This window comes from Dipteris shenzhenensis, chromosome 1 (assembly GCF_047967505.1).
Source record: "Dipteris shenzhenensis isolate YYH24624 ecotype China chromosome 1, Dip_SZ_1.0, whole genome shotgun sequence".
Taxonomy (NCBI): domain Eukaryota; kingdom Viridiplantae; phylum Streptophyta; class Polypodiopsida; order Gleicheniales; family Dipteridaceae; genus Dipteris; species Dipteris shenzhenensis.
Window position 1 is genome coordinate 1,968,290 of NC_141596.1, and position 72,089 is coordinate 2,040,378.

The window sequence follows — 72,089 nt, forward strand, 5'->3', positions numbered from 1 at the left end:
TCTTGAACCCCCCCCTCCAAAAAACCTATTTGGGGGAACCACTATTAGGAAACCTTGATTTGGAAAAAGATTAGGCAATATTGAAACCCCATCTCCAAAAAACCTATTTGGGGGAACCACTATTAGGCAACCTTGATTTGAGGAAACCAGTATTTGGGACATGGAGAGACAGTCCCCCCACCCCAAAAAGTTTGAAAAAAATGACCAGATGGCCCCAAGTGTGAGCAGGCGCAACTTGGGGCCAGACGGAGAAAAAATTTTGAAAAAAAATGGCCAAATGGCCCCAAATGTGAGCAGGCATGACTTTGGGCCAGACGGGGTCCCCGTGACTTTGGGCCAGACGGGGTCCCTGTCTCGCCCAAAGTCGCGCCTACTCACACCTAGGGCCATCTGGCCATTTTTTTTCAAAATTTTTTTGGGGGAATGTCTCTCCATGCACCAGTATTTTCATGAACCACTATTAGGCAACCTTGATTTGGGAGAACCATTATTTGGGGCATGGAGAGACATTCTCCCAAAAAATTTTGAAAAAAAAAGGCTAGATGGCCCTAAGTGTGAGCAGGCACGACTTTGGGCCAGACGAGGACGTTGTCTGGCCCAAAGTCATGCCTGCTCACACCTAGGGCCATCTGGCCTTCTTTTTTGCAATTTTTTTGGGGGAATGTCTCTCCATGCCCCAAATAGCGGTTCCCAACAAATAAAATAACAAAAAGGTGAATTGGGGAAAAATTAAGCAATCTTGACCCCCTAGTTCCAGCCAAGTCCGCAACCAAATATTATGCCTACATGCAGGTGCAGTTGATTTGATCTAGTAAGTTCTCTTTTCTTCTTCTTTTTTTAACACCGGGAAAAAATAGCCCTGTTTGGAGGCCCATATCTTCTAAATGGTGCAAGATATGAAACTCTCCATCTAAATCGGGCATGCAAATCCAAGCCAAGAAAACACTTTAGAGTGCCTTTTTTACATCTTCGGGCCAACAACTCTCTCTTACAGACTTTTCCCAAAATCAATCATCTTCTCAAACATATTTGCCTTTCCAAAGTGCTCACTCTCAATATGTTGATGAAATTGTGAAAACAGATCATGGAAGCAAAAATATAGTGCAATGACCTATGGCCTCACAATGGGTATATATATGTCCCATGCACATCCCTTTCACTTTTGCATGCATATGCATATTATACTCCAAGATTGATTTATTACATAAATTCAATCATATTTATTTCTTATGTATTATGTCTTCTCTAGTTATTGTTAAACACTAAAACCTATAAGAACAAATGTCACTCTTAAACTTTTAGAGACAATTTTTCATTATAGATAATTGTTATCTTATACAAGAATCATTGATATTATACATATGTATGCCCCTAATAATCTCATTGTACCTCAATTCAATAGCATGGATATGCATGGACATGTTCTATGCTTATGGTACAATTGATCTACCGGTGTTGCTTCTTTTAGATGCTCATATACTTTGGACATGTTCTATGCTTATGGTACAATTGATCTACGAGTGTTGCTCCTTTTAGATGCTCAAATACTTTTACTTTTGGATGCCAAACATTAGGATATGATATGGATATCATTCATCGGGTCTTGATGGATATGTTAACTTTGAACCTTCAAAAGCTTTCCACTTCTTTTAATAAAGAAAATTGAACATTTTTTTCCCACCCTTGTCATGTCCTATCTTCTTACTGAATCTTTGCATGCTTGATTTCCACATAATTTAAATTTAAAAATGATGCATTGTGTTTATTACATCCAAATTTTTGGTACATTTGAAGAAGATCTTTAAAAAATGTTATATAATTGACAAAATTTACAAAAGCAAAGTTTTTAAATACATATTTAATTATAATGTCCCCTATAACTTATATTATTCATGAGTCAAAGTTATTAATTGAATTAAAAAATCAATCTAGCTTTAAATATAAGCAATACCTAAGAGTAGAATCTTCCCAAAATGTTACTTGGAGTATTCCATCAAAGCATGTATTACTTGGGGGTTCAAGTTGCCAACTCCCATTCTATGTAAATAATAAATACAAGTGATCACATGCAATTATGTCTGATTGTTTTCAAATGTGATATAATGTCCAAGAAGTAAATATAACTTCCAAATAGCTACATACATATTTCATATACACAACATAGTACATATTAATTTGTCTCATCCATGCATGAGGTGGTGTAATCTGGCACCATTGGGATTTATTAAGTAAATAAAGACTCATATTTAATTGAACCTACATAATCTTTAAAGTAGTACATTTTCAAAGACCATATACCCGTTGATTTAAAATCCCAAACACAACACGTATATCTATACCTCATCCACAAGATCCCAAAGACAACCTACTACCTAATATGCCCCATCAGTTGTTTTCAAGACTTACATCTACACCTCATCGACAAGATCCCACAAACAACCTAGCTACTCTCATCCATGCACAACCTATTGTTCTTCATCCCTGATTCATGTAGTAATTCAAAGTTGTCCTGGCTAACTAAATACAACAATTAACCTAAAGTAATACATTCTGAAAGAATTAATATGATAATTTACAGAACAAAATATAGATATCCAATGTGGTATAAAAAATTTATTGGTATATTCAATCAAATCATTTTTAGCCAATGTACATGAATGCTTCCATTCAATGAAAGATAGTATTACATCCATGTGCTGATCTTTAACTTTTTTATCTATAAAAGAAAATAATAATCATTGTAAGGCATGCCGCCCCATTGTGATCGTGAATTCACTTCTCATAGATATTGTAGTAGCAGTGCTTGGCATGTCCCTAAATGATCAATTTTGATGCATCATGACAATTGCAATAATTAAATCATTAGTATTTCTTTAAAATCATTAACTTAGTAATAGAAATCAGAATATCTACAAAATAACTTCAAATCAAACAAAGCGTAGGAATGAAATCAAATATTTATTGTGTCCACTACATCATGATCCATAGGAATCCATTTGCTTCTCTCTCTCTCTCTCTCTCTCTCTCTCTCTCTCTCTCTCTCCCCACAACATAGTCCTCTTACCCTCGCTCCCATATAAGCCCCTTTTGAGCAATCCCAAAATGAAGTACTCCTTCAAAATGTGTCTTACATCTCGTCTAGGGAAAGAGGAGCGCTTCATAAATATGGAAAGAATGGGAGAAAGAAAAGAGGAAGAGATTGAGAGGACGAGGCTAAGAGCAAGAAGAGGTTGTGAGGATGTTGAGAGGAGGCTAAGAATATTGAGAGGGGGAGGATGAGTGGCGGTTGAGAGGAGGAAGCTGAGAGGAGGCTAAGAGGAGGAAGAGGTTGAGAGGAGGAGGTTGAGGGGAGGTTTAGAGGAGGAGGAGGAGGCTGAGAGGAGGTTGAGAGGAGGAGGAGGCTGAGAGGAGAAAGAAGCTAGGAGGAAGGTCAGAAGTCAATGGGGATAGTTTACGTGGCCTCTTAGGAGGTGTTTGGGGGTTAGGGACACTTTTGGAAATTTTTGAACTTTTGAAGGGGAAAAAACTTGCGATTTTGTGGGCCCAGGGAGTGAGGGAGAAGGGTAGGGGGACCATGAAAAAGTCAAGGGGGGAGTAAATGCCCCAGGAGGTGGTGGGGGAAAGAGGAGGTAAGTGGGAGCCTAGTGGGGACCAAGGGACGTCTCTCCACCAATGAGAGGCCGATATGGAATCCTCCATTCTTTTAATGCCCGTACTTTCACATGATGTTCATAGAGAAGGCTATTGAATGGTTCGACCAATATCCAGATCATTATTTCAACACATGAAATGTGTTGAGGGAAGCTTATAAAGATATTTTAGCATGATTTCAACAAAGAAAAAATGATTTTGAAGCTCAACCAAATCAAGCAAAAGTCAAGAGAGATGGTGTATGACTCTGCTACACAAATGAGTTCTCAATAATCAATTGACCACTACGTCCTCAAACAAAATAATGCTTTATTCATAGTTGTTGAGTAGCCTTTCCCAAGGATGCATATTTGAGGAATATAAAATTCACAAATCTAATAGGAAAGTCTAACAAATTGTTGCACAAGGCAATTGTAATCCGATAAGGGGTTCATTAGTGAACCCAAAAGAAAGAAAAAGGTAGCCTTTATGGAAATTTGCAATAAGCCTCATCCCCAAATCAGATCATGCAAGAGCATCACCTTTATTATCGAATGTGGCTTTGAAAAAAAAAGCATGATTAGAAAGAACCAAAGTATTGGACATTGATAGACACCCAAGACTTGCATTCTCATCCTAGACCACTGGAGACTAGGACAAGAGGTGATTTGAACGCTTGCCTCTCTTTTAGAGATTTAGATTCAAGCCTGAATGTCACCTAACATGTCTTTTAAATAGACTTCCATGCCACCATGTCCATATGGAAGCATTCATCAAAAATTGAAAAGAACTAATCAATAAATGACTTAACAGATTATGCAAGGTCTCATGGCAAACATGGAAGCTTCAATGTGTTGGTTGGATTCCTTGTACATATTGTAAAAAGATAAGGTAAGATAATGGTTCACAAGGATGAGTCTATAATGGATAGATTAATCCACATCCTACTACAACTCCACTATGTAGCTATCAAGGCAAAAGATTCATCAAATCCAATCTCTTGCTACTACATCTTCTAAACTTGGAACAAGCATGCCATGCTTCTTGCAATACGTAATCGGCGCTTATCACTTTCTCATAACATAGAGGAGGCCTTCATTGAGAAACCTAGATACTTTTATTGAAAAAGTCCTTGGCTAACTCATGGTTTCATCATAAACTAGGGGTTAAGGCATGACTAAGGCAACATACAAAAGGCATGACTAATGGAGATAGGATATTTGGATGCCCTTCCTACCACCAAATTAAAGAGGGTTCCATCACCTCCTTCAAGATGGATTTAGCACCTTCTTGATTTATCAAAATACCAAATGACACCCTCCATTTAGAGATGACAAACACACCCATCTGCATAACACAACCTAATGTCTCACAAAGCCCTAGGACAATGATGAGGACAGCACAATGCAATGCCATCAACCAAATTATGTATGGACCAAAAGCCCAAATATAGTCCAAGAGCCTAGATGGACCAATACACATGCCACTTCTACCTACAAAACAAGACATGGAGATCTCTATTTACAAGTTCACATTCTACCAAAGAGATGCGCATCAAAGCATCCACAAGACTAGCAATATCGAGATGCACACCAACTCATCATAAGCAAGGGACTACTTTACTTCTTCAAGTATGGCTCATCATAGGAAGGGATTTGTTAAATTACCAATTACCAACCAAAACCAAAAAATACAATTAAAAGACAATTGCCACACCTTCCCCAATCAAAAGTATAACTCTACATTTGGTAAATAAAGAGGTGCATTCACATAGAAATGAAGCACCTATCTGCTATATCAACTTATGTGGTCCACCCCAACCAGCATAATTACATTGTCCTTCAAAAGTATAGCTCTACATTTGGTAAATAAAGAGGTGCATTCAAAGAGAAATGAAGCAACTATATATACCTTTGTAAGACTAGAATATGTCCAACCATACAAATTTAGAATTTTTGTTGTTCTAAAGTCCAAAAAGCTACACAAAAATTAAAAGAAAAAATGAAAGAGAAGAAAAAAAAGGTAATAAAACTTTTTTGAATACAAAAGGATGACATACACAACAAGCAAAGCAACACTTATGTCATCGTCAACGCCGCCCAAGCATAAGCAGCTATACTCGTTTTCTAAAGACCCGCGGAGTCTCTTGGGCAGACCCAATGCTTACTAAAATACGTCAAATAAGAAAAAGAGAAAGAAAACAAGAAAGGAAGAAGAAAGAAAGAAGGTGACTATCAAAAAATAAACAAGCAAATCAAGAAACAAAATCTTCCAAAAAACAAGACAAATCTCTCTCTCTCTCTCTCTCTCTCTCTCTCTCTCTCTCTCTCGTACTTTGAGATTGAATCCTTTTGAGAAATTAAGGCAAAGGGCATAAGTTTTGGCAAAAGAGTTTACTTCTCATAAGACATTCTTAGTAAATTTTTTTGCAAATAAAAACAAACTCATTGGAACATTTGTCCACTTAAGAAATGACAAATTTCCTATGAAATTTTTAAAAAAGAGTTTCATCTTCTTTAGAAAGATGATTACTTTAATTTGAGCAATTAACGAAAGGGACGACTTCTAGTTTCAAAGCAACTTTCTTCAAAATCTTCCCTTTCCATTCTAATAAGACATTTTGAACCCCTAAACTTTCTTCTATTTGCAAAGAAAACTTTGAGATTCCCTTATCAATAACTTTTAAAAGGAAAGACTCTTTAAAAGAGCACAATCAAAATTTCATGCCTTTCATGAAAAGGTCTCTTGTATAAACTCCACCTCAAAAGTTGCCACACCTTCCCAACTCAAAAGTATAGCTCGACATTTGGTAAATAAAGAGGCGCATTCAAAGAGAAATGACGCACATATCTCCATGTATCAACTTATATGATCCACCTCAACCAGCATAATTACATCGTCCTTCACCTCAACAAAGTTCTACTTGGTCCTCTATCGTTGTGCTTTAATAATAGCAAGAGGGATTTAGGCTTTCCCTTTATCTCATGGATCTTTTTTATATTTTGAAAGCCTCAATAGACTTTTCTTACTTTTTCTCACCTAAAGTAGTTTTTTGAGTAATATGCTCAACGCAAATTTTGGTATCACTGTCATTATTTTTCTTGTAATATTATCCTGCTTATTCCAATTTAAGATTGTGACCTTTATATACATGTCAATACGTTGAAAATATGATTTTTTTAGAATTACCTTTCAATTTGTCACATAGAAAGAGTCAAATCATGGATATGCTCACTTTGGAACTCTTTGCACCTCTCTACACCATGATCTAAACTTCCAAACCAAATTGTTTTGCCTTTGATTTGTCCCTTTCTTTGGGAAAGTATAGCAAGGTAGAAGAGTATGAGGAGGCTCCCAATACACCCCAATTGAAAAAACCATTGCACTCAGATAATGATTTCATAAACTATGCTAAATTGAAATGAAAATTAATTCATTGAAAAAGTATGGGTATATTGGTTTTATGATAAACTAGAGTGACTAATTGAAACATGAAATTGAATTAAAATTGTCAATACTTTTCCTGCAATAATCTCAGACCGGGGTTGCAAACTTGTTTAATAAAACTTAAAGGGTTTTGAGCCTGCATAAGCTTGGATACTGTCAAAAGCCACTTTTGCTCTCATAAGATGAACTGGTAAAAGGTCCCAGATTGCTAGCAATCTAATGTGATAACCACTAGTGCACACTTCATGTTTATACCCAAATCTGTTATCAAATGGACTGGTTATTTCATGGCAGACTTTAGTCCCAGCTGATGCTTGTCTGCAGGAGATAGACCTACATCAACTAAGCAATACAGATCTCCCCGTCTCTGTTTTCCAAGTGGAATATTGAGTCTGCTCCATGCCCCCCACCCATTATAAGAACAAAGTTAGTAGCTGAAGAAGGAAAACTAAGATTACAGGACATGCATTTAGAGGCAGCTGTGAAATCATTGGCCTTACCTTCTTTCGTCTACTTGTGAATAGTCAATGTCTGCAAATATAGTCGCTTCTTTATGATCCGTCGTGGACAATATTTCCCCAAACTAGTCCATGACATTAATCGCCCATGTGAGAAGTTTTGGCACTACTCCTTAATGCAATACATCAAGTCGCAAACATCTTTCTAATGACATTGCTAGAATGATATATCTATTCAATTGATCAATCAACAAATAGGAAATGAGGAAGGAAATAAAGACAAAATGCATACCGGCCCTACAACTGTAGAGTGACCCCATGCAACATACCCAGCAGTTGGATCTCTTGCTGGTGAGCAAGTAATCACATACAACTGCACAATTCTTAAAGTGTTAGTATGTAGAGTGCTTTCAAAATGGAGTATCCTATACCTAAGCTTTGAAGTTGCAAAAATGACTGCAGAACACGAACTACTGGCAGTCTCACCTGGTTATCAACCGCCCTGGAAATGTAAGAACCATCAGAACCAAAGGCAACCAAAGAAGCTAAAACTAGTGAGTTTTCCAAAACCAAATCAAGAATGATGTAGATTTCATCAGATATTCTAATAACATGCATTTTTACCTTGCCCTGGCTAACAGCTCCCAGTGAAGAGGCCCAGTAGTCATGTTGAAAGCTCCAGGATAACAGATCATGTGAGCACCTGCCCAAAAATCCAAAGAATGCCTCAATATACCTATAGAGAAACATCCCAAGATCCAAAATTCCACTTCACCCACAGCCCTTCATATTCCTGTCCTCTGGTACAAAGTTCGACTGGCCCCTAATCAGATTGGATCACTCGGTGAAGAGATACAAAAGAGCTTTCCTACAATTACTGGTTCCGTTAAGTGTATCCTTCCATACAACATTGAGTTCGATGGAATGTCTAGGAGAAGCCACGAACATGACTTAGAACAGATACTATGCAAAACACACAAAGACATCACCAGTTAACACACTTAGATGTACGGCAGGAATACAACATTGCTGCTGATGTCTTCTTACTTTGTAAAAACATTTGGACAATGTAACTGCATGAAAGACAGATTAGATCCAGCAAAAGAATGAGGTGTGATACACAAGGAGTCTAAAATCATTACTACAGACAGCACAGATAAAGTTGCAGTTCATGTTTGATCTCAACACAAAAAATACATGCCATGATATTGTCAGATGGCAGGTCGTGAAAGTCGACAGTTTCTAACAGACCAGCATTGTATGTCTTCAAATACAGTTCGAGTAAAAGGGAGCAAGAAAAGAACATGGATCTTGATATGTATACATGTGTATATGTATATGTAGAGATGTACACACACACACACACACACATATACATGTGTGTGTGTGTGTGTGTGTGTGTGTGTGTGTGTGTGTGTGTGTGTGTGCGCGTGTGTGTGTGCAACATACATATCCTTGCTCATAAGATAAAAATGATGTTGCAATTCATGAAAGGTGATCATATATTACATGAGCTCTTAGGCTCTCTTTCTTGGCAACAAGCCACTTGTCAATTTCTACATTACTTTCCTAATTACATGCCACTAAGGGCAACTCTGGAGTCTTCGAAGCACTTGGTCACGCGAACCGCCTCCTAGACTCTTGTTAGGCTTTATTGCGCTTAGGAAAATAACTCTTCCTAGTACCTGCAACAATTAATTAAAGCGCACCACCATGGTACCCATTAATTGTTAGCGCTTTGCATGCAAATAACACACTGTGGACTAATTCTAGTCACGGTGGGCATCCCCACTGAACACATGTGCACACATAACAGATATAAAAATGTATATTTATTCTCTGGTTGACCGAAGTCAACGCTCTTGATCCTAATTAAGGAGCTTTGACCAACGGTCGAGGCACCTTAATTATAGTCAAGTCTCTCCAACCGAAGTTGGCACAACTCTCCAACTGAAGTTGGCACATCTTGGTTAACCACAGTTAACCTTCTTAGGTTTACTGCCCTTTTTACCCTCCCTTTGAGTCGAGTTTTCCTGCTGTTTGCTGCTCTCTCGTTGTTGCTTGTCTCATACTTCCGTTCATAGTTGTTGCTCTGTACCTGTGAATTACTCTGAAACATACAACGGGTCAGGATGACCCTGTTCATGCCTCGCACGTGGCACAGTTGGTCTTTGAGTGATGCATGAGGGATTTGAAGATACAAGGATTGGAAGGATCCTGTCCCTACAGTAGGCATCATGGTAAAGGTTGATGAGATTGTGGATCCATTAGGATATATGCCAAAAATGCAATTATCACAGGATGCCAGTTGCAACCAACGTCAGGAATTGGCTGACGCGAAAAATGGGAGGATGCTTTGTTCAAAAGATACACTATGCAGCTAGGGGGTTTTGGAAGTAATTATGACACATGAACAGCATAAGCAAATGCTTTTGGAGCACTCTCTTCTCTTTTATGGGCAGAAGATGGTACATGTTTTAGACGATCTTTTTACGAGCACAAGCATTGCTTTTCTTCAATCAACTAATCATAAATTGTTGCCAAGGCAACCCAATTGTCGCTTCACACTTGTCATCACAACAAGTACCTTCTTCCAAAGGTTATAAAGCACCCCCCCATGAGAGGATTTTCCCAACACTCCTCTAGGGAGGATTACCACGATTCCAATGACTGCGTTAGAGCGAGGCGGTGGTTCGAGCGAGGACTTTTGTAAATTTTGACATTCTACTATGATTGTTTATGTTCAAAAGTAGCATGCACTGCTTACTTTTACGGTTGTTGTCCTACCCATGGTATTGAGTGATTGGTTATCTTACATAAAAACAACAATTTTAAAAAGTAATGTTTGGCGATGCTTTTTCAAGAGTCAAGGAAGGACGGGTGGAAGAAAGTACAAGACAATTTTTTCATCTGCCATTGCCATTTTCAAGGCAAAAAATTTTAGGAGGAGAAGCCTTTCAAGAGACCGCGATATCGCGGCCTTCTGGAAGGCTACTCTTGCCAATCTTATTGTGGCCATAACTTGGGCGACAGGACTTCGAATATGGTCATGTTTGATATCGTGGCCTCCAGGAAGGCTCCTCCTGCCAATTTTATTTTGGCCATAACTTAGGCAACAAGACTTCGAATATGGTCATGTTTGTAGTCAAAACGATTTGAATGGAGCCATTTCTCATGTTAGTGTGTCAAAATTCTACAACTTTTAGAAAGTTTTGTACTTATCTTTGTTTCATCAGAGCTAGACCTTATCAAACTCTATATTTTCTTCTTATGACCATGGATTTTTCTCATATAGAGTTTGTGGGTCCTTGGTTTCCTCCCTCCATCCTAGAGGTGTATGGTCATATGAAGGTGATCCATATTTAGTTAGCATCATGGTCACAAGGTAATCAATAATTTATAAGCTCCATAGTTTAAACATTTTACTCATGTGATCATTTTGTGTACAAAATGGATTCAATCATATGGGTAGCATAAAAATCGATGAGCTACAAATAGTTGTTTGTGGCGGATTTTACTAGGAGGAGCTTTGTTTGTATGTAGCTCCACATATAGAAAAAACCCTTCAACTCATGTGCTACCTTACATAATTTTGACCGACCTTCCCCAAGTGTAGACATTGTAGCATTTTCCCTTTTGTATCCATTGAAAGATTGCTAGCTTGCATGCATTTAAGATATATCCAATAAGAAATTTTCTCTTTGTATGTTGCCAAGAATTTTTCCTTTAATATTCATTGAATGATTGCTCACTTGCATGGATTTATGATTTATCCAATAATAGTTTTTATCTTTGTAAGTTGCCAAGAATCATACAAAAAATAAGTTAAAACAATCTCTAAATAGTGTCATGCAGATTCAACAATTTTTAGTAAAAATTGATTGCTACTATAGTTTTAGACAAAGTTCCTTATGAGCATGGCTCGAACTGTAGGCTCGCTTGAATGCAGTCGCTCGATGTTTCGACTTACTCTCCTCTGGGGGAATGCGAGAGAAATTGGAGAGTACATGCCTTAGTGCCTCAAAGAGGAGAAACAAGCTCTCTAATGCTCAGATAGAGAGACTTATTTTGTAGAAATAACTTGTGTGCATCATGCACAAGTTTCAAAACCTTGCAGGTCCCATGCATGTAATATACTCTATAATATGTTTGAAATTTGAATCATAACACTTGGCAAGCCACTAGGACCCTGGTCTACCATCCTATAGGTATTGATTTTATCTATGTTTGCAAACCAATCCTGATATGATTGATGTCTTCAAAACTCCCAACTATTGATCGCACGATGCAAGAGTTGTAGACTAGGGCAAGCAATGGAAGCTCAGGAAATGAAGTGCTGGAGTCAAATACGGACTGCTGTAATGAATTGCTGCAATGCTGAAATGAGTACAAAGTACACCCTATATGATGACACCTTAGGACAGGGAGTCCTAGTAGTACTAACTGTACTAAATTGTACATGACCTAACTGTACCAAGTGTTCTAACTACCTACAAGGCACATACCAAGGAATGGATGGCACCTATAGATAGCCCATAGAATGGTCTACAAACCCGCCTCCATGGCATGGGCTGAAGTATCCTGGACATGTCTCTGAATACCTAAAGAACTAATGTCATGGTTGCACATGTTCATCCTGCAGGCATATAGCAACCTATGACTGTACAAAGCATAACACATCAAGTTACAAAAGGACTAAGTTCAAAGCTTTCTTAGAAGAGCCATCGTAAAAAGACCTGGCAAGTTGTCTTCTGTGAGAACATAAGACAACTCAATGTCACCTGCTAATAATTTCTCTATGACATAGTGATAGTGAACTTCAATATGCTTTGAGCCGACATGGAAAACTGGATTCCGTGCAATTGCCAAAGCACTCTGATTATCAGTGAAGATGACAGTAGGAGCAGTCTGACATACATGAAGATCTACAAGCAACTCCCGGAGCCAAACACACTCCACAGTAGCTGTAAAAGCTGCTCTATACTCAGCCTCACAACTAGAAGTAGCGACTGTAATTTGCATCTTGTGGAGCCAAGAGATGCATGAAGTATCAAGCATGAAACAGTTGCCACTATGTGACACGGATGTCGGAACAGTCATTCCAATCACTATCAACGAATCCATGCATGACAATTGAAGAATTGGCCTCATAGATAAGGCCCAAATGATGAGTGCCTTTGACATACTTGAAGACACGCTTCACGACCTACCAATGGTGTGTAGAGGAGCTATGCATATATCTTCTCAACTGTGAGACAGCATACTGAAGATCCGATCTGCTATGGCAATAAGTAAATCAAACAACCAACTGCCTGCTGGTAGAGATTGACATCACATGCACCACCGCCATCCTCAAATGAGAAATGAAAACCAGGCTCTAATGGTGTGGATACTGGCTTGATATCCTCAAACTGAAAACGTTGCAAAAGCTGTCCAATGTACTTGGATTGTGACATCAAAATACCCACCTCACTGCTAGCAAATTGAATGCCCTGATAATAATGCAAAGACCAAGATCAGACATAGCAAATGCCTTCTGCAAGTCAAGCTTAAAAGCTGCAATTGTCCCAGTCACAAGCATGTCATCCACATAGAGTAGTAAAATCAGTAAATCTGTCCAACTCTTACGGATGTAAAGGATAGCCTCTGTAGGGCTATTCTAAAATATAAGACTTAACAAATGAGCATGTATCCTAGAATACCAAGCCCAGGTTTATGTAACTTTCACCAAAGCTTCAAAGTTGAGGTGTCCAAACCTCTCATGCCATGAATGAGTATCTGCCATGGTAGAAGCATCAACAACATAAGCATCTGCATCTGCAAGCCCATCATCAAATTTGTAGAGTCCTCTAGTCAATGTGCGAGTTAACCCCATAGTAAAGGCATGTGTAGCATCATAGACTGCACACCTACCTAACACCATCAAAGAGAACCTGATATCCACAAGTGTCGATGGCTGAAATGGATATGAGCTTTCTGCAAATGCCTGGTACATAAGGTACATTGTCTAGAGTGACTAGACCACCAAATACAAAAGTAATGGCAACTTGCCCAATGCCTTTTACTAAATAAGATGCATTATTGGCACATGTAACGGTCCCCCCCCTTTGGTGCATTTGCAAGTGAGCTGGATTAACTTCCTGCAAGAAGTGATGGCTTGCTAGCACCACTATCAAAGAACCAGGCATCAGAAACATCAAAAACTGTCATGCAGGCATCATGAATGTCAGCAGTGTACTGCCAACTAACAAGAAAATCCCAATGCTGATCATGTGCAAAATTAGCTGACTAAGTCGATCATCTCGACTAGGAGTACCAGAAACTGCAAGACCAGACTACTACTCCTCCATTTCAGATAAGAGCGACTCTCCGTCTGAGGGCCTGACTCTGGAGCTCTTGATTGATGAGTTGGATCCTCTCAGCCACCAAACCCGCCCAACCCTTGGGTCTACTCTCGGGCTGCCCCAGAGATTGGCTATCAACTGTTGAACGTCCGCCTCTTGGAAAAGAACATCTGAAATATGAACCCCTTTTTGGGGGAGTCTACGGTGGGGCTGCTCTAAGTGCAGGATGGCTGGATAATGGTCGGACATAGTGGTGCTTGCTAAAATACCAGTGGAGCCACCGCATAGTAAAGCCCAATCCCGATGTAGAATCTATCCAGACGCTCTAGTAGTCCATCCTATCTCCGCTGGCCAAAGGAGAACCGCAGGCTACCTGGGGTCCTAGAAAACTCAGACTCTCGCCACGGGTCCCTGCCATGGATCGCAAAGATGAACTGCTACCATGTACTCCTCTCCCCTACGGGCGTCTCTACAAAAGAGGCTCCTCCATGCTTATCCGCCAAGAACTCAAGATTATTGAAGTCCCCTCCAACAATTCATGAGTCCACCTCTGGGAGGCAATCTGTGAGTTGTCACCAGAAAGCCGGGCGGTGTTGTCTGCATGCGGGTGTGTACACGCTCAAGACACCAATCTGAGTCTCCTCTACCTGAAGGCCCATCTACACTGCGTGGCTTGGAATGAGTCCGCCCTGTGCAAAAATGTATGGGGCTACCGCCTAGGATGCTCAGATGCAGACCCCTCCGCTCTTGGCCATTGTTGGGGACCAAACCTTTGAGCCCCTCCCAGGGAGAAGATGGTGACGGCATGTGATGTCTGCTGCGGAGAGAATGTGCTCCTGGATCAAGAGAAAGTCCACTGGTCCACTTACTAGAGCCTGTTGCAAATCCTAACGGAGAATCAAGTGCTGCGGCTGATTGTGCACACGGTCATGAAGGCGATGCACATTCCAACTCACTACGGTCAAACTCATGGTGAAGGGGCGGCATTGAACAAGGCTCGCCTATGATAAAGAGTAATCTTTATTAGAATTGACTTCGGTCAAAGAATGGTGAAGTTGGTTAACCAGGAATAAGTTTTATTGTTTCACTTTTGCCCTGCATTGGTAAAAAGAGAACTCTGGGGATGCCCACAAGGGACTAGAAATAGTCCAAGAACTAGGAATGCATGCATTTTGCTAACCTCTAATGGGTTAAAGTATTGGAACTTGTTTGCGCAATGTGTAGGACCCAAGAGAGTGCAAAAAGGACTCAAGATTGGGGAGAAAAGCACAAAAAGCAGGTCCCACAAGGCTCTTAAGCAAGGACAAGGGGGCACCTCTTTAAAAGAGGGCCCACAAGACTAAAAAGGCACCTAAAGCCTCCAATTAAGGAAGAAAAGTCTAAAAGCTGAGCATTTATGAAAAAGTAGCTTTTAGAAAGCATGCCCTAGCTTTTTGCTAGGCTCAATCTATAAAAGAAAGGCTTTTGGCCTCCTAGATGTATTCAAGATTGTACTCAGTTTTATGCTCTTTCAAGAGCCAGTTGTACAAATATTATTCTATTGTAATAAAGACCTTCGAGGGGTTCTAGCCCTTATTTATGGGCCCTAGTGCTGTGTTTTGCTCCTTACCCTTCTCTCCCAGCACTCTATCTAATTGGCAATTCAACTTCCACAGCTCTAGCACGTGTCGCGAGAAGGGTACGGATTTTCTAGCGCCAGGTTACACATACTACGGTCACACAGTCACTGCTATCTTCGAGAAGTAGGATGACCTACTTGCTAGAACAAAAATAGGAAGTGGTAAACTGCGGTCACTGCCACATGATTCTGATGGTACTTGATGCTAAACTGGTTGATTCACTTTCGATGATATTCTTGTGAATATGTATGGTTTGGATTGTGAACTTGTGTGATATATTCCTAATATACCACGGATTATGGATGGTTTCTTTCCTGCCAAGACTCTTTTAGAGCTACCAGGATAGATCTGGATAGTCTGCCGTAAGACAAAGTGGGTAAATAATTGAAAGGAACAGGTGTGAAAAGTATGCATGGGATGTTTGTCTGCATGCATGAAGTGTTTTTGTGTGTACTCATGATGTACCAATAGTTGTGGGTCTTGAGGGATGGCCATATGAAATTGGGTAGTACATCGAGAGAAACATATATGGGTCCTGCGAGATGGCCATATGAAAAAAAAAGGTGCACACTAACTGTATGTCTACATGTATTGAGTGCTTGTGTATGCTCATAATGTACCTCGTGCTTTGGGTCCTACAGGATGTCCATGAGAGGATAAATCATCTATGTGGGTCCTATGGGATGGCCATACAAAGCTTCCTGTCTGTCTGAGCATGTATGTCTACCGTTTGTGGAATGATGGCTGGTCGTGTTTTTGACTAACTGAGGCTATAAGCTTCCACTTGGTTTGAAACTTTTGCTGCAGGTTCTGATGGAACAAAGCGTAAAGTTCGGTGCAAACGGGGACCTTTGCAATTTTTCAAGAGGGGCTGTCACCGGGGACATGAATTTCTAAGCTTTAGGAATTTACGGCGACTACCCTAGCCTCCAACTGATTAAAACGGTTCAAAGGACACTTCAGTGCAGTTAATTCCATGGGCCAAGGCAAGGGACTGAAGGTTAGAGAGGGGTAAAAATCCCTTTCGCTAAAAATAGCTCCAGGAGCCACGTTTGGCTAGCAGGCTTGGAAAGCAAGCAGTAAAGTAGAAATTTGCTTTCAGGGCTGTTTTCGGGACCACAGAAGAACAGGGAGAGGCAAGTCCTAGGCTGGGAAAGTGCTCTAGAGCTATTCTATTACATCACTTTGCTGATTTTTGACTACCTGGACAATCCGTGGGCTGCCAGAAGTTTGTGCTAGGAGCCTCCAGATCAGTTCGTTTTCGCTGCATGCCTACTGTTCATGCCTTCCCAGAGGCCCAAATCTAATTCACACTTCTTCTAGGAGCTTTCTAGGCCAGATGCCTATCAAAATTGCACTTTTCCAGGCAGTTTGGAGCTTCCAAGCAATTCGATCTGCTTCCAGACTTGGCGATTCTGTTCCAACAAGTCTTCCAGGGTTGCTGTTGCTAATTTTCATATGCTAGGGTGATAGAGATCTTGCCAGGGAATTTCGTTTTTTCTTGCTGGCTGTTTTTCCCAAGGTTTTAAGAGCTTTCCTGTCGGTTGATTGCTTTCGGGGGGCTTTCCTGCTGCCTTAGAACCTTTAGATCCTTTTGCTTTGCGCAGCTGGCCTTTTTGTTTGCCAGGAAGAGTGAGGTGTGGTTGTTTTGCTGGCTTCTGTCTTGCTAGGGCTCCCTTGACGGGTATTCAAAGCGACCCAAGGCAGATAGGGCTGATGCTCCTGCCAAGACTCCCCTAGTGGGTATCAGAGCTGCCAGGTTAGAACCCTCAGCCAGATTCGGATGAAGGGCCGCTATGGAATGTTGCACTGGACTAGGATGCCTTTTCAGTGATTGCAGAGCATGACAGAAGTGCGTGTGATCAGATTATTCAGTTGGCTATGTGTGGACTGATGCACTGCAGTGCGATTCTTGTACTTGCATGACTTTCTGAATAAAAGATAAAGAAATACCGAAAGGGGCGCTAAGTTTAGGGCCAATCTGATGTGCGGTGCAACACGGGGGTGATCTAGATGTCGGGTGTTGTGTTCTAAGTTGATTATGCTTGCTGTGGAAAGTTCTAAGTGGCTGTAAATTGAGTATTTGCTGGCTGTTATCTGTTCACTGCCCTTTGGGAATTGTGAAGGTGCATCTACTTTTGGGGAGGAGAAGAAGAAAAAGAGATGTAACTATTGCAGGAAACTTGGGCATGATATCACTGAGTGCAGGAAGAGAATTAAGGTCTTGAGTCTACATTTGAGACCCCACCTCCAAGATATCATTCATGAGACGCATACCGGTTTTGTCTAGGAGCGTAGCATCTTGGATAGCATCTTTCCATTCTGGGAGGCAGTGGACTGGGCCGAGGAGGAGGTGCAACCGCTCACCGTTCTTCTCGATTTCGAGAAGGCATATGACAAGGTGGATTGGTCCTTCTTGGAGGGGACTATGCAGAGGCTCGGTTTCTCAGAGGGGTTTCAGCTCTTTATGCGGGCAGTTCTAGCCAAATGATCATCGGAGCTACACAAGCGAGGCCTTCCCTCTCTCCCGCTGTTATGCTCTAGCCGAGATAGCATGACCTCGGATAGATCGGTGGGCATTTTCTCTTAGATGACCAACTTTTGTAATAGTTAATGTGCGTAATTAAATGGTCAAGAGAAGTAACTGCCAAGGTCCTAGGTGAGGGCGTAATGGCATTGACTAGGTAGTTCTAATAGGGCTAGGGCCTAGGTGCATCTAAATGTGCAAATTGCCAAGGGGCAATTGGTTTTAAATGAACTCCAAGAGAGGGGTAAAAAAAAGGATGCATCTAAGAAGGGGCCTAAAATGAAGACATGTGGCCAGGAACTATCTAGGGAATTGTGGGTCTCAGGGATAAGGATGAAGGAAAATAACGATGGATGTTACGATATGATGCATCAACGATCCCTGAGAGTTGGCTGGGAGGAATAAATCAAAAGCCATCGCCCGTGATAATTAATACACGACGAGGTTAGAGATATCTTGTGAGAAACGACGTGACAGAAGAAAGTTTGTTACATTGTGGTATCAGAGCTTAGAGATCGACGAAAAAGAAGCAGCGCACTTTGATATCTATTTATTTTTGCGTTCCTAGGCAAAGCTTGCGATACCTCGTCGTTCTCCGTTTGATCAGCTTCTCTTTCGTGCTTTCAATGCCTTCGCAACGGAGCGTGTGGTCTACGTCGCATCGCTTCAATTCGCCTGCATCGACGATGTAGATACGAATGTCGACCATGCAGAAAGTCTGGACACCCCACTATTTTGAGTCCTTGACAAGCAGCGTGAACGATGGACACAGGAAGAACATGAAAAATTTTTTGAAGCTTTGAAACTCTACGGTAGAACTTGGCGACTTATTGAAGAACACGTTGGGACTAAGAGTGCTGTCCAGATTCGCAGCCATGCACAAAAGCCCTTTTCAAAGGGAGCGAGTCCCGGGAGATCTTAGCTGAGAGCGGGATAGCGGAGCAGGAGGCGACGATGAAAGGTTTTCGATCAGAGCACACGTGACGGCAGACTTGAATCCAGGAAGCATTTTTTTCCCTCTTTCGAAAAAAATTCTGAGTTGCAGTTAATTCGTTCTATACAGCAGGGATTGTCGTTTATCTTTTCTGTGTATAAGAAAAAGGGGGAAATCCATCATTTTTATTTTTTTATTTTTTTTTTTTTTTTTTTAACCCATCTTCCACTGTGAATCTATGGAAGCAGAAGGACAGAATTCAAGAGTGAATCCTAGTGAGTCTAGAGTACAGTCTACACAACAGATGTCACATCAGGAAGCACCTACATTGATTGGTAGGATTTCAATATTAGAGGATGCTTTACAGCAGATTATGAACCAGCAACTTCAAGTGAATGCTGGTCAAAATGAGATTAGGGAGATGGTGCAAGCCTTGTCGGCTAGACCGTCTAGGATTGATAAGGGCAAAGCTCTAGCTGAGCCAAAGCCCAGTGTACATTCCTTAGAGCGCGCAAGGGTCAAAGTACCTAATATCGCTAATTATAGACCAGAGAAGTACGCTGGTCGAATGACCGAGCGCAGCTCTGATGTGATCGAGGTTTGGTTGCACAAGTGGGAAGAAGCCTTCGCCATTTGTGAGATTAGATCCGATCTAAAGAAAATCCGTGAGGCCACACACCTGTTTATTGAGGCAGCGGACAGATGGTGGATAAAGCAACAGAAGGATCAAGTTGCTCCAACCATCTGGGAAGGGTTTAAAGCTGAATTCAAGAAACACTTTCTCCCACCTGATGAAGGATCCCGAGCTTGGGATGCTTATAGAAATCTTCGTCAGAGGAGTCTGTCAATGGCAGAGTACACTGACAAATTCAGGGAATGTGTTATGAAAATAACAGACCCTCTCCCTATGTCGGTTCAGTTAAAAGACTATATCTATGGACTGAACGACAAGATCAAAATGGAAGTTCGGGCTAAATATGTGACTACACTAGATGAATCTATAGCAGTAGCCCTGAACTATGAGGATGCCAGAGGCAAATCTGGTGGATTTGTGCAGGCAGGGACTCAGTATGAGCACCCGAGAAAAGGGGGATTTCAGAGGAAATGGATTTCAAAAACAAGTGTCTCGTAGCCAAGTGGCCAAACCAAGCAGGTGAAGCCGGTTGAGGGACCAGTAAAAACAAGTACCACCGTTGGGGTGAAAAGGAAAATAACTCCAATGGCAGCCCGGGCTTGGTCAAAGTCCTCATTGACCCCTGAACAAAAAGAAAAAGCTAGAAAAGAAGAATTGTGCTTCGGCTGCCTTCAGCGACATCAGTGGAAGGATTGTCCACTGAATAAAGACCGTCGCACGGCTAATATGATAATATCTGAATGCGACGTAGAAATGCAGGAGAGTCCCAATGCGGAACATATGCAGATGCAACTGGCGGGACCTTCTCAGAGGTTAGTACCTTGTTTGTTATGTGTATCTGTTGCTAAGTTAGTGACGAGTGCACCTGATAACATCCTATCTAAGCCCGCAGCAACGGGGTATACGGCCTTTAATGATACGGAGTTAATTAAAATGAAAGGGCAAGTGGCCAGTCATGATGTCATTGTGTTGTTTGACTCAGCGTCAACTCACAATGTGATTAACTCCAAGCTCGTGAAGAGGCTGAAACTAAAGACAAGTCCATCTGACTATGCGTATACAATCAGGATGGCCGATGGAAGTTCAACTGAAGTATGGGACCAAAGGGTTACCCAGTTGGAGCTTCGGATTCAGGACTATGCTGAGAAGCTTGATTTTGAAATGACCAAGCTTGCTCATGCAGATATAGCCCTGGGAATGGCGTGGCATTCTAGGAAGAATCCAGCCATTGATTGGAAAAAGCACGTATATCAATTCAAGATGAATGATGTGCTTTATGTCTTACGAGGTGAAAAAGATATACCTCAGGGACCGTTGGTTTCCGTGATGGAAATCAGAAAGGCTCAAGTAGAGTTTTTGTACCTTTGCACAGCATCGGTAGAGTCGGTGGATGAGTCTTCGACTAGCACCGATGTTACGCAAAGTGGTGAGATGGCCAAGCTGGCTAATCTTATAACAGAGGAGTTCTCTGAATGTTTTAGGGATGAACTACCTTATGGGTTACCTCCAGAGCGGAAAGTTCAACATAAGATTGAACTGATCCCGGGGGCAGAACCTGTAAATAGACCTCCCTATAGAATGAGTTTTACTGAAGAGGCGGAGGTGCATAGGCAACTGGAAGAATACCTCAAGTTGGGGCAGATTCAACCAAGTTTCTCACCTTTTGCTTCGCCAATGATATTAAAGAGGAAAAAGGATGATATGTTTCGCCTCTATATAGATTACAGAGCATTGAATAATATCACTGTTAAGCACAGGTATCCGATGGCTCGGATTGACGATTTGCTAGATGCATTACATGGAGCCGTGATTTTCAGCAAGATAGATCTTAAGTGCGGCTACCATCAGATCCGGATTAGAGCCGAGGATGTGCATAAAACCGCTTTCAGGAGCAGGTTTGGTCATTATGAGTTTTTGGTAATGCCCTTCGGACTTACCAATGCTCCAGCGACCTTCGTCATGCTTATGAACGATTTGCTACGTCCGTATATCGGAAAGTTCGTAGTACATTTTATTGACGATATCCTGATATTCAGTAAAAGTGTTACTGAACATCGTGAACACTTAAAGATAGTGTTCAGTACTTTGAGGAAAGCCAGTCTTTATGTGAATAAAAAGAAAACTATACTGTGTATGGTTAGGCTTGAGTATTTAGGGTTCATAATTACTCCACAGGGGGTAGAAATGGATCCGAAGAAAGTGGCTGCGATACTAACTTGGCCAATCCCTCAGAGTCTGACCGCGTTGCGATCATTCTTGGGATTTGTCCAGTTTTATAGAAGGCATATCAAAGGATATTCCGGAATAGTATCGATATTGACTGATCTGACCTCAGATAAAGTACCTTTTATTTGGGGACAGAATCAACAGGAAAGTTTTAACACCATAAAACAAGCTGTGGTCTCAGGACCGGTGTTAAAAATAGTTGATCCCCAGAAACCGTTGTTCCTAGAAACCGATGCAAGTGGCATTGCGGTAGGAGCAGTCCTCCTTCAAGAGGGAAGGCCAGTAGCCTTTGAAAGCAAGAAGCTTTCTCCCTCTCAAAGGAATTGGCCAACTCATGAATTGGAGTTGTATGCAGTTATCCATGCTTTGAAAACATGAGGCATTATTTGTATGGTTCAGAGTTTTATGTGGATGTGGATCATGATACTCTGAAACATTTTTGTAAACAGCCTGACTTGAGGGGCCGCCAAGCTAGGTGGGCAGAGCTCATGCAGGAGTTTAATTTGACGATTCGGTACCGAAGAGGAAAAGACAATAAGGTAGCTGATGCGTTGTCTCGCATTATGCACAACCTGAGTTTCACGGTATTAGAGAGTGCTCTAATGACCGAGATCAGAGAAACTCAGAAGGTGGATGAGTTTGTCCAGAGCTTATGGCCTAAGGCTCATGTATTAAAACCCGGGGAAAATGAAAAGGATGACCTGGCATCCAAAAAAGGCCAAACTTATGCAAGATATACCATAAGAGATGGTATGCTAGTTAGAAATGGCAAGGTTGTAGTACCTGGTCAGAATGATCTCAGGCATTCGACAGTGCCATGATAGCCCGTGTGCGGGACATCCAGGAGTCGAGAAGACATATGATCTCGTGAAGCGAGATTTCTTTTGGCCAAAGATGAAAAAGCATATTCATGAATATGTGACACGGTGTTTCTCGTGTCAGGTAAGTAAGGCCGAGCGGGTGAAGCCACCCAGACTTTTACAGCCCTTGGAAATACCACTAAGTAAGTGGGAGAGCATTTCCATGGACTTTATTGTAGGGCTACCTGCAACACAAGGAGGGTATAATTCTATCCTTGTGGTGGTTGATCGTCTAACCAAGATGGCTCACTTCATTCCGACTAGAGAGTCTGTTAGTGCCCCGCAAGTGGCGGATTTGTTTATAAGACATATATTTCGTCTGCATGGATTGCCTAGATCCATAGTGTCAGACAGAGATGTCAGATTTACCGGTCATTTTTGGACAGCGGTATTTGAGACACTAAGGACTGAGTTAGGAATGAGTAGTGGGGATCATCCTGAGACGGATGGTCAGACGGAGAGAGTCAACCAGACTTTAGAGGATATGCTGAGAGCATATGTGTCATTGAGGCAACATACATGGGACAAGTGGTTGCCATTGTTGGAGTTTGCCTACAATGATAGGAAGCATTCATCTACCGGGTTCAGTCCGTTTGAGCTGAACTATGGTTATAGACCAGCCAATCCGACTATAGTTGGAGTACCTCAGAAAGTGCCTAGTGCCGCGAACTTTGTAGTTCAGATGCGGGAGATGCTAGCACTTGCGAGAGCTAATATCCGCCAGGCTATGGATAGAGCCAAGGTGTATGCGGATGAAAATCGGTCTATAAGAGTATTTGAAGAAGGAGAAAAAGTTTTTCTCAGAATTCCTTCGCACTCGAAGTCGTCGACTTCAGGAGAGTGTGCTAAGTTATCACCTCGATACTGTGGGCCGTGGTTAATTCTAAAGAGAATAGGCAGTGTAGCCTATAAATTAGAATTGCCACAGGGGTGTAAGGTGCACCCGGTTTTTCATGTTTCGCGCTTAAAGAAATTTTTGCATACAGGTGACTCACTAATCGAAGGTGTGGTTTTGTTTCAGGAGATAGAGGATATTGCAAGGCGCAAACCAACAACAATCCTCGACCGAGGAACAATGCAAATACGAAATCGGAAGATACCCACGGTGTTGGTTGCATGGCATGGTCAGCCTCTATCGGAAGCTACCTCGGAATCCGTATACCAGTTACGGAGAGCGTTCCCAGATTTCATCATCGAGGACGCTGATGCTTGAAGAGGGAAGGAATGTTATGCTCTAGCCGAGATAGCATGACCTCGGATAGATCGGTGGGCATTTTCTCTTAGATGACCAACTTTTGTAATAGTTAATGTGCGTAATTAAATGGTCAAGAGAAGTAACTGCCAAGGTCCTAGGTGAGGGCGTAATGGCATTGACTAGGTAGTTCTAATAGGGCTAGGGCCTAGGTGCATCTAAATGTGCAAATTGCCAAGGGGCAATTGGTTTTAAATGAACTCCAAGAGAGGGGTAAAAAAAAGGATGCATCTAAGAAGGGGCCTAAAATGAAGACATGTGGCCAGGAACTATCTAGGGAATTGTGGGTCTCAGGGATAAGGATGAAGGAAAATAACGATGGATGTTACGATATGATGCATCAACGATCCCTGAGAGTTGGCTGGGAGGAATAAATCAAAAGCCATCGCCCGTGATAATTAATACACGACGAGGTTAGAGATATCTTGTGAGAAACGACGTGACAGAAGAAAGTTTGTTACACCCGCTCACTGAGCCCCTTATCTTTTCCTTTCTGTGGCAGAGGCCTTAGGTTACTTTCTGCACTCCCAGACTCTTGGTATTATAGGGTTGCGGCTTCCGATCAGACAAGAGGAGGAGCTCCTTGACTCTGAGTTCGCAGATGACACTGCGCTATATGTGGATGGCTCTGTGATGAGCCTGGAGAGGGTCAGAGGAGCCTTAGCCATTTATTGTGAGGCTTCCAGAGCTCGCATAAATTGGACCACATCTTCATACGCTCGAAGGACCCCCAGGAGGCTCGAGATTGGGGAGCTGATTTTGGCTTTCGTTGGATCCCGAGAGGAGAGACAGTGCGTTACCTGGGCTGCCAAGTAGGCATTGACATTTCGACAGAGCAGCAATTCAGCCTGGTCCTAGAGAGAGTCAAACAAAAGCTCTTATACTGGAGCTCTGCCAAGCTCTCGCTTGCGGGTCGTGCACTAGTGGTGAACCAGGCACTCTTAGCCACAGCCTGGTACATCACTTCATGTTGGTGTTTTCATCGGGGTTTTATGGGGCAGCTACGACGCCTAGTACGAAACTTCCTCTGGTCAGGATCGGACTGCACGTGCAACACTAGAGCCAGGGTGGCCTAGCAGTCAGTGATCTTGCCACAGACGCAGGGGGCACTTGGCATTATTGACCCAGAGATGCAGAGTAGAGCCCTCTTGGGCAAGGTGGTGGTGAGAGGCCTTACTCCGGGTGCAGAACCCTGGAAGCTGCTACTCCAACAGGGGCTTCTTGGGAACACACACCTCGCACTGGGGGGCAATGGCAACAATCTTACAGGTGGATCTTCTCCGAGGCTCCCTTGACAAGGAGGGGCTCTTCGTTGATGCGGAGTCTCTACAGAGTGTGGCAGAGATTGGCAGGAGGACTCATACGAGCTAGACCGTCTTGCAGAGAGGAGTTTGAGAGGTAGCCTTTGATTTGGCACCCAGATGTCAGAGACCTCGAGGGGGGCGCATGCTAGGGCAGCAGACTCATATCGGTTGGGCACAATGGAACAAGGGACCAACATAATCCTTTGGGACATGGAGATGACTTCCTAGAGAGACAGAGGCCCACAGATAGGCCCTCCCCTACCTCCGCCGAGGAGCAGGTATCAGGATGCAAGAGATTGAGGAGGCGATCCCGAACTCCTAGTGGGAGGTACTACAAAGCCCCTGGACCCCCCATTCTTGGTCAGGACAGTTCTCGCGAACAAGGCACTGCTCCAGATCCGCTTCTTTCAGGAGTCTCTTGGTTCCCCCGGTCTCGTTTCTATTGGGCGGGAAAAGGAGGCTCATTGCATGCCGAGTTGGAGTTGGAGGAGGAGACAGAGGTGGACTTAGAGGACCTAGAGTGGCAGAGGATCAGGATTGTGGATCGCTTGGGCAAGACTTGGTACATCGATCCCTCCGTCATCTTATTGACTCCAGAGGGAGCGGTTTGGCGCCTTTAGATTTGGGAGGGCAGACTCTTGTGCGACCTCCAGTGGGACCCAGGGGAGTGATCTTGGGCTGCCTACATAGGGCATTCGCACCAGATCAAGGAGGTCTCCTTCTCGTATACCACTCGCATTGGGTGTCATCTACAGCTGGAGCCAACAGCACGGTCCCCTTCGAGAGAGCGCCACTGGCTTGAGCAGGATGTCCGACGAGAGGTCATAGGCTGATTTTGGCCCCGCCTATGGAGGAGTTTACGCCCGCAGAAGATCTCTTACTTCTTCTGGCTGTTGGCGCATGGAGTCTGCTCATCAGCCCCTGGCTAGAGCAGATGCGGATTGATGGCAGATGCACTGGTTATGGGGATGGAGTTCTGGAGACCATCCCACACTGTCTTTGGAGTTGCCTCATTGCACAGCGGATCTGGTTGGCGGTCCTCAGTATTGTTGCTCGCATATAGAGGATGAGCAGGGATTTCACATGGGGGATGGCGGCCTAGCTCACGGAGGGAGGCCACGCCTTTGCGATCAATCTTGTCAGCCGGCTTATAGGAATGGACAACAAGTTTCTCGAATTGAGATCCATGATGCAATTCAGCCCACCCGATCACGCCCACCAGCTCTCCCGAAGGATGGAGTTTGGGAGACCGTCTCTAGCATCACCGCTTGGAACGTATGGGTGGCCAAATGTAGCAGGGTGATGGGGGGCCAGTCAATCCCTCCGACGGCTACTTTAGTAGCCATCGGGTAGTATATCATCTTCACATTGCGCACCATTTGGGAGCACGGTACTCCAAGCTCGAGAGCGACCATCGAGAGACGGGAGCGTTTCTACCAACCATGGCTGGCAGAGTTTTCTACACCCTTTCCGCAAGGGGTATTCATTGGGCATATAGACCACCAACATGGTTGCTAGCTCATGTTTCGGACTCTTTGTAGGCGATAAGCCGTGAGATCCGAAAATGGATGGTTGTTATTGTAGCCGGTAACCAGCTCGTTTCTTTATTCTCATCGACAACTCCTATTGGAAGTTGGTTGTATGGTTTTTTCAAGCATTAATAGAATTTACTTCTTCTTGCAAAAAGATTACTCTTTATTTTCTTAAGAGAAGTCCCAAATGGTGACATCCCCTCAGCTTCTAAAGAGTTGTTCCAACTTCTGGATACAACTGTAAAACTTGAGGATACTCCGAGAAGAATTCCTCATCTACCCACTTGGCATGAAGTACCGAATAATTCTTAAACTTGACAAGGTATCTACGGATAAAACCTTGCCTCTAGGTCATTTCTTCTCTGTATGATATACAAATTGTTCTGGTTGGAGGATCTCCTCCATCTCTTCTACCCCAGGTGACTCTTCTTGAACTGGTTCTATGGGTTTTGGTCCTTGATACTTCTTAGAAGACTCGTATGAAAAGCATTGTGAATCTTCCAAGTTAGCTCTAGTCAAAATCAACTTCATTTATGGCCTCATTGTCATGACAAGAGAAATCACTAATATGTGATTAGTAGACATTAAAACATTATTATATATTATACGCCAATGGTGTAACATGTATATGTATTTACGATGGACACCAACCGATTTGTTATGGCGGTGGATCATCTCAGTAGATAGGACTAGTTGAGTTGGAGCCACTGCTTCAGACGGCATTGAATTTGGGCATGTGATACTTATTCTATTAATAAAAATGTGTACACACGTGTCTAGGTCCTAGGGACAATAGGAAGGGAAGGGTGCATTAAGGTGCATTGAATGGTAGATGCATGGGTCATAGGCTAAGGGTAGGTGTAAATGGAAAGATGGAACTTGATTGATCTCAAGGGATATTAATGAAAGGATATCACCCTTTCATTGTGACTCTCACGTAGCATTCTTCATTCACATTACATTCATCCGCCATCTCACACACACCTTGCATGTAGGTCGAACATAGAAACAAGTTGAAACCAGCCTCTAGTCACTCAGAGGGCAGTGGAACTAAACCTTTAATCACTTCAGCACTTATTTACAGCTCACAAAGCATATATCACAACCATTAACCATTGCATGATCACCATTTGGCATTTACCCATTTGTTCACAAACAAAACCACTGAAAAAGGGATGGACGCTACAATGCCCCTGCTCAACAAACATAGACAAGTGCACCCGATTGGCCCCAAACACCATGGCGCCCCTTTCGGTATTTCTTTATATTTCACAGTGAAATGATTACAAGTTGCATCTGGGAGACCTTCCCTGCAACTGAGCATGCAGCCCTAATTCACTGAGCCTTCGCAAGGCTTTCAAGCATAGAACACCATCACATAAGTGCACTTAACCCATAGGCTCAATCCAAAGGCATTCTCTTTTCTGAGTGCAATTCCATTGGCTGTCTAGATGCAATCACACTGCACCCCAGCTGCACTCTCTTTGAGTGGTTTCCAAATGGTATTCACAAAGCTTTTCAAAGCTCCAAAATAAAATCGGCAAAGTACCCAACCAAAGAATGACTCATGTAGCACTGCCTAAGCACCTGTGAACCAAGAAAGAGACGGCACACGAGGCCAACCAATAGCTTATGGCAAAAAGAAATTGCAGCAGTAAAATCACAACTCACCAAGCCCTGAAAACTCGAACCAAGTCCTCAATCGCCAAGAGGACATTGTAGCCCAATTGCATTCTCAGCCAAAGAGGAGTGCAAAGGCATGAAGAAAGAGCATTTACAAAAGACGACCAGCAAGAATTCCACTGAAAAATGCGAAAAGAAGCACTTCTGTCGCGAAGAAGTGAGTTCTTGGGCTCAAAAGAAGCGTGCTTCAAAGAGGAATGCATTGAGAAGGTTTTGGAGAAGTTTCATCGCCGGAAAGTCCTCCAAAACTGAGAAAAACCAGTCAACCAGCGCATGGGACTACTCGAAATTCAAGAGAAAGCTGTAGCTTTGCAAGAGGAGAGGCCCAGGAGGCTGTAGAAGCAAAAAGGTCCAAAAAAAGCCACTTTTGCTCTGCTCATTCTACCAAACGCACGAAGGGAAAAGCATATCACTGCGAAGGGGAGGCAGAGGGAAAACCAAAACGAAAGTCGAGGAATCCAAACGGGTGAGGAGTTATGAAGAAAAATGGAATTCAGCTGAAGAAGGCTGAAAAACCAGCCCAAAATCTCAACAAAGGGAGAAGATGAGAGAGAAAACCACACGTGAAGTTTAGAAGGCCCAGAAAGGTCCAGGAATGGCAAGGGAGCATGTAGAAGGCACTAGAGCCACCTAACTCTAGGGGGGGCCACTGAAGGTACATGGGTCTCTAGGGAATCCATTAAAAATGCCACGTCATCATTTTCCAACAACCACTCTTTTAATTCCGTGGAATGCCTTTGGGCCTAGGGAATAATTACGCTTATGTGCTAAGCACCATGCCGCGTTTAATTACACATTATTAAGCCCACGCTTGGACTTTTAAAACCAAAGTTGTCACAGTCTTGTAGTACATTAAAGTACTTAGAATTTCATTCCCCCGTGACATACCCCTCTCTTGAAACAGCAAACCACAGTTTGCTACCCCAAAACACAGGAGCGAGCATGAAATATACCATGAAAGAGTATACAAGAAAGCCGCAGCTATAGTATACAGAGACAGTGAAAATATGGCTAGGAGAGGCATGCATCCATCCATATACACTGCTCAAAATCTATGTGATCCTCAGCGATCAATAGTCAAGATGCATCAATATCATGAAGTCTCACAGCAGAAATACTGTCAGCTCAGTATCTCGGATGAAACATACAGTGTCATCAAGCGACCTCATGAAATCACGGTTAGCCGGTCTATACTGAGGGAGTGGAGGTGCTACCCCCCTCTCGAACACCAAGTAATGCTCCAGACGCTCGCTCTACTGAACTACCTGTAGGAGCCCTGACCACAGTCGGCTCTAACTGGAAAGCATCAAGGTAAAGCTGCAATATCTTAGGTGAATCTGCCAGTACACCTTTCTCCATCCATTTCGCATCGAGTGTTGGGTAATTTTAAAATTTTACCAACTAGCGACGGATAACTTTACCCTTGAGCTTTCTATCTCTGTGTGCCAGAATCTGCTCTGGGACCAGAAGTTCATCCTGTTCTTTCACTTCAGGCTGTACCTCATCAGGTAAATCCTCGAGAACATCTGCATAATATTGCTTTAACAAGCTCACATGAAAGGCATTATGTATCTTCCAATGCGGAGGCAACTTCAGCCTGTAAACTATCTCGCTTATCTTTTCAGAAACCTGGAAAGGACCATAGTAAGGCATGTTCAGCTTTGTGTACAACCTTTCCTTGCCTTTCTTATTTGTCAACCTTGCCTTCTGAAAACGCAGCAAAACCCAATCACCTTCTGTGAATACCAATTCCCTGCGGTGCTTATCTGCTGCTCTTTTCTGCTTGTCCTAACTTCTTTGCAAGGCATATTTGATCTTCTTGTAAGCCTCTTCAAGGCTTTCCACAAAACGATCAGCTTCGAAGATTTTCTCTTTTGTATGCAAAATGGGAGGTATCTTCCTGGCACCTTCCACTATTTCCAAAGGTGCTTTACCTGTGGATGTGTGCACCGTATTATTGTAAGCATATTCCAGCAAAGGCAAATAATGCTCCCATTTGCTTTTGTGGTCTGAGACATAGCATTTAAACATATCCAGGATGGTAGAGTTTTCCTGCTCCGATTGTCCATCAGACAGAGGGTGAAAAGATGACGAAAATTTCAAAGTAGTGCCCATGTTTTCAAACAGCCCTCTCCAAAAGAGACTGGTCATCCTCGGATCTCTATCACTGATTATGAATTCAGGCATCCCATGATACTTGAAGACATGCTGCAGAAACAATTTGGCCATTTGATCTGCTGTAATTTTCTCTTACTGGCACAAAGTGGGCTTGTTTGCTAAACCTGCAAATTATTGTCCACAATCCATCATGTCCAGTAGGAGTACGTGGAAGGTCAAACACAAAATCCATAGCTATGTTTTGCCATGGTCTATCCGGAATTGGCAAAGGGTGTAACAGCCCAGGTGCCTTCTGCCTGTCAAACTTTGCTTTTTGACAAACCATGCATGTTCTCGCATATTCTTCCACGTCTTTCCTCAAAGATGGCCAATAAAAGTATTGCTCCACTGCAGTAATTGTTGTTGTACTTCCCCTATGTCCTGCATATGGAGGAGCATGACTTTCCATTATGACTTTCTATCGCATCTGATCAATGACACAGAGTCGTCCATGCATCAAAATGAAACCCTCTTTCAACATATAGTGATCATGCCTTTGACCATCAGAAAGCTGATCATAAATAGTTGAAATACTGATCTTTCATCACATCTGACACATTGTTGTAAGCAATGCTCACTGCTGAAACACTGGGTTTCTTGGAGACTGCTTCAAGCTGTGGTTTCCTGAAAAGTGCATCAGCCACGACATTTTTGTTACCCGGCTTGAAAATGAAACATTGAGAGAGTTAGCCCATCTCATGTGCTTTTCAGATAATTTTCTCTGCGTGAGAAAATATCTAAGTGACTAATGATCTGTCTGCACATAAAAATCAGCTCCAAGAAGGTAATGTTTCCATGTGGTCAAAGCATGTATCACTGCTAACATTTCCTTCTCGTATGTCTGCAAGTACAATTCAGCATCTTTGAGAACTCTACTCTCATATGCAACCACTCTGCCATCCTGCATCAAAGTGCCTCCTATGCTGTTGCCACATGCATCACAAGTTACAGCAAAGGGTTTTGCAAGATCTGGCAAGATAATAACGGGTTCAGAACACAACTTTTGCTTCAGCTCTTCAAAAGCTGCATTTTCCTTTGGTCCCTACCGAAACGGTACAGCTTTCTTCTGTAAAGCATGCAAGGGAGAAGCAATTTCTGCAAAGTACTTTATAAACCTCCGATAGTATGAACACAACCCAAGGAAGCTTCTGACTTCATGCAGATTTTTTAGAATTGGCCAACTCCTTATGGCCTCAACTTTTGCAGGATCCATCTTGACTCCATCCTTTGACACTATATGACCGAGAAAATGAATCTCATGCAAAAAGAACTCACTTTTCTTGGTGTTTATTAATAGCTTGTGTCTTTTCAACTCTTGAAACACAATGGTGAGGTGTTTCCTGTGCTCCTGCTCATTTTTAGAGAACACAATGATGTCATTAAAGAAAGTGCCCACAAACTTTCTGTGTGCTCTAAAAATTATGTCCATCATTCTATTGAAAGTGGCAGGTGCATTAGTCAAACCAGAAGGCATCACAAGGATCTCATATAAGACAAATGAAGTGCGGAAGGCAGTCTTGTAGACATCTTCAGGCCGTATCCTTATCTAATGGTATCCACTTTTAAGGTCAATACGACTGAACACTGAGGAACCTTCCAACTGATCCAATATATCATCAATGCGTGGAATTGGAAAACGGTCCTTAATTGTGACTTTATTCAAAGCCCTATAATCAATACACATTCTCCAACTGCCATCCTTCTTTTGCACAAGGAACACAGGGGAACAGTAAGGAGAATTACTTGGCTGTATTAATCCCTTTTCCAAGAGTTCCTTCACTTGTGACATTATCTCTTCTTGTTGTGCCTTACTGACACGATAGGGAGGTATATTAGGCGGTGAGCTTCCTAGAATTACATCAATTTGATGATCCTCGAGCCTCTTGGGAGGTAATTCTTGAGGAAGTGCATCTGAGAAACAATCATGAAAATCTGAGATAAAAGCAACCCTTTCTCTATCTAAAGAAGAAAGACTGGAGCCTTTCTGGACTGGTTGGCTGTCCTCTTTGACAAAAATCAAGTACGCTGAAATATGACGCTTTATTACATTGGAAATACAAGAAGCTGAAACTACAGGGATGGACTCCCCTTTCAACTTTACATCTAGTACATGATTTTTGCCTCTATGAGTTAAAGAAATCTTCTTGTTTCTCATCTGCACATCAGCCCCCACCCTGTACATCCAAGGCATCCCAACAAGCAAAGCATCACACTCTGGCAAAGACATAATGTAGAAGTCCTCTGCATCCTGATATCCCTGGATATGCATCCTCAACTTGCCAATGATAGGAGTGACACGTGTGTTGAGTTCAAGGTTGGCCATATCACACATGCCGGATGGCCCCATTTCCTCAAGCTTGATGCCAAGCCTTCTTGCCATATCAGGAGTTATGAAATTCGCCTTTGCCCCAGAATCAAAGAAAAACAAACAACTCTGATTTCTGATTTTTTCCCATGCTCTCCACATCTCAGTCATTTTCGTTTCCTCTTCATCATGTGCATGTGGCAAACTCCCAATCACATCTGGAAGAAGTCCTGCGGAAGGTTTAGGCCTTTTGCCCTTCCGATCAACCTGTTTATCATCATTCTTACCATCATCTGACCTGCCTCTTTTCTTGGATGGGCAATCATAAGAGCGGTGTCCCTCTCCTTTGCATATAAAACATTTGTTTGGCTCCATGAGTGACTTTTTCTCTTCATCTGATAACTTGGTACGAGGCTGTTTATTAGGCTATCCACGCCTTTGACCAGCTTTGAATTGGGCTTTTCCTCCCTTTTGAAACGGCCGTTTGCCATAATTTTTATTTTCAGATTTGATGTCCTTCTTATCCTGGTGTTTGGCAGCCCGTTTGCTGTCTTCTTTCTTGCTGTCCATAAAGCCCAAATTCTTCTCCTGCATCCATGCATATGCTGTCCTTGCATTCTCAATTAATTGAGTCATAGAACCCACCTTGGTTTTGATGCAATAATCATGTAGCTCACTAGGCAATCCACAACAATACCTCTCTATTTGCTCTTTCAAATAAACATGCCTGTAAGAGCTCAATGGCAGCAAAACATCCCAAAACCTCTGGGTGTAATCATCAAGATTCTTGCAAAGTTTGTATGACAAGTCATGCCAATGTGAAAGTACTTCAACTTCAAAAGTTAGAGTAAGCCAAGTAGAAGAAAACACTTGCTTAAATTCCAGCCAAGTAGCAGGTGCATCTCCATGAAGCATAAGGTTGGTGTACCACTTAAGTGCATTGCCTTTCAAAAATGTGGCAACCTTCCTCATCTTGGATGCTTCTGTAAACAAACCCCCAAGAAATGCAACATCAAACTGTTGAAGGAATGTGAGGGCTTTGTACCTGTCCTGTACTCCATTATATGTCTCTAACTTGACATGAGAACCACCATCCTTAAATTCTTTATATACATTTGATGTTGGCTGTCCCAAAGATGGCTGTATTTTTGCAGCATTCCCTTCACTAGGGAGAGCCATGCTTGGCTGAACATTAGGCATGGGAGCATGTGCTATGGCTTGCATGCCTGGCTGCATTCCCACATTGTCATACATGGCTTGCTTTCTATGCCCAATTGGCAGTGAAATCAACATAGCATCAAAGATAGAATCTATACCAAAATATTCAGGTTGCTGCCGCAAATATGGGTGAGGTGACTGAGCCACATTTATGGACTGCACATTATTATTTTAAGGAGTAGAAGTACCCAAACCAAGGCCTTGCGCTGGCTGCTCATACTGTTGCACTGGCTGTACTTTTTGTACCTCTTTCTCAAGTGCTCTTTTAGGGGATTCCTCTCTCTTGGAAGTCACTTTCTGAGTCATTTTTTATGGCTGTCCCTCATGGGAAACTGATGCAAGAGTGTGCTGTCCGCCATGAGAAGCTGATGCATGTGTGTACTCACTCTTTCCGTGCTTGTGCTTTCTTGATTTCTTCTTCTTCTTGGCATTTGTTTGCACAATCTGAGCCAAGTTTTGAGTCAGCTGAGCAAAGTAGTCACTGCACTTGCAAGCTGTGCATTCAACATAGTAGCATCATCTGACTCACTGCTAGAACTAGTATCACCATTGAGCTGAGTTGTAGCTTCATGTGTAGCCTGCTCAAAAGGCATTTGTTGTGCTCCTTTTGCAACTGTACACTAGGTGGATCATTAAGGCTTTCCTGCCTTCTCCTTTGAGGAGTTGTGGAGCTCTCTTGCTCATGGGTACTCACCATGTTTATGGCTGTAATATTCAGCTATCAAAAAATGCAGCAAAGATATCTTTCCACCAAACTACCGAGGCCCACCTCTTGAGGAAGAGTGTGTGGTATCCCGGCAATGGAACCAATGAAACCAGCCTCTAATCACTCAGAGGGCAGTGGAACTAAACCTTTAATCACTTCAGCACTTATTTACAGCTCACAAAGCATATATCACAACCATTAACCATCGCATGATCACCATTTGGCATTTACCCATTTGTTCACAAACAAAACCACTGAAAAAGGGATGGAGGCTACAATTCCCCTGCTCAACAAACATAGACAAGTGCACCTGATTGACCCCAAACACCATGGCGCCCTTTCGGTATTTCTTTATATTTCACAGTGAAATGATTACAAGTTGCATCTGGGAGACCTACTAAGCCTTCGCAAGGCTTTTAAGCATAGAACACCATCACATAAGTGCATTTAACCCATAGGCTCAATCCAAAGGCATTCTCTTTTCCGAGTGCAATTCCATTGGCTGTCCAAATGCAATCACACTGCACCCCAGCTGCACTCTCTTTGAGTGGTTTCCAAATGGCATTCACAAAGCTTTTCAAAGCTCCAAAATAAAATCGGCAAAGTACCCAACCAAAGAATGACTCATGTAGCATTGCCTAAGCACCTATGAACCAAGAAAGAGACGGCACACGAGGCCAACCAATAGCTTATGGCAAAAAGAAATTGCAGCAGTAAAATCACAACTCACCAAGCCCTGAAAACTCGAACCACGTTCTCAATCGCCAAGAGAACATAGTAGCCCAATTGCATTCTCAGCCAAAGAGGAGTGCAAAGGCATGAAGAAAGAGCATTTACAAAAGCCAACCAGGAAGAATTCCACTGAAAAATGCGAAAACAAGCACTTCTATCGCGAAGAACTGGGAGTTCTTGGGCTCAAAAGAAGCGTGCTTCAGAGAGGAATGCATTCAGAAGGTTTTGGAGGAGTTTCATCGCTGAAAAGTCTTCCAAATCTGAGAAAAACCAGTCAACCAGCGCGTGGGACCACTTGAAATTCAACAGAAAGCTGTAGCTTTGCAAGAGGATAGACCCAGAGGCTATAGAAGTAACAAGGTCCAGAAAAAGCCACTTTTGCAAATTCGACCAGCAAAAGAAGTGCTCAGCTCTGCCCGTTCTACCAAATGCACGGAGGGAAAAGCATATCACTACGAAGGGGAGGTAGAGGGGAAGCCATCGGGCCAAACGAAAGTTGAGGAATCCAAACGGGTGAGGAGTTATGAAGAAAAACAGAATTCAACTGAAGAGGCTGAAAAACCAAGCCAAAATCTCAACAAAGGGAGAAGATGAGAGAGAAAACCACACATGTGAAGTTTAGAAGGCCCAAGAAGGTCTAGGAATGGCAAAGGAGCATGTAGAAGGAACTAGAGCCACCTGGAACTCTAGGGGGGGCCACTGAAGGTACATGGCCCTCTAAGATGGCCATTAAAAATGCCACGTCATCATTTTCCAACAACCACTCTTTTAATTCCTTGGAATGCCTTTGGGCCTAGGAATTAATTACGCTTATGTGCTAGGTACCATGCCGCGTTTAATTACACATTATTAATCCCACGCTTGGACTTTTAAAACCAAAGTTGTCACAGTCTTGTAGTACATTAAAGTACTTAGAATTTCACACCCCCCTGACACGAGTACTCTCACGAGGGCGCTCTTCCCCATTGGAGGGTCAATCAGCATTCAAATTCTGCATGCATTACACACATTTGTATTCTAGAGAAGGCTGGTTCTTCACATTTGGTATCAGAGCAGCGCCAGTCCACAACCGAGATAGCAAGAGGGTGCGCGGGACAGAGGGCGAGAGCGCACGGAAGGCTGCATGGAAGAGAGCCGCAAAAGGAAGACTGCACGCAAGGCACAGGCCAAGAGAGCGACAGGAAGGCCACGCACAAAGAGCTGCAGGCGGAAGGAAGGGCGCCCACGCTCACCGCACCTTCAGTGGTATCAGAACAGGTCTTGCATTTATCTTCCAGCTCTCCTCAGCCTCCCGGAGTCCTCCATTGCTCATTGGGAGTCTGCTGCATTGCTGGTCGTCACATTTCCAGCCTGTTCGAGGCTCTTCAGCTGCTGTCCAAGGCTTCCAGAGCCTTTTTGTTGCCATAACCTGCCTCATTGCTGCTTCCCAGCTGAGGCGACTGCTTCTAGGTCCTGCTGCAGCCTTTTCGAGGTCTCCTACAGCACCTGTGGCCATCTGTCACCATTTTTGTGCTGCAGATCACTTCAACCAGCCTTAGATCCAGGCGCCCAGCTCCCGCGACCTCTCCAGACCCATCTGCAGGAGGCGTCCTGCTGTCGCGACCTGTCCAAAGCCCTCCACAGAAGACATTTGCAGCCACGCACACATTTCGAGGTATCTGAGGGCTGTTCCAGCTCTGCTCCAGCCGCCTTTTGCACTTCAACTTGCTGCAGCAGCTCCGTGGTCTGTCATATTCTACCTACAGAGATCTTTTGGGTCTCAGCATTCAGTTCAGGGGACCAGAAGCTGATTTACAAGCAACATTTGCTGTTTTTTACTGTTTCTCACAGTATTTGACTGTCAAACCCTAATTTCCAACAGGAAAATTTAGGGCTTTTGATATTTGGACCTTCAACTTGTCAATCAACACTTTGGACAAGGTTGACAACTGAAATCCTTCCAAAAATTGAAGTTTTCAGTCAAATTCAGGTTTAGGACTGTCACATTGTGCCACGTCATCACTCAAGCCAACCAAATTTGGGGCTTTTGTGTTGGGAGCTCAATTTCAGCTGGTAACTCTATTCCTATACCTTGCTGCACATATTTTCAGTCTATTTGCTCTCTCTATTTTATCATCTGAGCAAGAAAAGGCACCGTGTTGCCTTGAGGCCCAGTGCAGCCTCCTGGAAATATCTGTTATTGGCTCACACGTATTTGGGATAGTAAGACATATTTTTGCAGTTTAAAGCCTTGAGGCTATCCTTTGGTCACTTGGTCAGTGCATTTTTACTTGTACTATTTGCAATGGCTGGTAACAATCATGATCTATTTGGCATTCTTCGTGAAGATGATAAGTTGGATGGCACCAACTATCCGATGTGGTCTTATCTCATGAAACACATTCTTGTTGCAAGGCATTTTTGGAATATTGTTTCTGGGATTGATCTGAGGCCAGCCAATGCTACAGTGGCTGCCCCTACTGCTGATCCCTCTGCAGAGGGTACTCCTCCTGATGCCTTATCCTCTAGCACCCCTGCTGCTGCTCCTCCAACTCAAGAACAATCAAGATGGGATGCAAGAGATGCAAATGCACATTCCTGTATTGCTTTATCATGCAAGAGAATCATTATGCCACACATCCGGTCTTGCAGGACAGCAAAGGATGCTTGGGACAAATTGGCTTCTCTTTATCAGATTCGCAATGAGGCACGTGTTGCATATTTAAGAAGGCAATTGCAGGAAGTCAGTATGAATGAAGGTGACTCTATGGATGCATACCTGACAAAGGTCAAGGATCTCATGGAACAACTTGCCAATATTGATGAGGTGGTGCCAAATTCTCAGCTTGTCAGTACCACATTGAATGGACTGCCAGATACATATCAAGGGTTTGCTACAACCCTTCGATTAGTGGCCATGGGTGATCCAGACCACTACTCTTTTGATCAGCTAGTCACTTTGCTTCTGTAGGAAGAGCAAAGTCGAGCTAATAGACAAGCTATTATTCCTGATCATGCATTTGCTTCACAGCAGACACGAAGAGGCAAGGCTTCCAAGCCTATGGGCAAACCTAAATATGGGCCTAACAGTGGCAATTCCTCCAATGCATCTAAAAATACAGCAGATAAGTCAAAGAAGAAAAGATGCAACTATTGTTGCAAGCCTGGGCATGAAATTTCAGAATGCAGGAAGCGCATTGCTTCGGATAAAAAGAAAGCAGGATTGACAGTTAATGCCTCACATGCAATTGAATTCCACGAGCCAGCAGATGCCTCACATGCACATGCTCTCCAGGATGATTGGGCATGGGCTTTCCATTGCTCCTTTGATCCCTTCCAAGTTGATGCATTGTTTACTGCTAATGATGCTTAGTCTTGGTATTTTGATAGTGGTGCTTCCAAGCACGTCACATCTTGCAGACAGTTGTTTCATTCCTTACATAATGCACCTCGTGAAGGAACTGTCACATGTGCTAACAATGCCTCCTATGCTGTAAAAGGAATTGGAGATGTGCAGCTCACATCCATTTCAAGCCATCCTGTCACTCTGACTAATGTTCTTTTCGTCCTGGAATAGAAGTCAACTTGATTTCAATTTCAGCAATTGTCGCTTCAGGTTTCAAAGTGATTTTTGATGGATACAGATGCCTAGTATATGATCTTCATGATGACAATGCCATAGTTCTCACTGGCACTTTGAAAAAGTTTGAAAAATGGGCTTTATCACCTTGATGATCACTCAGTTGCACTCTCTATTGAAGCATTTGCTATTTCAGATTCGCAGCTTGCTGAAACTCATCTTTGGCATGAGAGAATGGGTCGTCTCAATTATAGAGCTCTTGCCAAGTTACATTCACAGGACATGGCAAATGATGTACCTCAAATTCACACAGTTTCCAAACACGTGTGTGAGGGTTGTCTTTTGGGTAAGATACATCGGTCTCCTTTTCAAAAGAATTGTCCAAAACTCTCACAAAGGAAATTCCAGCTAGTGCACAGTGATGTTTGTGGCCCAATGAGGACAAATGCCATTGGGGGGTACAAATATTTCATGACTCTCATTGATGACTTCACAAGATATTGCTGGGTATATGCTTTAAAAGCCAAATCTGAAGTGTTCTCATGCTTTCAGAGGTGGCTGAATATGGTTGAGAATGAATCAGGATGCAAGCTTGTCTCCCTCAACACAGATAGGGAGGGAGAGTGTATGTCAAAGGAGTTTGATGCATTTTTATCTTCACAAGGCATTGTTCACTCATGCACTACTCCTTATACTCCTCAGCATAATCCTGTTCCTGAAAGGAAGAACAGGTCCACTATGGAGATGGCCAGATGCATGCTTAAGGCCAAGTCCTTGCCCAATAAATTTTGGCTTGATGCAGTGATGTGTGCCAACTATGTGCTGAATAGATCACCTACAAGGGCATTGAAGACTGTTACACCTTATGAAGCATGGAAAGGCAGGAAGCCTTCACTTTCACACATGAGAGTTTTTGGGTCTCTTGCATATGTTCATGTACCATCTCAGCTGAGACATAAGCTTGATGACAAGGCAATCAAATGCATATTTATTGGTTACAGCCAGGAGAGCAGAGGGTATAGGTTATACTAAACCAAATACTGGGAAGATTATTGTCAGTAGAGATGTAATCTTTGATGAACATTCGGCTTCTCCTCTTGTGGACTGCAAAGCTAAGCCAAAAGTTGACATGTTTGATGCCTTTGACTCTTGGTTACCTCTGCCTTCCTCAGAGGGGGACTTTGACCAGCAACATGAGTCTCCTGCAGGCCCTCCAACAAGCAATGATCAGCCAGTACCCCATGCTGATTTGCAGGTTTCTCTTCCAACACAAAATGATCCCACTATTCATGATGCCGTGATTGAAGAAAGAGCTGTCAATAGACAGCAAAGGCAAGTTCCCAGATGGCTTCTTGATACATTGAGGGACAGCAAACAAGATCAACCTTTTGCTGCCCGGACAAGATCAGGGAATAGACAGATGCATGGTCACTTCCTTGAGTTTGCACTCCTTGCTACAGCTTGCAATGAAGAGCCTTTGTGCCATAAAGATGCTTTTGACAGAAAAGAGTGGATGGATGCAATGAGAGCTGAGTTACAATCCATTGCCAAAAATTACACATGGGAATTAGTAGATCTCCCTCCCGGCAAGCATGCCATTGGTACCCGGTGGGTCTACAAATTAAAAAGGAAATCTAATGGCAGTATAGATCGACACAAAGCCCGTCTTGTTGCAAAAGGGTATGCCCAACAACAAGGCATTGACTTTGAGAAGACCTTTGCTCGCACATCCAGGATTACTACTATTAGATGTGTCATTGCCATTGCAGCCCATCACCATTGGCAAATGCACCAGCTTGACATCAAGACAGCTTTTCTTCATGGGGATCTGCAGGAAGAAGTTTATGTGACACAACCTCCTGGCTTTGAGGTTGTTAATTCTGAAAACAAGGTATGCCGGCTTAGAAAAGCCCTTTATGGTTTGAAGCAGGCACCCAGGGCATGGTATGCCAAAATTCATGCACACTTACTATCCCTTGGTTTTCAGAATAGCCCCACAAAACCCACTCTTTATGTCCATGGGAGTGGATCTGATTTTTTAGTGCTGATTCTATATGTGGATGATATGCTAATCACGGGCCCAGATACTCAGCATATTGCAGCTTTCAAGGCTGATTTGCAGCAAGCTTTTGAAATGTCAGACATGGGAGTTTGCTCATGTTGAGGGGGGTATCATGATGTCACAGTCCAAGTATATTGTACAGCTCCTTGATTGTTTTCAGTTCGAGGATTGCAAGCCAATCTCTACTCCAGTGGACCTTGGCTTCAAATTTTCAGCTCATGATGGGAGCCCACCATGTGATATCACCCTTTACCAACAGGCTGTTGGATGTCTCATTTACTTATGTCACACCAGACCTGACTTACAGTATGCAATATCTCAGCTCAGCAGGTTCATTCACATGCCCAGTTCACAGCATTGGCAGGCAGTGAAGAGAGTCTTCAGATATCTCAAAGGCACTCAAGATTTAGCCCTCTTCTATGGTGATCAGGGTTCACTTACCATGCATGCTTACACGGATAGTGACTGGGCAGGTTGTACCGACACCAAAGTGTCACATACTTGTGAATGTCTTTCCGCATCCCTAGCCAAAAGAAATATCTCTCAATGGCATGTATAGTAGACAAAATACCTCGATGCCCTGCATAAGGAGGAGCATGACATTCTTCCAAAACTTTGGCTCGCATGTCTTGGGTCACACAAAGATGATCATCTTTCATGAGAAATCCGTCTTTCGATGTATACTGGCTGAATGATACTCCCTACTGAATATTTCTCATGGTCTCTCCGAATCTGGATCCTATAAATAAAGCTCTTTCATGGCCTCCAAGTCTCGGTGATATGCTATGGTGACATTATTCACTTTAGGCCTTCTAGATAAAGCATCCGCAACCCTGTTCCAAGCTCCTGGAGTATAAACAATCTGAAAATAAAACATGGACAGAAAATTTGCCCACTTCATCTGCTTTTCGGAGATCTCGGACTGAGTCAAGAAATACTTCAGACTCTAATGGTCGGTCTTGACTATAAAGTCAGCTCCAAGAAGATAATGCTTCCAAATATTTAAAGCATGAATAACTGCTAGCATCTCTTTCTCATAAACACCCAAAAGCATCTCGACATCACACAGCCTCCTGCTTTCATAAGCTATAACCCAACCTTGATGGAGGGCAGCCCCCACACACTCTCCACATGCATCGTAGTCCACATCAAACGGTTTCTATAAATTTGGAACAATGTGAATAGGCTCAGTCGTTAGCTTGTTTAGGAGAGCATTAAAAGCTATCCTTTGTCTTTCTCCCCACCTGAAAACTACATTTTTCTTGCTCAAGTCATGTAAGGGGGCTACTATATCAGCAAAGTGTAGGATGAAGCGTCTATAATAGGAACAAAACCCAAGAAAGCTGTGTACTTCATGTACCGAGGTGAGCTCTGGCCATTCCTGTATAGCTTTAATCTTGGCTGGATCCATCCTAATCCCTTCCTTGGAAATAATGTGTCCAAGATAATGAATCTCGCCAAGAAAGAATTCACTCTTTTTGGCATTAATAAAAAGTTTATGATTTCTCAGTTCTTGAAACACAGTAGCCAAGTGCTCTTTGTGCTCTTCTTCTATCTTAGAAAAGACCAAAATATCATCAAAGAAAGTGCCTGTAGGATCTGAAAAATTATGTCCATCATACGATTGAAGATGGCTAGTGCATTGGTAAGCCCAAAAGGCATCACCAAAAACTCATAAAGTCCAAAAGTGGTCCGAAAAGCTGTCTTATGGACATCTTGTGGGTAGACCCTTATCTGATGATATCCACTTTTTAAATCAATACGGCTGAAAATCGTGGCCCCTTTCAGTCTGTCCAAAATATCATCTATGCGAGGGATTGGAAACCTATTCTTGACTGTCACTTTATTAAGAGCTCTATAATCCACACACATACGATAAGAGCCATCCTTCTTTTGAACTAAGAGCACTGGTGAACAAAAAGGGTGAGGAACTGGGCCTGATAAGTCCGTTGGAGAGCAAATCCTCTACCTATGCCATAATTTCTTCAGTCTGGTCTGCGCTCACACGATAAGGTGGTCGATTCGGGAGCTCACTCCTGGAAGGAGCTCTATGACATGATCTTCAGGTCGTTCTGGAGGAAGCTCTCGTAGTAGAGAATCGAAAAAACAATCTTTGAAAGATTCTAGAAACTGAAATTTTTCTTTTTCTAAAGGACTTGTTCCCACTTGAGGTTCACCCTCTTTCTCTTTAAAAAAGACCATACACGCAGAAATTGCAGACTTTATTGATTTAGCAACGGAAATATTTGATACGACTGGAATCATCTCGCCTTTTCCCTTAGCCAAAAGCTTGTGTTGCTTATTCCGATGCACAAAACTGAGGGTCCTTGCTTTAGATCCAGAACTACCTCCTTTCTATGGAACCACGGCATACCCAAAATAGCATCATAATGCTTAAATGGTGAAACATAAAACTCTTCCTGATCTACATAGTCCTGTACATGAATTCTGAGCTTTCCAATCAAAGGTGTGACTTTGACTGGATCCCCTTCAAAAACATGCTCTACATCCAAAGATAAATCCCAATTCTTCCGTCTTAATTCCTAGCCTCAAAACTAGGACTTCTGAAATGAAATTATCGGTAGCTCCTGGATCAAAAAGAATTAAGGCATTCTGATCTCTTACTTTACCCCACGCGAGGCAAAGTTCTCGATTTCCTGGTTCTATGATTCTACCCAACATATCTGGGGCACTTAGAACACAACACCCAAGAGCTAGATTGCCCCCTTCTTGCACCAGACATCAGATTGGCCCTAAACTTAGCGCCCCTTTAGGTATTTCTTTATCTTTTATTCAGAAAGGCATGCAAATACAAGAATCACACCGCAATGCATCAATCCACAGATAGCCAAATGAATAATCTGATCACAGGCACTTCCGTCCTACTCTACAATCATAGAATTTATCCCAGTCCAGTGCAACATTCCATAGCGGCCCTTCTTTCGAATCTGGCTGAGGGTTCTAACCTGGCAGCTTTGATACCCACTAGGGGAGTCCTGGCAGCAGAGCAATCAGCCCTATCTGTCTTGGGTAGCTCTAAACCGTCAAGGGAACCCTAGCAAGACAAAAGCCAGCAAAACAACCACCCCTGGCTGTTCCTCGCAAACAAAAAGGCCAGCTGCGCAAAGCAAAAGGATCTAAAGGTTCTGAGGCAATAGGAAAGCCCCCGAAAAGCAATCAATCGATAGGAAAGCTCTCGAAACCCTAGGAAAAACAGCCAGCAAGGAAAAACGAAATTCCCTGGCAAGATCTCTTGCACCCTAGCAGATGAAAATCAATAAAAGCAACCCTGGAAGACCTGCTGGAAGAGAATCGCCAAGTCTAGAAGCAGATCGATTTGCTTGGAAGCTCCATACTGCCTGAAAAAGTGCGATTTTGATATGCACATCTGGCCTCAAAAGCTCCTAGAAGAAGTGTGAATCAGATTTGGGCCTCTAGGAAGGCATGAACAGTAGGCATGCAGCAAAAACGAACTGATCTGGATTTTGAGGTTCTGGCACCCACCAACAGCCCACAGACTGTCCTGGTAGTCAAAATTCAGCAAACTGATGTGATAGAATAGCCCTAGAGCACTTTCCCAGCCAGGGACTTGCCTCTCCCTGTTCTCCTGTGGTCCCAAAAACAGCCCTGAAAGCAAATTTTGACTATGTTGCTTGCTTTCCAAGCCTGCTCGCCAAACGTGGCTCCTGGAGCTATTTTAGCGAAAGGGGATTTTACCCCTCTCTAACCTTCAGTCCCTTGCCTTGGACCATGGAATTAATTGCACTAAAGTGTCCTTTGAACTGTTTTAATCAGTTGGAGGCTAGGGTAGTCACCGTAAATTCCTAAAGCTTAGAAATTCGCGTCCCCGTAACACATCCTTATTGACAGCCAAAGTGCAAAATGGGAAGGCAAAGACGCCAACTGACAATGCAAATGAGAGGAGTGCAATCTCCCAAATCCAAAAGGCAATTTACTGCACAAGCTTCAAAGTTTTTCACTGCAAATGTGTGGCTGTCACAAGGTGTACCTGCTGCAAAAGACTCCCAAAAGGCAACACGAGGCCTTCCAAGGCAACACGAGGCCTTCCAAGGCAGCACGGGCCTTTCCACGATGCAAATAAAGCAGAGAAAGGACTGTTTTGCTGGAAATGAAAGGAATTAAAGTACGAGCTTACCAAGTGATGTGGACCAAAATTATAGCAAGAAAATGGCTCCAAACACGAGCACAAGTAGTCACCCTTGGAGGAGAGGTGAAATAAATGGCAATAAAGGGTGCACAAAGAAGGCTGGAAAATGGAATTACAGCAAGAGTATGTGCTCCCACAAGCAGGAGAAGACCTCGAAATGAGTGCAGCAGCAACCAGAGGTGAGATGCTCGCAGCCTGAGATGTAGAAACACCAAATGAGAGCAAGAGGGCTTCAACAGAGGTCTCTCGATGGCAGCAGCAGGCTCCAAAGCTCAAGTCGGTGAGTGTAGGCACTCCAAAATGCAGCTGCAGATCCCGAGACAGATCAGTTCAACAGGTGGCTGCAATAAATGTTCCGTACAGCTGCCTTAAATGCACCGTACAGCCCTTAAATGCTCCGTACAAGTCAGTATTGTCCACACATGCGAATGGCAGCTAGCTTAAATGCACCGTACACCTCCATACTGAAGCAACAGGTCCATAAAGTTCACACTGCGAAGAAAACAGGGTGAAACTAACACCTTATCTGTGCCGAAATGCGGCTCAATGAAGCATTTATGGCAGGCGGCTATGCAGCGGCAGCCCCAAAATAATTTTTTTGGTGACGGAACTGCTTGGAGAAGCCCTAAATGCCCCACGTGTTAAGGGCGCCTAGAGATATGAGCCGACCAGCACGTTAATGAGCCGAAATGTCTGCCAAAAAGCTCCAAATGCAAGTACAAGTGCTTCGGGGGAGGCTGCCAATGGCTGAGGATTCCTGCTCTAATACCACTGTAGACTAAGGCAAGCAATGGAAGCTCAAGAAATGAAGCAATGGAGTCAAAAACTAGCTGCTGTAATGAATTGCGGCAATGCTGAAGTAAGTACAAAGTACACCCTATATGATGAAACCCTAGGACAAGGTGTCCTAGTGGTACTAACTGTACTAACGGGTACATGACCTACCTATACCAAGTGTCCTAACTACCTATTACTAGGCCTACAAGGCACATACTGAGGAACCTACAGATAGCCCATAGAATGGCCTACAAGAGTTATATCACATGATGCTCAAGGACTGTAGCATACTAGCAAGTCCAAACGTAATATCCAATCACACAAGAATTGAGAGAGAGAGATTCTTGTAGGTGAAGGGACTAGGAGGACATTGATATATGCTCGATGTAGCAGGATTGAACGAGGTGGAAGTAGAGGCCAGAGGACGAGGGCGTCGAGAAAGAGGTGGTGCACGAGGCAATGAAGACGAACAAGAGGATCAGACAAATCCTCTTTTTCTGAAAGTGCTATTTTCAGTTTGGGTGACTCCTCAGATGAGGAAGAGTTGCTAATGGACACTACTTCATGATTTGCACTAGTCCAGACTTCTTATTCAGAATCTTATTCATCCACAAAGTGTGGGATAACAGCTAAGAGAAGAGCAAGAAATTTCCAGCAGTGAGCTGGGTAAAAGCAGTCAGATTCAACTGTATGCTGAGTTCTACTGGGAGCATAGATGCTCATGCACTCCTCCTGCGTTGCCCTTAATAGGCTTCAGTGGAAATTATTTGGATGCGCCAAAAAACTCCCTCTTTACAGGGTTGAAGGGACTAGAATCCCTCCCAAACAAGGCTGACTCACACTGAGCCAACCAGGCCCAAAACAGCACACTGCCAATCAGATCAGACCCGACCGGTCTGTAGTCTGATCCCGACCTGCTACTGAGTGTGCTGCGCTGCTGCCACACATCTGCAGATGTTCTCCAGTCAGACGCAGTCTTCCACCAAACCTCCACACTGAACCTGAGGTTGTACCAACCTGTACTGCAAACCATCAAAAAGGCTACACAGCAGATCAGATGTTCCAGGTAAGCCTCTAGGTTGCCCTGGTCTATGTAATGAAAGGGGGGAAAGGCTATTTTAGTGGCCCTTTAGGTGGGAAATGTGGAGGGACTATATAAGTCCCCATCCACCACTCATTGTGTACATTTTGAGTAATACCCTTCCTCCTCCTTGCAGCCTACTCTCTCTCTCTCTCTCTCTCTCTCTCTCTCTCTCTCTCTCCTTCCTTCTCTCCCTTCTCTCTCTCCCTTCCGCTCTTCTACTCCTTTGTTGGAAAGGTCACCTCCCCATCTGTAAGCCCCCATATGAGGAGAGCATGGGGGGGTGAACCTAGGGTTTGAGAGACTGACACATGCGCAGCAGCATGGCTGCCATGCGGGCAAGAATCAAAGAGAGAAAAGTATCCCGGACAGATGGCCCCTGCATGGCAGGCCAAGTGGAGAGGGTAGTGGGCAGGGTCATAGCCTGCAAACAGGCCCGGAACATGGCAACACATGGCGGTGAAATCAGTGAAGGTATGGCTGCAGTACAGCAGCATGACGGAGCTGTTGGAGCAGGTTCTGAGGGCTGGAACAGGCCTGAGTAAGGGCAGGACCAGCAGGACAGAAGGGGCAGAGGTGGAGGCTATGGTGGACCAGCCACTTTTGGCCATAGATGAGCCCACGGGTAGGGCCCAATGGGGGGCTGCCCTTGGGGCCTGACAGCAGCCCAAAAGGGCCTGGCAGAGGCCCTTATATAGGGCTTGGAAAGCAGCCAACCAGTGGGTTGGTTAGGGCTGCAAGCCAACCAGCCAGTCAGCCCATTTAGGGCTGGCTGGTCGGTCAAATTGACAAGGGGCTCAGCCCCTATAAAAGGAGAGGCCTCGGGCCTCATTACATATCACTTGGGAGCAGCAGAAAAGCCCCATCAGAAAGGAGCAGCAGGGAGCTTGTCTTGGGCCTCATCACTGGAGGAGAAGAGAGCAAACAGTAGCTGCAAACTTAGCTGAGGGTGCTGCCCACCTAGGCTGGTGCAAAGACAGCAAGGGGGAAGGGATCTAAACAGAAAGTCTACTCACCCTCGAGGTGGAGCACGCGGGCTCGACTCTAGAGATAGCCAGCAGATAGGGAAGTACCTTGTGGTAAGATCAGAGGACCACACCATTGGTGGGACTCTGGATCTATCTCTTTTGTATTGTTTCCATAGCTTTGGACGGAAATATATTATTTTGGTGGTTTCTCTATCTCGCTGGTTCATTGTCTATTGATGAGTCTGCACATCTATTCTATGCACGTAAGTTTAAATATTTGTGATTCCACACCCCACACCACACTGTGTGAGCTCCTCGGCTCATAGTTACCAGGGAACGGGAACGTTCTGGAAATTCGGGTGTCGGAACGGGAACGTTCCGGGAAGGGGGAACGGGAACCAGAACACCACGTCATACACGACACATCATCATATGGCTTAAAATTATGTTAGAAAATGAAAGAAACTAACATTTTACAGCTTTAAACTTTATCTACAAGCTCTAAAATACCCATTTGAAACTTTCAAAGAGGCCCCCCCCACAAAAAAAAGACGTTCCGGGGCCGTTCCAGTTCTGGCATGCTACCTGGAACGGCGTTCCAGACGTTCCGGATGTCGGAATGCTGTTACTTGGTAACTATGCCTGGGCTATTCTATCAGTCTTCCGCTGTGCGTACCCTCTATTGGGTCATTTCTAACATCATTTTCTTTAATTGCTCCTGTCCCCTTTTCTACATCAATATTAGAGCTCCAACCCTAGCACCTTTTCTTCTTCCTTTCACTTTCCTTAAGCAACGCCGAAGCTAACACCATCGCCAAATTTGATTAAGGATGCCTGTGTGTACAATTTTTCAATGCACAACCTTTCTAAGCATATCTGTAACATCAAGGGACTCTTCCATCATTCTCAGGAGTCTCGACTGCAGCCTCAAAGCCACTGACAAGCTTCCTTAAGTTTTCTTTCGACTAGAAAGGACTGACGAATGAATTTTGAGTTACAAAGCAGTCCATTGATTTGACTCCAACACAACCCAAACGTGAGTGGGTGACGAGACAACATTTTGGCCCATTCTCAAGGCCTTCCACTGCCCCATTTTGGCCCATTTTCAACTTTTATTGTGTGTTGCACACACAACATCAGGTGCAATTACAGCAGCATTTACTTTTGTCTATCTGCTTCCTTTCTTCCTTTACGCTCGTACTTGCTTAGCATTGTCTGCCAGAGTGGGACTTTTTGCAGGAAGCTAGCTAGATTCGAGCTCCTTCTCCCGGGATAGTCGGCTCCCAAGCTCAGCAGCCTCATCACTGACAGTGATGAGGCTGCTCAACATGAGTATTTTCCTTCCACAGCTGGCGCGTCCACTGGTTGTATGATACCTGCATCCCGGGATGTGTCGGCACAGTTCCTGGAAGCATTATCCTCCAAGCTCCATGATACATGTCTTCAGTTGGGGCAGCAGATTGGTGAGCAAATATCTCAGCGGCTCGGCGCATTATCTGACAAGGGCAAGCAGCCTATGCCCCAGCATGGGGATCAGTCAGACAGCCAAGATGCATTCTCCGCACAACATGGGGGTTTTATGGCAGATGCCCGACACTTAGCAGGATTTCAGCCCTTTTGTCAGTCTCAGTTTGAGCAGCTTCCTCCCCAGTATGGGTGTCATGTGCACGGATTGGTATCTGACGTGTACTAGGTACACAGAACTAGCTCAGGTTAGCCTGCGGAGGCTTAGAGCTAGGCAGGCTTGATTCTCGGGTTGAGTGGCAAGGGTACGAACTATTTATAGGTCTTCGCTATTTTTGGCGCTGGGGCCCGAGTCTATAAAAGAGGCCCAGGAGGTTCAGTTCTCAGAGTGCAGTTGGGAGCAAGTCTCGTTCCCAGGTGCTAGGTCTGATCCTGGATTGAGTCGCGGACGCGCGCCTGCATCTTAGCGTAGCCCAAGGCCCAGTGGCAGATCCAGGGCTTCACAGCGCCACCTGGTGGTATGGGACACCAGGCTGGTTTGGATCTGATTGGGAGTTCGTGCCAGTAGCTCAGCTCGTGGCTCGGAGGGGACACCTTCTGATTCGGGATCACATCCCGTAGATGTCACGGTTGGGTGGTGAGCAGCCTGCTCAGTTCTAATGTTGTGTGTGGTTATTTTGCAGATCAGGGGTTTCAGGAGTGCTGGGACGTGTCAATGGGGATTATCGAGGCGTTGAGGATTTATTCTCTACAACACCAACCCTATTATCAGACTTGACACCATCTTATAGTTTACAGCTCTCTGCACCTCTACAGATGGAGCAATCTATTTTGGGACGACCCACTGGGTTACACCCATTTTACTGCTCCTTTGCTGCAGCAGCAAGTATGCCAGAAGCTAGTTTTGGTTTGCAGGGCAACCCATTCCATTGGGAGAGAGGTCAATCCTCTTCTCAGCCGTTTGGCATGCCATCATATCAGAGGGATGCGTTTGGCAGACATACACAGCCTGGGATACATTTGCATGTCGATTTCGGTATGGCCAACGACTTCAATTGGCCAAATGGAAGGGGGGAATGGGCTACATATTTACATTGATCTAGATATGATACATTTCCTCCTCCATTTCTGTTGTGTAACTATAAAGTCGTAATTCAAATATTAACCAACTTTCCCAGGCATGAAAAACGAGCAAAATCAAGGATCCTTGTATATCGTTATAGAAGTGAGGTATTTATGTTTACCAAAATAATTAGGATCATTCTGCCAAATGTGATAGAGATATAGTTAGTCCTTTTCTTATTGCAACTATGCTGAATTCAGCTGGATATTGGTCTAGAGAAGAAGGGGATGGTGAAGGAATAAAGAGTAGCAACAGTTCGTTTTTCTAGTCCCCCTTTGGCTGATGTTTCACCTTGCACCTTCCATAGTCACCACAAAAAGCATTTCAAGCATTTAGGCCCTCAGAACGTTTTAGGGCAGAAACATTTCACAAAAATGGTGAAACTGGGTTTGCCTTTGATGAAAAGTCGCACAAACATGCAATGTGCACTATGATAAAACATTTCTACTAGAATAATGCACATTGCACAATAGCGCAAATTGCACAAGCTTCTCATGCCTATTTAAACACTAAGTTAAAATTTATTATGTGCATTTATAAAAATTGCAATTTATAGAATCACTTTTAAACATTTCATTCAAAGGAATGAAACATTTGTGAAACAAAATGTGTTTCTAGGTTGCTACTTAAAACATTCTTAGTAACTCTGGTACCTTTTTGTGAAAAAACTATATATGTTTTCTTTGCTACAATCCTCTACTGTCGTTGGATAAATTTCAGGTTGTCTGCTTGTGCACTCACTTGGTGTGAGATTGGAAAGAGTTTCATGCTTATACTAGGTGGGCTAGACAAATTCACATTCTCAACCAAAGGCACATTGTTTGCAAAGTTTTCTTTAACCAAAGGCATCCATTTGTAGATAAAAGATCTCCTTTAAACTCTATTCAATTACATTGTCAAATTTCCAGGCTTAGAACAAAGATCCGTTAGCAATATCCACATCAACAATTAAAATATGCAATTGGGCATGATTAGTAATAATTAAAAGACATCACATTCACAAGCCCAAGATAGATACATGGCTGAAAAAACCAAACTAAATGCTAAAATTTGAATCCAACCACAAAGCTACAAACAATGAGAATGCATGGCCCAAACCCTCTTTTAATAAGTGGAATGATAACTCCACAAATAGCGCATATGATGCGCTCATAACTTTCTAAAGGAACCCATGATTTATAAAATCACTCCTTTTTTCTCATGCATGCTATTACAATAAAGATCAAATTATTAGATCGTGCTTTAAAAGAAAGACAAGGACCACAAACCTCGAGCTGCATACAGCATGGCAAGTTCTTCGAAACGAATATCATAACAAATGCCCACACCAATCCTGCCTACATCTGCACCCACCCCACAACACTAGGCCTTAGAATGTACCACCATGTTATACCTTCATAGGACTAAAATATATCCCATCTTACAAAATAACTTTTTCGAACAACGAAACAAAATGATAAACGAGAGACATTAAGTGAGAGAGAGAGAGAGAGAGAGAGAGAGAGAGAGAGAGAGAGAGAGCTTAGACGAGGTACAAAACAAAGCTCTGCTTACATTATCATTAGTAACCAAAGCATACGCTGCCATCAAGGTTTCAAATGATTCAAAAATATATTGGGTAATCTAATGCTTTAAAAAGCTATAAAATCCAATCCAACAACAATGACAAAAACAACAAGGATAAGAAAAAGAAGAATAGACAAAGAAATGTGTGCCCTCTCGAAGGCATCCCTCAGCCTCTCCAGTCTCAATGCATGATCAGTGAGATGAAACGCGAACTACCGATCAATATCCTCAAGGCGTGGGGGAGATGAATCAATGTGTGGCCATGCACGTTGATGAAACCCCTCTGTGATACCTATGGACAATGCTCTCTGTAAAAGCTAAGCTTCACAAGAAGCTTGCTAGGAGCTAACCAAGTCTTGTTGTAGCTGCACGTGATACTCACGATGACCTAGTTTACCTCATGATAAGTAAGCGAAATAGAGAGGGGCCTCAAGACACTACTAAAAAGGAAGCAATCTATCCATGTGAAGTCCAAGACTCACAAAAGACTCACAAACCATCTGCATGTCCGATCATAACATCATCTCTTATAACCCTTAGCTACTAATGTCATGGATACAAATAAGACTAACCATGGTAACCTACGTCGGCCTAAGTACGTGGAACCAAAATCCCTGACTCGATGGAGGTATGTGATACCTTGGAATGCTGCATCAAGCTAAAGTGGGGCAACTCCGAACTCAGCCCAAATGATATAGTGTGGGACTGACGGCCTATAGCGGATCATCCATAGAGGTAGTAGAACCTAGAGTCTCTCTAGTCAAGCCCAATCCACCTCTGATAGGTCAGGGTCCCAACATGGGATGCCACAGTTGGACGGATCAAAGAATCAAAGAGAAGAGACTTGGTCCTGAGATCCTCGCAATGAGAACGAAGGCACTAGCACTCGAGCCTCGTGTGTGCGGCACACCCCTTGCTCAATCAAGCCTACAGATCGGGCTGGAGAAGAGCATTCCCAAATATGTATAAGATGCAATGATCTCTATCGGCAACCTGTCGAAAGTGAACCACTCTCTTGATGCGTGAGTCATGACTACCCTGGATGTGTTCAAGATGATAACTTTGGTCTTACCAAGATTGACCTTCAAAACATGCGTCTCACAAGAGGTTTGAAGTAAACCTAGATGTCGTTGGAGACCCGCAGCTAAAGAGGAGAGTAAGACCACATCATCTACGTAGAGGAGAATCTGAACCAAGGAGCCAACCAAAGATGAGCCTGCACCTCCTCGTATCTCGGGGAAAGTCTCAAGCTCATTAACACAAAGGCTAAATAGAGTTAGTGACAACAAACAACCCTCCTTTGACCCCGGTCTTGCTCTTGACCTTCCGTGTTTGATGAGGCGAGCCGGTAGCACTGTATCAAAGCCTTGCCAAAAAGTCCACAAAGCAGCAATGAACCCTCTATGTCCATGCCCTAGCCTCCTCAATGACACCTTGGAGTGTGTGAGGATGTGATTTAGAGTCGCATGACTAATGTGAAAGCCTCCTTGTCCAGTGTCTCTCAATCCCTCGCATTCTACAAATAGGCTAACCTGTGTCAAGTACTAAGGCATAAATCTGGGAATGACATACCTAATCATGATGGCCTTGTAGATTTCCGGGCTATGGCCATGTGGATAGGAATGATGGTATTAAGGATTCAAGTGTGGAAAAAACCAGTGTAGACTGCTTCAGTATAAAACTTTGCCATGATCGGGGATAGGATATTAGTCCACATGCAATGTAATCAGTACATAGCCTCTTAGCTTGGCCACTATGTAGCTTCAGGCCTACATATCTGATGTCATTGATGGTGAGCAGTGCACAAGGAGTGGGGCAAGGTAGCTTTGAGAGATGTTGTATAACGTGTGTGCATAAATGATACGAGTGCCAGAGCGTGGTGTCAATGAAAGGAGAAGTCCATCACTCAAGAATTTCCGCCAAAGTCTTTGGAGCACATACTGCCCAGGAGAGAGACCTTGTCTTTGAAGTGGCAATGCTCTTTTTTCCAAGAACCCTCTTGGAAAGCGTTGGTCTTTACGTTAAGTTGTCAGGTCATGTAGTGTGATACTCTGTTCCATATAATTTAGTCTAGAATAGTGCAGTCTACTGCAGCTTTGGGAATAACCTGTTTCAGCATGTCATGTTCATGCGCGGATATAAAATTGCAGTAACTGACATGATCAAATCCAGCATACCAATGTGTGGATGTGTCAGATACTACTAATGCTTTGCTGGAATTTAGGATGGAGTTCGCAAGAGCAAAAATTGAAAAACAATACTATTTGGAGAAGTTGATGTGTTCCCCAAGCTATAAGCAAACCTACATAAAAGTAAGCAACTTATATGTTGAGAGTGCGTTGACGTGTGGGAGAGAGGGGAATGGCTTAGCCCTTTGCCTCTAATACCATGTTCAAAGAGTGTTTTGAGGTGTAAGAGAGAGGAGAGGAGTGGAGGGAGGCAGTCTCCATACACCAGGATTCTATCTAATATGCACACCTCTTTGTGGAACAAGATGAAGGTTACAATGATGAATATAGAACCCTAACTTTGAGAGCCCCAATGGTCTCTTCACACACACTTTTTACATTTTGGACATGTCCATTTCGCCACTCTTTGTGTACATGTATACCTCTACGCACATTGTGCAATTTACATTCTCAAGAATTCTCAAACAGCAGAGGATTGCAAGAAACCCTTGATCAAGGGTCTTAAAAGGAAAAACATCCTTATGATCTGCGATATTCACTATCATCAGATCCTCTTGATCATGTTGACCTCATGTCACACTCTATCATAGTGAGACAACCCATGGTATGATGCACAAAAATGAAAGTTTGTCCTCTTATACCAAAACTTTCGAGGGGTAAGATCACGGTTACAGGCAGGCCATCACTTACTATCCAGCACTACTACACCAGGATTTTGCAAGATACCTGTATCAACAATAGTCAGACTCTCCCCAGCAGTCAATGTGTCAGACTCCTTGAACGTCATTTTCCCAGGAATGTCAATGTCGAAAAGATGTATCTAATCAATCCAAGAAGAAACATTGTGATGCACAACATCATTGAGCACGACCATGACAATGATAGAAATCTGCCCCGTGATGAAAAACAACCACTTTTCAATGTCCCGACTTTGCCTGTGGATTCTGAGTTCACTGTAGCCGTTGATCGAGGTAAAATTACATCATCAGGCAGACCATAAAAGTGGGTAGAAATCAAGCTACCACTCTCCCGATTTTGCCTTAAAATCCAAAATTGAATATACCACTGTTCACACGTGCGTGGCATTTGATCGTCTCAACTTCAAACAAGTGAAATTTTAAATACCAACCAACCTTTCGGTGTTTGGCTTTCAATTCACCATCCGTTCCAAAGATGCAACAGGTATTGAAAAGGCAATCAGCGCTGCGCTCAGGTATAGATCCACCAATAATAGTCACTCCTCTTGCTTTGGCAACTTTAGAAAGCATCGCAGCTGACGGGGACCCTTCACCTCCGGCGTTGATTTCTTCTGCATAGACTGGGAAACTAGAGTTGGAATATGGACAATTCCACATTTCCTGCCCAGCTCAAGTCTTCGAGTGTTACCTTCTCGGAAAGGACAAGTTACCAAATTGATCTGCTTTTCTATTTAAGCCAACATTGTGGCCTGAGGAAATGAGAATCGAAATCAACCGGTGGCGACACATACAGGGAGAACGATCAGCTTCGCGCCATTATCGGCTGCAGACTCGATCTTCTCCCGCGCATGCGCGATATTTGTGTCCTTGTCTGAAGTCACCGCCAGTTGGCATAAAGCGACCTTGAACTGTAAACAGGAGAAGGACCCAAATGACGGCTCTCAGCTACGGCCATGGTATTAGCACAAAGGGTTGCGAAGATGGACAAAAGCGAGTAAAAAGGATGATTACAGCTCCAGCAACTACCTTGCCCGAGTGGGAAGTCGGAGGAGGAGAAACAGCGGGAGGGAGGCGAGCTGATCCCGCACTCATAGTAGCAAAGCAAGCTCGAAGAGGCAGGGAAAGAGAGATTGCGATGGAAGGAGGCGGACGTGAGAGTGAGAGCAGACGGAACGAGTGGAAAATCACAGAACCTTTCATGAAGCTCTTCCTATAATATAACCCTTCACTACCATCGCCTGCATCAATCACCGTCCCAACTCAAGGAATCCTTACTTCAAAGCCAACGGAATCCTGCCCATGCCAGAAAGTGCTCATGTGGCGATGAAACCGGCTCGCGGCCAGGGCTCCGGTTTCGATCAATACCGGTGAAACTAGAGCCGCCGGTTTCATCGGTTTCGATCGGTAAACATTGACCGATGCCGATTCTCGACCGTCAATGGATTCTCTGCTCGAGAATCCAACTCACTCAAGAAAGGCTAGACATTAAGCCCCTAGTCCGACCTTTCTTGAGTGGTCCAATCAGAGAAAAGGCATTGAATTTCAAGCAGGTAGACTCAATAGATTCTATATATCAGAAGAAGGATGGTACTTGAGAGGTCCCATGAACCTCCGAAGAACGTGTGATTTCTACAAGCCTCTCAAAATATATTTCTATAGTGTGGCAATTTTGTACTCTAAGCATTGCACGGGTAGGTTGAGTGACCTTCCTTTAAAGTTTAGCAAGAGGTTTTTAGGCTCTAAAGAATTCTGCAAGACTATATAGGATGCTTGGCAAGAGTCGGATGGAGACCAAGTTGACCCATGCGGATGTGGGGATTCGGAGGGTCATGAGGCTAGCCAAGGACAGGGGCCACGTTATTGAATTTCAAGCAGGTAGACTCAATAAATTCTATATATCACTTGAGAGGTCCCATGAACCTCCGAAGAACGTGTGACCTCTGCAAGCCTCCCATAATATATTTTTATAGTGTGGCAATTTTGTGCTCCAAGCATTGCAGGTAAGTCAAGTGACCTTCCTTTAAAGTTTAGCAAGAGGTTTTTTAGCTCTAAAGAATTCTGCAAGGCTATATAGGATGCTTTGGCAGGAGTTAGATGGAGGCCCAGTTGACCCATGCTGATGTGGGGATTCGGAGGGTCATGAGGCTAGCCAAGGAAAGGGGCCACAGCATTGTTGACAATGGCAAGGTGATCCCTCTGAGTGTCGAATATACCCCAAGGGATCCCATCCTTAGATCACCCTGAGAGATTGGGAATCGAAGGAGGAGAACAAGCCTATGTTGAGAGCCATCATATGTGGCTTGAGGTGGGGGCATGTCCAAAGCCTTATTCCATCCCATTAAGAAGAAGCATTTAAGAGAAGCCATCGACAAGGTGCCAGATGAATAGGGAAATGTCCTCGTAGACTTTTGGCACTTGGCAGAGGTCTTCCACAAGGAGCTAAGCGCAATTGTGTGTGAACTAGCATTACAATACGTAGAGTGGCATGTGCATGTGCATGGGGTTTTGCAAGGGGTAGGGTTTCTGAGTACCCAAATGTCCAATTGGCAAAGCCGTGGACAAGCTAGAAAATGCTTTGAATGCCTTAGCCGATGATAGAGTGCCTAGAGATGGAAAATAGAGTGGTCACCAAGGGTACACTCTCAGAAGACGTAACTGCTAGGATGATGAAACTTTGCAAGGGGTAGGGTTTCTGAGTACCCAACACTGCAATTGGCAAAGCTGTGGACAAGCTGGAAAATGCTTTGAATGGTATACTCTCAGAAGACGTAACTGCTAGGATGATGAAACTTCTTATTAAACACCAGAGTCAGTGAATGACTGGCAACCAATAATTATGCTTCATATATAATAATTACGAAGCACTTGCAATTCCGATCAGATAAGTCTGCAAAATTGTTGTAGACCGGTGGGAACAAAGTGGTTTCGTGAAAGGCAGGGACATATTCGCAAGAACATACTCAACGTGTCAGTTGCCATCAACTATGCCCTTGATAAAGGTCATGAAGTTTTATTGTTCGAAGAGGACGGTGTGAGGTGGGAGTTTCTTCTCACGGTCCTTAATAGTTCCTTAATAGGCTGGGGTTCAAGGATGAATTCCAACGAAAGTGGCCGATCTATTCAAAAATGGGACAGCGATCCTACGTGACAATGGAGGTATTGTAGGCAGATTTGAATCAAGAATATCTCAACGACAAGGGTGTTGCTGGCACCCTTACTGTTCCGCTTAAAGGAGCTCCCCACGTCTCACTAGACGCTAGGGATGCTGCTGGGCTAGCGGTAGGCTCTAGGAGCCAATTCATGTCCCCCCCTATCTGCTGCTGAGTGTCCCATCCTGGTTGCACCAACCGGTTCAAACTACCTTTGATGCCTCTGCATACGCGCTAGTGGCGAGAGGGGCAAGAAGGTGGTAGCAATCTCTCAAGCCATCAACCGGCTGCACCAGTCCACAGCATTCCAATGCTAGGCTGGAATCGGCATTTGTCAACCTGCTGGGTTGGCAGTCCACTACCAGGGGAAGCGGGAAGCTCAACATTAAGGCATCATGGGGATGTAGAACTCCCATGCCAGTGGGGCTGCTCCAGGCCTACTAGCCTACATGGGGAGCTCCTCTTATGAGCATGATCAAAAGCGAGTCAAATGCTGGGAACATCCGCGAGATCTCCCTACTGTCAAGATAGCATCGCCATTGTAACAATTTGCATACGACACCACGGCGTTCTCTTAGGAGGACCATAGTACTGTATACTGGTGGTTAATGGAGATTTCGAGGAAATTTTGCATGGCCTATGGTTCCAAGTGCAGCTGGCAGAAAACCTTTATGCACAGGACTGAGAGTGACCGCCCACTAGGTGCAGGAGTGATGTTGTGTAAAAGGTTCAAATGGTTCATGCAAAAATTCAAAGCCAAGTTGAAGGCTTGGAGTGGGATTTGCCTAGGGTGGAATGGGCTGTTCATAGCCACATATATGGCCTCGATTTGGAACTTCAACAGAACTCAATAGCAAGATATAAAATGCCTTTTTGGTGGCTTGCTATGAACCGATGAGGGGAACAAAAGAAATATATAAAACGCCTTTTTCATGCCTTCCTATGAACCGAGGAGGGGAACAAAAGAAAGATGCACTTTGTTTCTTGTGAACTCCTCAAGGCCCCAAAATTGCAAGGGGAGTTGCGCCTCCCATACATCAGAGTGAGGAACTTCTCCTTACTCAGCAAATTGTTGCCACATCTATTTAAAGGGCAGTTGGCCCTAGGGCAAGATCTCTATAGCCTTCATAGAAAATGAAAAAAGGAGGCCAATTGGATCTTGACCAGGCCTCCCCTAGTATGATAGATTGTGTTCTGACTTTTCCATTTGGATTGTAGGGTCGGACCTAGTTGCAAGACTTGTTCAAGCTAAAAAGGCCAATTTCTCCTTAATGAAGTGGAAGAGTAGAAAGGGTTTGAGGGGAGATGCAAGCCTATTGGAGAGTATTTGGCGAAGCAAGGCCATTGACCAAAATAGTGAATCCATGACATCATCAATGCTTGGAGCCTGTATAAGAAAGGTCTAAGAAAGTGGACAGACTTGTGGAACAACCACAGTGCAAACGGGTATTCCTTAAAAGACCTACAGTAGCAACTCATCCTCACAGACGAAGAGTCACAGACCTACTTCGTGCCACATTGGAATGTATCCCCAATACATGGCCAACCAATTACATTGTCTTCCCAGTGTACGATAGTAAACTTAAATGGGAAATGGGCCCTTAGGAGAAGTCTAGGATGGTGGAAGGCTCAACTGCAAAACTTTGGAAGGGCTATGTTGTAGGGAAGGCAATTTTTTTAATTTGGGAAACCATGAATCAACAACTATAGGAAAGGGGTAAATTGGTCAAACGCATTCAGTTTAATCTGGTTTATCCGTTATGTGGAAAATCAATTGAATTTGTCACACATGTGTTTTGGAATAGCATGGTGGCCAAGGACGTCTAGCATAAGTTGGAGTCAACAGTTCGGTTGTCCAGCCTAATGTCCCATTTTTTCTTAGGCTCATAATGGAGGACCCTGCTCTTGGGTGACATATTTAGATTCCCGTCCATTCTAGCTACTAGATGGCCATAACTATGTGCATTAGTAATATTGGTGGTTTGGGACTTTAGGAATAGGATGATCTTTCAGCATCTAGTGTAGTTGTGCTATCAAGAATTGGGTATCATAGCTTTGGTTAAAAGAAACCTCCAGGATTTGAGCTAGATCATAAGGGCAAAGAACCCAGTAGTTAGTCAAACTGTGCTCAAAGTCAAAGCTAACCTATCCCCTAGATAGAGGTCCCCTCTGCTACGTGTAGCGCAGGCCAAGGTTGGCTTGCCCCAATTTGGTTAGTTTTTGTAAGGGTCTTGTTTTTGTGGGGGAAGACCACCTCATTAATAAAATTTGGCATTTATCATTTTATTTTTTAAAAAGAAAGGCCAGACATATGTGGCATATGCATTACTATGTTAGAAAATCAAGCGAAAAGCATGGCATCCTTGTGCCAAGCATATGCATACTAAATGCATTAATATTATACAAATTAAGATACTCTATTGCTATAAATAAAGATTGTATTAACACTATACTACCTCTTCATGTAATCAAGATATGGTGCTAACCAAGGCAAATGACAAACTTAATACTTAGGCCTTCCCTCATTGGACATCAATTCATAGTAATGTAGTTCAATTTTTGATGTCTTGAATTCATGATTAAATGGTGTGCCTAGGAGCATTAAGTGGGAAACTGTGTGAAGGATTTGCATATGGCAAGGACAAAAGGAACCAATTCCTATCAAAGGACAAACTAATGGACGATCCATTGTGTCGAAAAATAACAATCAACCTACCACTCCTGGATCAGGCAGCAAAATCTTTTTTAAAGGTATAGCACACAATGAAAACTCTCTGGAACTATGTTGACTAATAACAATGCGCACACAATTACCAAGTCTTTACAATCACAAGTCTTCATACCAAAAATTCCTTGCTCATCTAGGAGCTTCAAGACTTCAACAAATACTAGAATATACAATAGTTTTAACTAGCTATACTCAATGACTACACAATGGGGATATGGGCAAAGATCATGCGTGCCTCCATTGAGGGATTCAATTAGATTATGTGCCCACAATGTGAGTTTTCTCTTTTAGAGGGGACTACATCACCTTGATGTAGTGTCCATTCCTTTTATTCTCATTGTGTGACTACTTCACATTGTTGCAGCATCTTATGATCTTATTCCTAATGTGTGACTACTTCATGCCATTGTAGAGTGCTACCATCCCATTTCTATTCATGACTACTTCACATCCTCGTGGTTCCTAGACATCTCGTCTTTGGACTTGACTTGCAACTACTACATGTCACTAAGTTTTGTCTCTAGACTCGAGTAGCATTTCTTTCACATCGCTCAAGCTTGTATTAGCCTTCACCTCCTTCACAATGCCCATTGCACAACTATGTCACATTGCTTCAGCTCGTGGACATTTGCTCGGCTATGCTATGTGACTATGTTACATCGTTCCTTGTTCACATTGCTCAAGCGTGTATTAGCCTTCACCTCCTTCACAATGCCATTGTGCAATTATGCCACGTTGCTTTAGCTCCTAGACATTTGGCTCGGCTATGTTATGTGATTATGTTACATCGTCTAAGTGTGTAGCATCTCCATGCCACAAATTGTCACACATCCATTACTAATATCAAGCCAGCTCCCCTCTCCATCATCCTAAGATTTAGTAGTGGCTCTAGTCTATGGTTGGAATCTAATTTTTCTCTGGAAATCGGGGTGATTAGTATTTAACTTATAATTGGATAGTCTGTTAATTACAGTAGGTGGCAATGTCATTTGATGGTGGTGGATATTGGCAAGTCCATAGAGCTCGGATTATGCCTTGGTGCCATATGGGCCCAAGTAGTTATAATGAGAGAGAGAGAGAGAGAGAGAGAGAGAGAGAGAGTGTGTGTGTGTGTGCTACAAGGAATAGGGTTGGCCCTCCCTTCAAAAGGTGACATGTATAAAAGGCCAAGAGATTGACTTTGGTCTTCATTGTTGGATGAACAAGTTTGGAATACAAGCTCACTCTTCTCTTCCAAGAGTGTTTTTGGGTGTGCTGTTGTTTCCTTTGTAGTGCCAACACATTAGAGTGGCGAATTTAAGCCAAAACCTTTCAATAATGAAATCCATATATATTGTATCAGTTTTGGTCTTCGTCCTTTAATCGATCGAAGCCTCACTGGAATTTCCATCATGAGTATGATTCTCATCCTCTCAATCATCCGTGGCTAGGTCTTGCATGTCTTCACCATGTAGATTGAGCTCCCTGAAGTCAGTGTTTGAGAAACCCTCTGAGGAACTCAAGCTATCTTCATGGGGTTATCGAAAGTGCTAGCTTCCAACCCATCTATTTCTTGATCTTCCATTTCATTCTCTATTTCCACGTCATGAAAGACATGTCTGTTTCTAGGTGCCATGATATGTTCATCCACCTAAGACAAAAATCCATGATATGTTCATCCAAGCTTTAATAAAGTGGAAGGAGAAATAATATCGATAAAAGAAAAATGCTTACTTGCAAAAAGTTGGCCATGACTCCTTGATCAAATGTGTTGCAATTTACATCAATTTTCTCTACTCTATATTGATTACCATACGCCCATATTGCATTGAACGAATGGTACTATAAAGGTAATGGATTCTCCTTGTTAATATATACAAAAAGTTTATAAATGAATGTAAATAAACCCAACATGATGATATACCTTTAGATCACAACCTCGTGCAAATTCCTCCTTCGTATCTATCACAATCTCCCCTTTTCCAGTGGCATCTTCAAGAGTGTCTTCTAACCAATCAGTAGTGCATTTAGCAGGCATTTTTGCTAACGCTGGGGGATACTTCTTACCTCTATTGGCCCTTCGCCATGCTTTTCTATCCTCCTCTCTTTTTGCTCTTTCTTCTTCATATCGTTTGATCCATTTCTCCACGTAAAGACAAAAGGTGTTGACTTTGAGTCGCAAGGAGACACTCATTTTCTTTTGCTTTCCCTTCCCTTGTCCAATCTCTCCTACAACGTGTGGGTCATCACTATCATTCCAAAGTTAAGGCATGTCTAACATGAGTTGTGCAAGAAACTCTGTCATGTAAAACATTGACTCTTGCACGAACCATCCTTTTGCCATGCTTCCCTCTAGTCTAGCTTTTTGTCTTACATACCCTTTCAACACCTTCATAAATCGTTCCAAGAAAAACATCCATCGGCTATGTAAAGTGCCTGTATATGCCACTTCATCAACCAAGTTCACAAGTAGATGCAATTGGATGTCCATGACACTTGTTGGAAATGCCTTTTCAATCAAACATACAGCTTTAATGGAAACAATTCTTGATTTCTTTTAATGATATCATCCTGCATGATAACCATTGGTAAGCAATGTAACTAACTTTTACAATGAGAAGAGAAATTAGACATGCATTAGCAAACCCATTGACATACCTCACAAATACACTGAGCTTGTTGATGGCATTTGGTGCATCTTTAGTACTGCATCCCCGTAAAGCAATTGGAAGTACATACTATAGTAACAATCATGTGTTAGCAAAATTGAAACAAGAGTTCAAAAATGTTTCCAAATCTGCAAGTGGTAAAATGAGAGAGTTATTTTCCTCTAGCCCCTTAAATCTGCCTCTGCCATTGAAAAATTGGGTTGCTAGGCCAATTCTCCTTCAATTGAGCAAAGCTTGCAATCACAAAGGTGGCCTCCCTTGGGGATAATTGAAATTGTGCAGCGATCTCTGGTAGGCTGAGCCAACTACGCTCATCCCAAATACTGAGCCAAGAAGACATCCCTCTTTCAGAATATGACAAGGCAGCAATAGATGAAGGGAGACCAGTTGGGTGAGAGGCAAAGGGAAAGAGAAAGATAGGGCATCGTGAGAGGCGAAGGAAATCTAGGCGTAATCATGAAGAGAAAGAGAGAGAGAGGGAGAGAAAGGGAGAGGCAAAGGGAGGCAAAGAGAGGAGAGAGGGCATCGGCATTATATAGTGGCTTAGGGTGGCAACTATGGAAGCCCCTGGAGTCCATGATCTCGAATCTTTCACGGCATTATTTCACAAACTTACGTTAATTGAGTCTCACCCATCATGCCTCGTGAAACTAATTAATGATTTTTATTTTTGGAACGTTAGGGGGCCCTCTTAAAGTAGTTTGCATTGAGCACACTAGACAATAAAGAATGGCTCTCATATCAACAAAGCGAAAATTTCACTAGGGGTACCAAAGGAGATGTGACAACCTCACCCTTAGATTATGACAACGCTTAAACCCCCTCTCAAGTTATCCTTCTATCATAGCATTCATTTAAGGCCCTTGCTGCTTGCACAAATCCCATAATAAGAGAACGTAAAATAAATGCTATAGCTTTGAATTTGGCATGCCAAAAAGAGCTTTGCTGATAATGGTCTGACATCTAGACTACATGTAAGAACCGGCTTCCAAAGTTTCTGCCTCAAAAGACTTCGCCAAGACATCTGCCTCAAGGTTTGGAATGGTTTTGTTTGCAAGAGTTGAGGAATTGGTTTAGAATGCATTGAAGTCTTCAAGGAGGCCATCTCTCCACCCTGCAACCATTTGTTGTAGCTCAATAGTATCAGGAGGATCTCCACCTTCTAATTAATCCCAGATGATCTAAGAAATCAGCCCAATCTTGGGTTATATATTGTCACTGAAACATGCAAAATATCATCATCTCTGCATTTTTGTGGAGAAAGTGCAGCCAAGCTAGCAAGACTTCAGCTCAGGGATGATATTGGCTGAAAATCTAGGTACTGCTGGTGATCAAATTTAATGAGGACGGTAGATAGATTGAGCACATGAGAGGTTTCTGATTGCAATCCGGCAAGGCTCGAGTTATCAGAATCAGGGGCACATGCAAGTTAAATTCTGTCAGAAGCTTGCTGGACCCTACTGAAGTTATTAGGGGCATATATAATCTGATTGCCTAGTTCTCCATTCTCCCCTCCTACCAGACCTTACTTGATAATGCAGTCCATTTGCATCAGTCACGCATTTGATTTTCTTTTTTGCTTGAACCTTGCCAAAAGGCATCCATGTGCTGAGGGTGAGAGATGGGAAGTGAAGTGGGGGTGACAGAGGAGAGACACTATCAGGAGGAGGGGAGGAGGGAGGGATGGTGAAATAAGAAGGTGAGGGAAGAAGCTCAACAAGAAATAAAAGAGAGCTATAAATAATAGGAAAATTAGCATTGCTGGAGAGATTTGCAATAACTATAGAGATACCTTCCACCCCGCTAGGAGAGATTCACGCTAAATATAACCTTCCCCCCAAGGTAAGGGAATAAACTCCAACCAATCAAAATACATGTTTTTCTTGAAAATAAATTTCCATAATTTTCCCTTTTGAAAAATTACTAAGGTCTTCCCTCTAGGGAAGGCAAAATGCACGGTTTGTTATGAGAGCTACTAATAATCCATGGGATATTGACAGCCTATTTTGAAGAGAGACAACAATGTTCAGAGATAGAAATCCTTTGGGCTTCGTGTTTTAAGCCTTGAATTCGAGAGTTACCGCCTAATTTCAACAAATTATAAAGTTTTTCTTTTCAAATAATAGCTAGTCTAGAAAGGAGACATGTTCGGTGCATGAAGCAAAGGTATAAGCAATCAGAGGAATTAGAATGATAAACAATAAAGTAGAAATCCAATTTTTGAATTATAATAAACTATAATAGAAATAGAAAACAATAACATCACAGAAACAAAGACAAAACAGTAACAAAATTATAAATAGGAACAAAATTAGAAACTAGAACTGAATTACAGCAAACAAAAATTGGCAGTCCGAAAATAGTAATGGTAAATTTAGTTTTTGATAGTTAAAAATGACATTTGATCATGTTGATGCAATTTTATGTGATGGTTCTACAGGATTTCTAGTTATTAATATTCATGATGATCTTTTATGTGATGATACTTTACACGATGTTGGTCCTTCTAATGCTAATTTGCAACCAAACATTAGTTGAGATTGAGCAACAAGGATCACAAATGCTGCTCTCATATCACTTTCCAAATTTACTACATTTTTAATGCTATTTTTGATATCATAGGTTGCGTGCATAACTAGAAAACCATTGCAAATCTCACAGTAGTTGAATTTTTAGCAAAGTATTTAGCCAAAGATAAAAATAATTTCAAGGACTAAAACCTACGTGCTATTGTTTATTGTTCAACAATAATTTCTCTTGCATGCTCTTTCAGACTCCAGAGTTCGAAGTTGAAGCTTTAAATCGCCTTGCTATTGTGGAGACACATAAATGTTTTTTAAATTTAAGAAACACAAGCATGAGACACACAACAAGCAAAGACCTAGCTTGTTTAGCTCCCCCCCACAAATGGCTTGAATGGAGGAACAAATAAAGCAAGTTTGATGCACGCTAGCATGCTATCAAACTTGCTTTTTTAATTCCTATTGTTTGATTGAACTAAAATGAGAATCTCATAAAATGACAAGTGGAGGAATTGAGAGATATCACTTAATAACCACTCGATCCTACAAAGAGCATTTAGCATGAGATGAGGAAAAAGTTGCCACAATGCCATGAGGCCTCAGGGGCAAGATTGCTTCCTCTAGATGAAGGAATTGAAGAAAGAAAAGAAAAACGAAGCCAACCAATTAATATATGTCCACAAGAGACAAGCTTGTACATCTAAGGCACACGAAGCTTGGAGAATAAAACAAAACACTTGGGGATGGCCCTTTTATACCTTTCCTTTTCTTACAAGAGGTGCTTCAAAGTTAATTACAGGTACCAAAAGTCTTGAAAGTAGGAATTAAAAAAACAAGTTTGATGGCATGCTATCAAGCTTGCTTTTTTAAATCTTGCATGACATAATTGTATTGCCTTTGGTGATAGTACAAATCCTCTACGTAAAAACTCCTCTGAAGAATCAAGGATGCAATCTGTAAATCTAAAGAAGTGGGAAAGAGAGAGAGGGTACAAAAGCCAATGGGAGGGAAGGGGCTGAAAAATTCAAAAAATGCAATCTTTTGAGGGAAGAAAATAGCTTTGATGGGCTATGTTTTTGCAAATGGGCTATGTTTGCAAAAACATAGCCTGCAAATGATAGATAACAACCTTAAAAGGATAATTTCCCACTTCCACACTCTCTCTAAGTATTTGTCCAACAATCCTGCCAAGTTTTTCACACCTTCTCCCCTCCATCTTTTGGTTTCCTTGGCCATTTTTTTGTGCAGATGAAGCTGCCTTCATCAATTAGGATCCATCTCTATTGACTTGGAAATCATCATTTGGCACTCTCTTCCTTGCTTTAACACAATTCCTTTAAACTTTCTCTACCTTGTACCTCTTTCCCTAAACAAATCCAAACGTTGTCCATGTGCCATTTTTCCTCTGCGTAGTTCTTAGAATACTTTTATTTATGCATAGCTTCATCAAAACTTTGGTTTCCTTTCCATCTTCTTAATAGTGGAGGGTTAAAACCAACTTCAATGAACCTTTGATGTGGCTTATCGACTTTGTGAGCATCCAAACGTATGCCCTTCTTGAATGTTATGCATTTCAATGCAATTTTGGAAAGATCACATCAGTAACCAAACTGCCCTTCTTGAATGTTATGCATTCTTGTGTAGTTCTGGAAAGACTACATCTATAACCAAACTATTATGCCAATTGTTCCATGTGATAGTGGAGATGACGCATTGAGCTATTCCAACTTAATCAACTACCTCCTCTTGTTTGCACACAATGTCTTGGATCCTTCTTCCTCATCCCTCCTCTCCTTTTTCTAATTGTCTTGCTCTTTCTTAGCCATACATAAGCTCAAGACAACAACCATGGCCATAGGCTTTCCCTCCATAGCCATAGCTTGAAAGCAAAATACCTAAAACTATAGAAGATGGTGGATGCTTTCTTCCCCAACCATTTTTCAATAATGTATGAAAAAGCAAATTTGATGGCATGCCAACGTGCTATGAAACTTGCATCCTCTACACATTGCCCCTCCCTTATGAATATCCTCATAGGTTCTCCTCCTCCCTCAATCTTTTGTTTCCCCTTTTCCCAATTCATCTCCTCTCTCTCACTTCTCCTTCCTACGTCAATTGCAATGGTTTGCTTGGATACCTAGATTCCATAATATATGAAAGGAAGATTGAAAAAAGCAAGTTTGATGGCATGCCAAGGTGCTATTATACTTGCATTTTTTATTCCAATTGTTTAAATAGGAAAAAAATCAAAGGGATGAAGGAAGTACAAAGCTACCAGACGGAGGAAGGGGAGAATTTTTATTCCATGATGCTCCCAAGCAATGGCTTTGGGTTTGGACCCAACTGAGGGATATCTATGTAGAGAGCGAGGGAGCCTGTAAAGCAAGAGGAAAGCTTGTAGAGACAAGGAGACGAGGGGGAGAAAGGGGGGAGCTTGCAAAGATGAGACAGGGGGGGGACCAATAGGGAGGGAGCAAGGAGAGAAAGCTTGAGGGGGAGGGAGAGCGGCAAGGAGGAGATGAGAGGGGAATGGAGAAAAGCATGGAGGAAGTGAGCTTGCAGGGATGAAAAGGGGAGGGAGAGTGGAGGGAGATTGAAAGGGGAGGGAGAGTGGTAGGGGGGTAGGAAAGCTTGAGGAAGAGCGGTAGGGAGGAGGAAGGAAAGCTTGAGTGAGAATGCTTATTTCACCCCTACCAAACTTTACAAAATACATTCTCTCATTTTTTCACCGCTTTGCCCTCATTAGTTACAAATGCAAACTAAAGGAGTTGAGGGGATCGATTTGATTACAGAACAAGCCACAAGTCACAAGTGGTAAATTCCTTTTAACCATAAGTCACAAGTGAACACCACCCATTTCTTTGTTTGGTAAACATGTCTAAAAAACTCAATGTCTAAAATTTAGTGAATTTGCAAACTTATGACCCTAAAACATATATATTGTAAGAGTGCTCCACTACTTATATATTGTTAAAATCACATACTGTGAAGGGGATCGTTTATGTAATACAACCTACCATATGGAGGTGCATTGTTTTTGAAAGAGGGAGACATTAACAACGGACAATATTAAACAAACAATATTAAAGTTGGTAATCAATAGGAAACTAGCTTTCTTGTTTATGAACAAGAACTTGACTCCATAGGCTCCTTTGGTAATGCTCGAGACTATGTGTTACAAAAGTAACAGGGTTGGCAATCCATTGCCACATGCTCAAGACTGGATTCTTGCCTTGCCAAGAAGTATCGAACTGAGAAGATTGTTTGAAAAGGTGAAAAGTAGGAAATCCTCATTGAGTAGCCTGAAAAATATGAAGATGATCATTTAATTGAGTTGCCAAGTGTGGATGAGAAATAAAATAAAAGGAATAGAGCAGAGTAAGGATGGTCATCCACGGGTTACATATTCCACAACAACAGCAAATGACAATAAAAGCGAACCTAATAATCAGTGAAAGGAAGCAATGCCTGAAGAATCTTTGAACAATCCTCATATCATTCAAGAATTTTGTGAGGTAGAAATTTGGATTCTGCTCTCGAGGCATTCCTAAAATTACAACCTGCAAATCATCATGCCAGATCCCCTGCCATGCCTATTCACATGGCCCACGCTTCCTGGAATCCCTTCTACTATTTATGAATGTGTAAACTTTGTAAGTTCACACGAGAGCTAAGCAGTATATAATCAATCAGTAATATCTGTGGTCCATATGTAGAGATAGGTTTGCTATTACCCGTGTCCTTTTATAGGAAAATCTCTCTTAGTCACTGTGAACTCCAAGCTGTCAACCAGCATATGCAATGATCTCATTGGATGGCACCTCTCCCACCTGCACGTATCGAAGCTAACCTACCAATCATCCTGGCCCTTTCTGAAACTCAAGTTCGACACCTTTCTGGGAAGACATCATATCATCCTCTCCCATCTGCACAAAGATAAACGTGGAGCCTTGAATCTGACAAATGGGTGTCCTAATAATGACAGTCCGTGTCATTTTCTTAAACCTGAATTCACACTCTTCCTTTTCCTAGGGAGAGGTCATTCGTTGATGCCCTTTGCACCAGGTAGAAGCTGAGCATTTCATCTCGTGGATTGGTTTGTCTGATGATGAACACATCTGCCCTTTTCTCGAAACCAACCACCCTTCCAAGGAGCCTTTCCATTTACCTTAGTGAACACACTGCCCACAGGCAACATACAGTATTGTTGCCCGAGATGCACCTCATAATCAAATTGAGCAAAAACCAATCCATACTCCACAGTAGGGATTCTTGATTATAATTTGTCGACCTTCCATCTTAAATATGGCCATACTTGCATCATGGCAGTCAATATGAATGCAAGTCTACTTTGTGACACACATAGTGTCACCTAGCCACAAGCTACAGCCGGCTTCTCACACTGCCCATCAAAGTTCTCTTCTTTGTCTGTTGACATTGGTTTGACCAACAGGTCCAAATGCGGCCCATAACCTTCCTGTTTCATTGGTCTCTTTATGTCTTCGAGTAAGGAAAACAGTTTCCATTTTGTGTGTGGATCCCACAAGAAACTCCTGCACTTTGTTGTCAACCTCAATCCAGGCCCTTCCAGCCTGTTTCAATGCACCAGCACATTTTCTCAGCTCTTGTATTTGATGTACTTCCTCCCACATTTGAGCATCAGCATATATATTTGACATGATCATGTAAACAGCAGCAGTATTTGGATCCAGCTCTGCATGCAGTTAATATACAGTATTGTCACCCGAGATGCACCTCATAATCAAATTGAGCAAAAACCAATCCATACTCCACAGTAGGGATTCTTGATTATAATTTGTCGACCTTCTATCTTAAATATGATCATACTTGGATCATGGCAGTCAATATGAATGCAAATCTACTTTGTGACACAGATAGTGTTATCTAGCCACAAGCTACAGCTGGCTTCTCACACTGCCAATTAAAGCTCTCTTCTTTGTCTGCATCTGACATTGGTTTGACCAACAGGTCCAAATGCGGCACATAACCTTCCTGTTTCATGGGCCTCTTTATGTCTTCGAGCAAGGACAATAGATTTCGATTTTGTGGGTGGATTTTGTCTCCCACAAGAAACTCCTGCACTTTGTTGTCAACCTCAATCCAGGCCCTTCCAGCAACTTTCCAGGCACCAGCACATTTTCTCAGCTCTTGTATCTGATGTACGTCCTCCCACATTTGAGCATCAGCATAGATATTTGACATGATCATATAACCAGCAGCAGTATTTGGATCCAACAAGACAATCTGATCAAAGCACTGTCTTCCTACCAATTTGTCACCATATGTTCTGCAGGCAGCAAGCAGGGATATCCACCCAATAGTGTCTGGTGGAGTTGGCATACTTTGGATCATCTTTACAGCCTCATTCAAGTGCCCTGCACGCCCAAGAAGATCAACCATGCAATTGAGTTCTAGAGGACTCGGTGTGATGTCATGTTTTTCTGTCATTGATTTGAAATACTGATGACCTGCCTCCACTTTGCCTGAATGGCTGCAAGCTGCAAGAATACTACTGTAGGTCCTACCAGCTGGTTTAAAGCCCTGTTGCTGCATGTCCTCAAGGCATTGCCTGGCTTGCCTCCAGTTCCCATGACGAGCATAACCTGCAATCATTGCATTCCACGCAACAGAATTTCGACTCAGTAAGTCATGGAACACCTTGTGGGCATCTTCCAAGTGCTCACATTTGGCATAAATGTCAACAAGCAAGCTCCCGATGGCCATATCTGATTCAAGTCCACTTCTAACAATCTGCTCATGTATCACCCTGCCCTGTCCCAAGGCTCCTATGATACTGC

The 72,089-nt window shown here is 43.0% G+C and overlaps 2 protein-coding genes across 2 annotated transcripts in view; both read right to left on the reverse strand.

Moving 5' to 3' along the window:
- Nucleotides 1-7,084: 7,084 nt before the first annotated feature.
- On the reverse strand, nucleotides 7,085-56,594 carry LOC147905240 (Nitrilase/cyanide hydratase and apolipoprotein N-acyltransferase family protein). Its single transcript, XM_087395134.1, has 10 exons — nucleotides 56,250-56,594; nucleotides 56,015-56,131; nucleotides 55,659-55,883; nucleotides 55,252-55,345; nucleotides 52,039-52,113; nucleotides 8,160-8,238; nucleotides 8,022-8,037; nucleotides 7,828-7,908; nucleotides 7,578-7,660; nucleotides 7,085-7,469 (listed from the first exon to the last, which is right to left on the reverse strand). The coding sequence occupies exons 1-10, from the start codon at nucleotides 56,421-56,423 to the stop codon at nucleotides 7,358-7,360; spliced, it is 1,056 nt and encodes a 351-aa protein (XP_087251260.1). The 5' UTR covers nucleotides 56,424-56,594; the 3' UTR covers nucleotides 7,085-7,357.
- Nucleotides 56,595-70,464: 13,870 nt separating this feature from the next.
- Nucleotides 70,465-72,089, reverse strand: part of LOC147905241 (pentatricopeptide repeat-containing protein At5g27110-like) — a 4,566-nt gene continuing 2,941 nt past the window's right edge. Inside the window, exon 2 of the mRNA XM_087395246.1 lies at nucleotides 70,465-72,089. This exon is cut by the window's right edge and continues 2,276 nt beyond it. Coding sequence (XP_087251372.1) covers nucleotides 71,176-72,089 — 914 coding nt within the window. The 3' untranslated portion in view covers nucleotides 70,465-71,175.

Bases quoted from the DNA above. Each gene is read 5' to 3' on its own strand.
- LOC147905240 (XM_087395134.1), bottom strand. From the start codon at position 56,423: ATGAAAGGTTCTGTGATTTTCCACTCGTTCCGTCTGCTCTCACTCTCA. The intron at 55,884-56,014 runs GTATGTGTCGCC...TGAGCTGGGCAG, and splicing joins CGAAGCTGATCGTTCTCCCT to GAAATGTGGAATTGTCCATA. The intron at 8,239-52,038 runs GTTTGTGGTCCT...ATTTTTGGGCAG, and splicing joins CATGCTGTATGCAGCTCGAG to GTGCTCACATGATCTGTTAT.